This window comes from Prionailurus viverrinus, chromosome A3 (genome assembly GCF_022837055.1).
Source record: "Prionailurus viverrinus isolate Anna chromosome A3, UM_Priviv_1.0, whole genome shotgun sequence".
NCBI lineage: Eukaryota > Metazoa > Chordata > Mammalia > Carnivora > Felidae > Prionailurus > Prionailurus viverrinus.
The window spans coordinates 130,871,411-130,943,499 of record NC_062563.1 but is presented as its reverse complement, the minus strand read 5'-3'; positions in this window follow the sequence as shown (position 1 = coordinate 130,943,499).

Below are 72,089 nucleotides of genomic sequence, written 5' to 3'. Positions count from 1 at the left end.
GCCGAAGTCAGAGGCTTAACCAACTGAGCTGCCCAAGTGCCCCCCATGTGACATTCTTTAAAAGGCAAAACTATAGAAAAATAAAAAGATCAACAGTTATCAGGGATCAGGGAGTTAGGAGAGGATAGAGATGAAGAGGTGGGGCACAGGGGAATTTTATGGCCTTGAAACTATTCTGATACCATAATGGTGACTACATAATATTTTGCATTTAGCAAACGGCGTGAAACTATTAATACAACTTTATCCAAATCTAAAACTGCTCGAAAAATAAAGTCTATTAATACAACATTACTGAATCTCAACTATTTGTCTTTGAGCTAAAAATGTGATTCATGTTCGAAACAATGGGATTCATGTACAGCAGTTTCTTAGCATCTGATTTGCAAGACACATAAATAGTTGAATTTGTAATTGTATATAGCTGATGCTGAAGGTATAGAGATATGCCAGTGAATACTTAAATACTTAATACTAATACTTAAGTATTAGGGTTTTTTCCTAAAAGTTGTAAATTCCATGTGCTCGTATACATTTTAATTTCTTATCAATGTGCAAGTAGCTAAAAATTTTTATCTGACCTGTAAGTGTATAAATTGACATCCCATGCCAAATTGTTTAAATTATGATCTTGCAAAATCCAATAGTGGTGAGAACAGACAGTACATTAGGAGCATCCTTTGCTGAAGTATGCATTTCTTTGTCAATCTATTTTGTTGCCTCCTTTAAAACAGAAGCCTTTATCTTCTGGAAGAGTTATATAAATGGCATGCAAAAGAGGATTATTGCAAAAAACATCTGCATTTCACAACAAAGCTCAAGTTAATGTGAAGGACATTCATTTTCCTTATTGAAAACCCAACAGTTAAAGGAGTGTTGAGATCAGTTACCCAAGATGACAAGGAAGCCAAGGAAATGAATATGGAGAGTTCCCAATGACCCGACTTCTAGTAAGGAGGAAGCCAGAGAAGACAATAAGGGAGAACAGAAAGCTTCAGCAAAGTGTTACAGAAAAAAAGCACAATGGATGATGAAACTACAGAAAGCATATTGGAAGAACTGAGGGGAAAACCAAAAAACAAAACAAAACAAAACAAACATCTGACATTGTCACAGATGGAAAAAGAGGATTAAATCAGAATATAGGCCTGTCACCATGAAAACCTGTCAAGTGTTTTAAAATTCTGCTTATGAAATCCAAAGACTGCTCTGCATAAGAAAGGGTTTTCTTTACACTCATGGATGAAATTATTTATATAAACCTTGAAAACTGAAATGAAGGCTCTTGGTGATTCAGAAACACTGTACTTATTTCCCAGAATGTGAGCTCTCTGAAGACGGGAGGTATCTATCTTGCTCTATCCAGACTTAACTGGGAATACAGTAAGCTATACTTGCTGAAGAAATTCATGAATGAAGTCTTTAAGACTAATTTCTTTAAAAATGTTTATTTATTTATTTTTAAATAATTTATTGTCAAGTTAGCTAACATACAGTATAGACTTGATTCAGGAGTAGATCCCTGAGATTCATCGCTTATATACAACACCCAGTGCTCATCCCAACAAGTGCCCTCCTCCAAGTCCATCACCCATTTTCCCCGTCCCCCCCCAAACCCTCCCACCCCCATCAACCCTCAGTTTGTTCTCTGTATTTAAGTGTCTTTTATGCTTTGCCACCTCTCTGCTTGTAACTTATTTTTCCTTCCCTTCCCCTATGGTCTTCTGTTAAGTTTTTCAAATTCCACACATGAGTGAAAACACATGATATCTGTCGTTCTCTGACTGACTTACTCCACTTAGTATAATACCCTCCAGTTCCATCCACATTGGCGCAATGGCAAGATTTCATTATTTTTCATCGTTGAGGAGTATTCCATTGTATATATATTTTTTGAGAAAGAGAAAGAGAGAGAGAGAGAGAGAGAGAGAGAGAGGCATAGAATCCCAAGTAGACTCCATGCCATCAGCATAGAGCCTGATGTGGGCTTGAACTCACAAACTGCCAAAATCAAGAGTTAGATGTGTAACTGACTGACCCTTCCAGACATCCCTAGACTAATGTTTATCTAAGTGAATTTCAGTGTTTTCCTTATTGTAAGACCTAAGGTCACCGGGGGGGGGAAAATGTCATAAGAAACTGCAATGTCTCCAAAGGGTTAAATTGGTAATTAAATTTATGAATTTAATCAGATGTTGTTCATAAATTTGACAGATGTAATAGTAAGATTCTAAAGTATCAAAGAAAAATATTTTTTGCTTAAATAAAAATGTATACTACTGCCATTTGGGGAAGGTTTTACTTTTATAAATAAATATTGATCCGCAAAGGCCTCAGTCCTGACAAAACTGAATTTGTTAACCAGAAATTTAAGAATACCCACTTCTTAAATTTGTGGTCTAATTTCTATTTTTTTCTTCATTTTGTTTTGAGCAAAAATCTGTCTCTGGTGTTACATAAATAAAATTATGGTGTCATATGCCATTAAGTGATTTACTTAATAGTTTCCTTCTTGGTTTTGAAAATTTTATTAGTAATAAGTTCTTAAATGAAAAGCACTTTTTTTTTTACATCTAGAAATGTTTTTATTAGGTAAATGTAATCTGTGCATTCTTATTTAGTGCAGGATGTTTTGCAATATTGAATTTACTTTAAATGAATTGCATGATACATAATATCTTATGGAATACATTTTCCTTCGCTATTAAAAACCTACTTATTCTCTGCAATAAAATTTTCTGGCTGTATTTCTTCTACTCTAAGCCAATATTAATCACCATATGGGTAGTCTCTGGGAACAAAGAGCATCACAATCATGTCAGAGAAGTCTTGGATACTGGTGAAATGTGAATGTAAAAAAAGGCAACAATTTGGCATGTGGTGATGAGGCCTGCCCTGGGAAAGCAGATGCAGATCTGTCCCCATTAGTACTAACAGGGTGCGTTAATTTGGTGAAGTCACCATGTCCCCGGTTTGGTCATTGGACAAGGGTTTCTTATTCACCTAGAAATGTTGGAGCCTTGGTTATAGCTTGAGGGTGACCTAAATAAGAAGAGAACCAAAATAGAACCTGTGTGCCAACAAAATAACATAAAAGGATATACTTTTTCATAATCAATATATCCGCAGTCAAATGGATCATCCTAAATGTGAGTTTATTCAGATACAATTAGAGTAAAGGGAGATAGAGAATTTCAATTAAAAAAAATAGTAATAATAACAATAGTTCTCAGCAAATGGGCACACGAGGCACCATTCCCTTTATATCTATGATCTTCTCCAATTATAACAGCAGTTCTGTGAGACAGAATTTTATTCTTGTCTTTAAGTTGACAGAATGAAGCAATCAGTGTGCTAGTGTGCTTGGGTGGCTCAGTCAGTTAAGTGTCCGACTCTTGATTTCGGCTCAGGTCACGATCTCATGATTCCTGGGTTCAAGCCCCGCATCGGGCTCTGCACTGACAGGGCAGAGTCGACTTGGGATTCCCTCTCTCATTCTCTCTCTGCCCCTCTCCCTCTTGCTCTTTTTCCCTCCCTCTCTCAAAATAAATAAATAGACTTAAAAAAAAAAAAAAAAAAGAAAGAAAGACTAGAACAATCCAAGGCCCGTGTGCTTTAGGATAATTTTCTCACTAACTCATGGCTCTCTATTCTATCTTAATTATTTTAGACACACTGTCTAAATACTTTAATACTTAAGAAATGGAAGAGTGAAAGGGAGCAGATTCAAGTACACCGCGCGGCTGCTGCTTTGGAGTACAGCTTCCATTTTGAAAACTGAAGAGGTTTGGTATTTTTGCTTTAGTAGAATTTCTTTGGGCACCCTTTTTTGAGATAACACTTTCTTGGTCCATGATACTCTTTTGCTGGCTTCCCTCACTCAGTTGGTTAATAGTAAATCTGAGTCAGCCTCCCGTTGGAACGTAAAGCTGTTCTTGCCTTACCACTCCTTCTGCACGTTAGAGCCACTTCCTAGGTATTTAAGTCCCCCATTTGAAAGAAGTAGCACATCACATGGCTTCCTGACAGGACACTGGCGGATACACGTGCTATACAAGATTCCTAACACACAGGGAGAGTCCAATGAATGAGGGATCAAGGCCACAAGGGGAGGAAGAGAAAGCCTTCACAGCGGCGATGATCGTGGAGCCAATTCTTGAGGACTGGATGAAATGATGTGGGACAAGGGGGTAAAAAGGAGCCCACAAAGATGAAGAAAACAGAAACAGTTCAGCAACGCAGAAACTGAATCCTTTATTTCATGTCTAGCGCAGCAAACTATATTTATAAGACAGTGAATGATGAATCATCTGCACTGCCAATGACTGGAAGCTTTTAATATTACTAACAGCTGAAACTGTCTTTTTATCTTGTAGTTATTTCATTTATTACCTTTCTTGTCAAATAACAGAAGGTTATTTTGATTTAAAAATAGCAAGGCATGGTGCCCTAATGTAACTTTCCTTAGAGCATGTCTTTACACATGGTCGGCTTTCAAAATTATTTAGATTGAGGGGCACCTGGGTGGCTCAGTTCTTTGAACGTCCCTTGATTTTGGCTCAGGTCATAATCCCAGGGTTGGGATTATGTGTGGGGCTGTGTAGGGCTCTGCACTGGGTTGGGGGTGGGGGGGAGCCTGCTTGAGATTCTCTTTCTCCCTCTCCTTCTGCCCCTCCCCTGCTTGCTCTCTCTCTCTCTCTCTCTCAAATAAATAAACATTAAAAAACAAATTGAGGATTGAAGTTGAAAGGAAGGAAGCTGCCAGTCTGGTCTAAGGTAAATGGTTACAAACCACAATATGAAGGGATAATTCATAATATACTTTTTCCCTTAGAAAATCATGAAAACTATATATTCAATTATGTCCTCAATGTTTTTCCGGATCTTTGTATTTGTTTCCCAAATCATATCTTAATGTCATTGGTAATCTTTAATTAATTTTAATTTTAAAAGAGGGTGACTATGAATATCAATATATTCCTTCTGATTGATTAGATCAAGAATGTAATGCCCAAACTGTATATTTATTCTCTCCAATCTTTCTTTTATTTATTATTTTTAAATGTTTATTTATTTTGAGAGAGACAACATGAGTAGGGGAGGGACAAAGAGAGAGGGAGAGAGAGAATCCCAAGCAGGCTCCATGCTGTGTCCACAGATCCCGACGCAGAGCTTGAACTCACAAACTGTGAGGTCATGACCTGAGCCAAAATCAAGAGCCAGATGCTTAACCTATTGAGGCACCCAGGCACCCCATCTCCAATCTTTATTTTAAAGATGATTCCTGGTCCACGTATGATTTCTCATGCTGAGGACCTTTTCCCATGTATATTCACAGTAGACTCTAGCTTCTTGCAAACAATAACCAAATATATATATATATATATATATATATATATATATATATATATATATATGTTTTTTTTTTAATTTTTTTTTCTTAATGTTTTTATTTATTTTTGAGACAGAGAGAGACAGAGCATGAACAGGGGAGGGGCAGAGAGAGAGGGAGACACAGAATCAGAAGCAGGCTCCAGGCTCTGAGCCATCAGCCCAGAGCCCGACGCGGGGCTCGAACTCACGGACCGCGAGATCGTGACCTGAGCTGAAGTTGGATGCTTAACCGACTGAGCCACCCAGGCGCCCCTGTATATATGTATTTAGCATGTGAAAATGCATAGATGTGGGAGGCAAGGAGCAAGCACTTAGTGTCTAATTTCTAATTTACAATTAAGGTTCTCTTCTCTGTCCATAGTTTTGTCTCAAGAGAGGCCATCCTTGGGTATAGTGTTTACCTCTACCTTTCTACTCACAGAGGATCAATTCCTCTGTGAAAATTATAACGCAAGCCTTCACATTCATCACAGCATCATCACTTTTGCTTAAAGAAAAGGTTTTTTTTTTCACCATCCACATCTTTAAAAATGAACTAAGATCCAGAGATGTTAAATGATTTCTCATTCAGTTAATGGCAAAGCAATTAGCACCTGATCCTGACTTTCTGTGACATTCACAATTCACAATTCACTACCCCTTTGGTCTCCTACCATGCATGTAAACAGAATCTCATTATTACCTCCTAAATATATATCCTCTTAGTTGATGAACCCCAATGGGGGATGGGCTAGATGCATAACGGGTATTAAGGAGGGCACTTGTTGGGATGAGCACTGGGTGTCATATATAAGTGATGAATCACTGAATCCTGCTCCTAAAACCAATATCGCACTGTACGTTAACCAAATAGAATTTAAGTAAATTGTTTTAAAAGAAAAAATATATAAACCCTCTTATATAGTTCGCTGGTTTTATTCTTCTTCTCTGTTTATACAAAACACCTTTTACCCTGAGAAGTTATCTAATGCTTTTACCTTCTAACTGAGAAAGTGCCATCTGATCTGCAATTCTACAATTTTCTTTCTGCTGATTTCAGGAGCATTTTACATTTTCACCATATCTACCCCATCCCCTTTGAAAAAAAGGAATACTATAATGCTACTTTTATAAGATTCGCTCCTCCTCCATCAATTTGTGCATCAATGATTGCCTTTCTCTAACAGATTCCATTTTTTCTTTCTTTATAGCCAGAAAACTGCTCAGGTCCTTGAAATCCCACAAGGTGAAAACGTCACTAAATTAAAAATTAACACATGATAATAGGCGAGCCTCTCAAAACTAAGGGTTTCAATTTCAAGCTTTTCAAAAAGTCCTCAGACTGTACCCCATTTCCAGCTCTGCTAGTAAATAAATCCTTGCAATCAGGTCACTGGAAATACTCTTGGGGGGGGGGGGAGGGAAATCACTAAGCACAGAGTCCTTTATGTTTCCTTGATTTCAAATTCACAACAGCATTCAACATTTTAATCAAAGCTTTCTTTTCTCTGCTTCCGAAGACACAAATGCAGATTTTCTAGTTCCTGATGCTGTTTCCTGTTTCTTTTTTTCTTATGTATGTCTCATGGAAGAATTCTAACACAGACTGCTTCTATTATATATATATATATATATATATATATATATATATACACACACACACATATATACATATATATGTATATACATATATACATATATATACATATATATGTACATATATATGTATATACATATATACATATATATATACATATATATGTACATATATACATATATATATATTTCCCTTTCCATCAGGGAGTTCCTCTTGTCTTCATCCAACACCAACAATTCTCAAACCTAGATCTCTAGCTTCTGAAATATTTTTACTCTTGCATATTGAATTTCCTGCTATCTACTAAACAAACAGCATATTTAAAAACTAACTCATTATCTCCTTGCCACCAACTTCATTTTTTTCCCCTTTTGATGACATTATTTGAATCCTCATTAATAATGTGCTAGAATGTTTTTTTTTTATTTTTAAAACCAAATGATCACCGAAATTGTTTTTCACAGTATTGTGATTTAAATGAATAATCAGACGAGCATTGTATGATTCATGAATAAGTCATCTTCCCTCTCAGCACGTAGAGTATAGTCCGGAGTACAGCATGAAGCACAACACATACGTAATCAATCAGCACTGAAAAAAAAACTGGCAGACGAGGGGGTAAATGTCAGGGGTAGCTCCTTTTCTGCCTTTGGCATCTCTGGCTATTAGACCTTATGTAAAAGACAAATGGGGTCTGCCTGGTCCAGTGATGTATCTAAAGCCTGGATGGATGCTTTGACTCCATTAATTATGGGTATAAAGAAAGAACAGTGTCTAAAGTGAAATTTGCTTATAACAAATTACACAGGAAATATAGCTCGGTAACAGACACCTCTGGTGCCCACTGCACATCCCCTCAGATGCAGCCATAGGGGTGGGGAACCGTTCTCAAGCATTCAGATTCACCCCTCCCGCCAAGGACTCACCTCAAGTTTCACTCAGGTCAGCTGTCTGCATGGTTTTCCAGGGTCTTCTCCAGTGGCAATTGCCATCTGGAAATGCAAAGAGTTAACATTCCCAGGGCAACCTTTAATTAATGGGTACTGCAGCCAGTTGATAATGGCTAGCCTTTTAGACGGACAATTCTGGAAAGTATTCCCAATGATTGTCAGGGGTCTCATGGTGCCCACACATGAAATCTTTGTAATAACACCTTACACTGATTTTTCCTCCTTTCCTTTCTCACTCTCTCCAATCCATTATTCTCGCAATCACCTCCCCCCCTCAAATTACCTGCTTCCAAATTCCTTTTTTAGGTTGTTTTTGGTGACCCTAAGTTAGTTAAGACCAGTGAACTTCGACATCACTTTTCTTTCTCATTCATAAATGTGTAATTACATTTGTGCAAGAAATACTTCCTTCCAAACTTATCTTGTTCGTTTTTCTCCCAAATTTCAGAAATTTTCTCCTGTCCTGTCTTCACTCTCCAGCCTCTGGATGAGGGTGTGACTTTTTGCTCCAGGGCTCCTCTTTAGTATATTCTGTTATTGGTTTATTCACTTACTCCCAACTACAACATCAGCACTAAAAGCCCTTAATTGAATCCCAGGATAAAATGTTAATTTCCCACAGTATCTTCTGCAAAGTGTTGATTCTTTTTCATTAACAGATCTGTGGGATTAGTAAGTGGGACTCCATTTTTACATCAATGTCGTCCTCTTTAAATCAGGAGGCTTTCAGTGCATCCGCATTCTCTCTTTTCAGGCTGCATTTGTCTCTGTCATAATCAGTGCATTGCACAAGCTGTGGAAATAAGAACAGACTTTGAAATATTATCTGGTGAGGAGAGTTCCCTCTTTTGTGGTCTGAACTGAAAACGCATTTCCCCTTGTGCAGCCACTGTCCCTCCATGTGTAGAAGATTAATAAAAGTGTCTTGGCCGTTGTATCTCGTGGGTTCACTCCCCACCCCACTAATGTGTGGTCTACGGGAAATCGCTGGGCAGGGAAGGGACCTAAGTTATGATGCCCCATAAGCTCTGTGGTCTTGGGTATGTTATTCATCTTCCTTCCGTCTCCATTTTCACATTTTAAAAATAAGATGGTTTAACTGAATTCTTGTGCAGATGCCTTTCAGCCAGGAAACTGTCTACATACAACAGATGTCTTTTCTCTTGCATTATTTTTGTTATCTAGAAAACAGAGAGGTTTTTGTCTCTCAACAGTAGCCTTTCCTCCTCTTCAGGGCCAAACACCAGGATAAGTTTTTTTCCCCCTAAAATTCCATAATTCTTTTGTCACACAAAGCCACACAGTGAGCCTTCATATAGTGCAGTAGCTTGGCTGCTAGGGTTTCAGCTGGTAAGTATTACGTTTGCCACCCCACTATTTATCCTTCAAACGTGGCTTTGTTTGTATAGTTTCCTACCTCAGCTATCACACCTATATCTAATTTTTAGTGTATGTTAATTTAAATCTCAAAAGCCCCATCTGATGTATTTATTTCAGCAGCTTGCCAGGATGAATTATCAGTTTCTTTAACACATGGAATTAAATCTTCTGTCGCTGAGAAATTTACTTTTACTTGAATATATATTAGCTGAATATACTTACACTAACTGAATATACCGAAGTTCTCTTAGGTTTTTCTGTAAGAGATGATGCCTTTTGGACAGTTGAAAAGCTAGGGGGTTTAGTCTGAATCTAATCAGCCAGTTCAAAACTGAACTCCTCTTCTTAGGAACTCTGTGGACTTTTAATCCCTGAGTTTGGAACCCTTCCTTAACAGTGACGGGGGGGCGCTGGGGCGCCTGGGTGGCTCAGTCGGTTGGGCGTCCGACTTCGGCCCAGGTCATGGTCTCACGGTTCGTGGGTTCGAGCCCCATGTTGGGCTCTGTGCTGACAGCTCAGAGCCTGGACCCTGCTTTGAATTCTGTGTCTCCTTCTCCCTCTGCCCCTTCCCTACTCATACTCTGTATCTCAAAAATAAATAAACATTGAAAAAAAATGTTAATTAAAAAAAAAACAGTGAAGGGGGGGCATATTTACCCAGAAGACTTGAAAATAAAATGATACAGTGTTTATAAAATAGCTAACACAAAGCCTCCTACATGATACAGTCTCAGCAAACATTACTTCCTATAGAACTGATAAATGTGTCCAAGTCATAGGAATTCAAAAGATAAATACATTGCTTCGAGTCTAAGGGCTACTGTATGGGGGGGGGGGGGGGGGAGGAGGGGAACAGTCCAGACCCTGGAGTCAGAACTAGGCCTATTCCCCTGTCTGCTAATAACTACATGTATACCAACTGACAAGTTGTATAGTTTACTTCAGCTTTCTATTTCTCCGTGAAAGAGATGCTTATGGGATTGCTATGAAGATAACACTACAAATACAGAATGCCAACATGGCACCAGGCAGGGAAAGGGTACTCAACCAATAGTGGTTAATAATAACTAAGTTACAACCACCTCCCAAGATACATTTTGAAATATGTCCGATGGAAAGGCCCAAATGCAGACCACCTGTCACACAGTGTATGTCAATATGTAGCCAGTGCAATGTGGTCATTATGCAAATATATCTAATACTGGTTTCAGTCTTAAATAGGTTTCTTCCTTGTGAAAGTGTTATTTTAAAAACATATAGGTTTCCCATACCTGGAAAGAAAGTTTCTCGTATCTGTGAGGGTTTCTCTAAACGAATCTACAGGTATTGTTTAGAAAAAGAAGAGATATCTTTGTCCTTCACGAGACACCTGGAGTATTCCAATTTCTAGCCTGACCAAATTAACACCAAGCCTACTTGTCAGCTTAAATGTCCTTTCTTCTGGAAAGTCTTCTCTTATCCTAGGTAAGGTTTATCTTGACACCCCAAAACTGCACTTTGAAATTAAAATTGCTTGTTTCATTTTCACTACCACTGTGCCTAAAGTCAGAAGCCAAAAAATATTCTCCCGATTCATGAATTATTTGTGCTATCTTGTAAGTTAGTCTATTATATGTCCATTACCAAGGGGATGCCATGCTAAATACACGTCAAATAATGTGATTTCCCAGAAAGCAATGCAACATTGTGACTCTATGAGAAAGAAATGCTAATCTATTTGTGCAAAAGCAACCAAAGCATTGGAGAGTTCCTGTCAACTGTGGAAAAATGTTTCAATATGATTTTTGTCAGAAAGACAAAAGTTGTTCTATGTATTCGAGGAATGAATGGTTGTAATAGAATTCAAGATTTACATGACCATTTGAAAGTCTAGAGAAGCAAAGGTCATAGAGGCCAGTGACTAAGCTCTCTTCAGCACCAAGACTGGTGGATCTCAAGGATTCTTCTAGAAGCTGCTTAGCACCCTGCATGAACCCTCTGAGTATATAACTGCTCATAAGTTGCTCAACCCCTCTGTTTCTCTTCTATGTTTCAAATCTCACATTTTTGCCTTAGAACAGGGACCAAAAGGGATAGCCTATCTCGTTCTTGGCTTTTCTTCAATAATGCAGTGGAGACCTTGCATTAGAAGGAGTTGGTGGTGATAGGGCTTTGCTAGAACTCAGGTAAAACAGGCTCTAAATTGTTAGGTTTTTCCTTACCAGATAAGCAGAACTACTGTTTTGTACAAATTAAGAGATGAAATTACCTAGACTAAACGGTGAACATGCCCCCATGAGTGGCACAAATGCTTGAGTTCTGCCAGCAACCATCAAATTATTTTTGAGGTACCAGATATAAAAGAGGGAGGTGATAGACTCCACAAGACTCTAATTGCTCAGGAAGAATAGGCTCCATATTAAATCACTTAATTGCCATCCTGGTTTGTACATTAATAAGAATTTATCAACAAATGACTAATAACTGAAGTTGTGAGATAATTAAGTATCTGTGTGGAATAAATAATACACTCAGATAAGCCAGCACAAAACCACCTTCAAAGGAGACTGGCATTTAGATTTGAGGTGACCTAGGGAGAATTTTACAGAAAGGAATAACTGAAAGGTTTTTCTTTTTTCTCTTCCTTTCCTTTCTTTACTTTTCCTGTTTACTTAGTTCGTTTTTTTTTAAATAACACATTATTTTTTGAATTTGAAGTATCACATTGAGTGAAGTACACAAATCTTAAACATACAACTCAATACATTTTATATATGCATGTGTTTATGTAACCACTAATCAGACTGAGAAATAGCATATTTCCATCCCCCAGGATGACCCCTCGTATCCCAGCCCACTCAATACATTCGAGGTAACTTCTGTTGTCATTTCCAAAAAGTTTTTTAATGTTTATTTATATTTGAGAGAGAGAGACAGAGAGCGAGCGTGAGCAGGGAAGGGGCAGAAAGAGAAGGAGACACAGAATCCGAAGCAGGCGCCAGGCTCCGAGCTGTCAGCACAGAGCCCGATGTGGGGCTTGAACTCACGGACCTCGAGATCATGACCTGAGCTGAAGTCAGATGCCCAACCGATGGAGCCACCCAGGCACCCCTCTCATTTTCATGATCAGATATTAGTTTTGCCTGTCTTTGAGACACATGGGTAATTACATAAATGGTCTCTTTGGCATCTGTATGCTTTCAAATACGTCTGTGACATTCAGCAATGTGGTGCGATATCGGTAGCTTGTTTATTCTTATTTCTGTGTAGTGCTTCACTAATGTAAATATATTTTGCTTCACTTACACATTCCTTACTTGCTGTTTACTTAAGCTGTTTTTTGCCTATTATGAATCAAGCTACCATGAACATCCTTGCATATGCCTTTTGGTTGACGTACGTACTCATTTCTCTTGGTTATATACCTGGAAGTGGGAATGCTGGGTTATATGGTTGGCTTATGTTCAGTTTTAATAGATGTACAACTATTCTCCAAAGTGGTTGAATCAATTTACATTTCTATCGGAAACTAGGGGAGTTTCACTTCCTCTACATCCTACTCAGCGTTTATAATGATCACATGTTTTAGAGTCATTGAGTTAGTTGTGTATTGTTATAACAATACAGTTACTTCTTATTAAATTTATATACAGTAAAATAGACTTTTCAGTGTACAATTCTATGAGTTTCACATACGCGTATAATTTTGTCACCAGCAGCACAATCTGGATGCAGATCAACTCTGTCACCAGAACATTTTCCCTTGTGCTGTCTTTTGGAGTCAACCCACTTCCATCCCCAGCCCTGTAATACCACTGATGTGTACTCCAGCCTTATAGGTTTGCTTATCCCAGAATGTCACGTAAATGGTATTAAACATAAACAGCAAGGAATCATCTGTGGCTCAGTTCTGTCACACATGGCAGTGCCTTCAAGATTCATTCATAGGCTGTCGAGTGCCTACCAAGAGTTGATTCCTTTCTATTGCCCTGGTGGTAGTGATTCACTTTATGGATGTACCACAGATTGTTTATCCACTCATCCATTGAACTATATTTGGGTTGCTCGTAGTTCTGGGTGACTACGAACATTATACAATTAATATGAGAAACTGCCAAACTGTTTTCCAGAGTGGTTGTCCCATTTTGCATGGCCAGCAGTGATGCGTGAAAGTTATAATTGCTCCTAAACCACACCAACCTTGTTTTTTTAAGGATTACTTTATTTTAGCAACGCCAACAGGGTATGAGAGTATTCCACTGTGGTTTGATTTTGCATTTTTCAAATGACTAATGACATTGAACATCCTTTCATGAGATAAGTTGTCATATGTCTTCTTTGGTCAAATGTGTGTTTAAGTCTTTTGCCCTTTTTATTTTTTGGTGGTGGAGGGTTGTTTCTTTTGTACTCCTTAGTTTCAAGGGTTTTTTAAATATTTTGCATCCATGTTATTTCTCCAATGGAAAAACTTATATTCATACCCTTCGATCCAGAGATCATTTCTAATTAGTTATCTAAATTGAGAATAAGCCTCTTTGAATAATAATCATGTTATTAGATATACAGCCTGTTAATAAAAAAATCCCTCATTGCACAGTTTCTTTGTAATACTATTTAACCCCTAAGCCAATTATGGATTATTATTATTTCAATTATAATAAAGGACTATAATAATTTTCTTAGTGTCTGTCTCACTACTAGAGGGTGAGTCCCTGTACTGAATGTCAATGTTATTTGTACTTAGGGTGAATTTTTGTTTTCTTCGGAGTAGTGGCATTTAGACAATGTGTATTTTCTCCCTAATTTGTGTATTTTATGCAACATACTCTGTATATATTTCTCATTATTTTATAGAACTTGCATAGGTAGAAAAGTCATAAGTGATATTTTTAAAAAATCAAATATTTATATTAGGAAAATGACACATAAGTCATTAAATTATCTTAAAACATGAAAAGGTTATTTAGGTTTTAAACTACCAGTGAAATTAAGTATTTATTTCTATATGACTGATAACTTATGAAAGATTCACTCAAATATTATAAGCTACAGGTTTATGCACAATGAATTAGCATTCATGACACTAATGATAAAATTTATCCATTGAACATAATTATGACACTGGTCAAACAGTTGCTCAATTTAGGCCTTAGATTTCTCAACTCTAAGTTTTCCCTGGAAACATCCAAGATTAATTTCAGCTACGATATCTTTCTAGCCTTCAAAACAGTTTCACTTATTTCTAAACATATAACAAAAAAGAAAAAGAAAACATTAGTTTTCAGCCTGAGATTCCTTGGCTAATAGACTCTCAAAAATGGATGTTAACCCATATGTTAGCACATAATGCCTCAGGCTATCTGTGTCTTTTCCATAAAGACACAAAGTAATTCCCTACAGAATTCTATTTCAAACAAGAAAAATATATTTTGCCACCACTGATATATGTTCAAAACTTACCATCACTATGATATCTGAACTCAGAGAAAATAATGGTTTTTTTTTATTTGCTTTTTTTTTTGTGGCACAGAAAAGTCTATCATTCTTCCAAAATGGAAAAAAAAAAAAAAATATTGCACGTTTGGCATCTGAACAATCCAGAAAACTTAACAGATACACAAAAAGTCGATTTCCTTTTTTATTCAATGTGATACTTGTTGTCAGTAACTCAATTTATATTACAACTTCGATATTCCTTTTTGTTTCCATTAACTCTCCTGTCTGTCACGTCACTCCTTAGACCTACAAAGCTCCATGTCTCAAACAACATAAAACAATAAAACATCTGAATTTCAATGAAGTCTTTGAGACTCCATGCATAATAGCACTCCATTCTATGAGAGAGAAGTTTGAAAGACATAAATCCGTTATTTATTCTCTTTTAATCCTTTCCATATTCCCACGACCTTGACGACAGAACGTAAAACAGTATAACCTAGTAAGCCCTTCCTGAAACTACATTTGTTTACTTCTCAATAGTATTCCCGATATTATCTCCAATGCTATTTATGCTTTAGTAACTACTTTAAAAAAAAAACTTTTTAGAAAATATGGGGTTTTTTCCTCCAAATTAGTTATGGAGGGTTTAAATTTGTAAACCCATCTCTTATTGCTTACTTTGTTTTACACAAGTTGCTCATATTTACTATTTCAATTTAGCACAAGGATGAGATTGGCTTTGTCAGATAACAGCCACTCTGAGTGTATTACAAGGTCCGCCCAATCCTAACCCCACACACCCTACCATACTTCTCATCCCATAGATTCTTCTTTACCTGCGATACTCCATGTTTCAAATATTCCATGATAAAGTTAAATTTGTTCAAGGGGCGCCTAGGTGGCTCCATCGGTCACTTCAGCGCAGGTCATGATCTCACGGTTTGTGAGTTTGAGCCCCGCATCGGGGTCTGTGCTGACAGCTCGGAGCCTGGAGCTTGTTTCGGATTTTGTGTCTCCCTCTCTCTCTGCCCCTCCCCTGCTTGTGCTCTCTCTCTGTCTCTCTCTCAAATATAAATAAACATTTAAAAAAATTAAAAATTTGTTCAAGAATTAGCATCAGAGAAACTAGGATTAAGCTCCACATAATAAGAATAGAATACAAAAACATACTGTCAGAAATAACAGGAGTTATAAGAATAGGTACTGAGTGCTTATTTTGTATCAGTTGCTTTAAATAATGAGTCCATTTAGTTCTCTAATATAATATTTTAAAAGGGGAAGCATTAGCCTCACTGTGACAAAGAGAATAATGAGGAACAAAAGAGTTAAGTGATTTGCTCAAACTATCAAAGGCAGAAGAGAAGTCGGCATTCAAAACCGGTTTTGTTCTTTCCATGATACAATTTTCTATCGGCCCCTTCCAGGCAGAACTATGTAACGCAGGTCAATTTATTAGATACTTTTGAAAACCATTTTCCTCCTCTAAATATGAGGACATTATCTATATTAAATGTTTTTGAGAACCAAATATGAAAACATATTTAATGCCTCATAAAATTATATGTTATAGGGGTGCCTGAGTAGCTCAGTCAGTTGAGCTTAGCTCAGCTGAAGCTTACCAACTTCAGCCCGGGTCATGGTCTCGCCGTTTGTGTGTTCGACTCCCACTTTGGGCTCTGTGCTGACAGCTCAGAGCCTGGAGCCTGCTTCGGATTCTGTGTGTGTGTCTCTCTCTCTGTCCTTCCCCAGCTCATGCTCTGTTTCTCTCTCTCTCAAAAATAAATATTTAATTTTTTTTAAGTATGTGCTATTAAATAGCCATTTACCCAATAACGTTTATTGAGAAGCAACTTTGCCGCAGACTCCTTTCTAAGTATAACAGCAATAAATAAAACCGGCACAAACTCTGGCCTTCAAGGCACTTTTATTCTAGTAGGGAGAACCAGACAGGCAATTTACTCAGAATCCCTTCCATGCATCTCTCCTGCATACTCACAAAAAGAGGAGGGCAAGAGGAAGAGGTCCAGTGACTTTTCTTCACTGGCACAGTCCTACGGGAAATCAGCTGCTGATGTGGGATAAGCAGAAATACTTTCTAGAAGCCTCCTCTCAAGCATTACTAATCTTAGTAAATATTAAAAAAAAAAAAAAAAGGTTGAAGCCACTACAGAAAGGTCATCAAAGACGCTGGTACTCGAGGCACTGTTGGAGAAGTAAAAGCAGAACTCTCTACCTTTAGAAAGCCTTCTCCTTCCCCAGGAAGCCAAGTGAAGACGGAGGAATATTCTTGTTGATGATGATGATGATGTATTTTGGAAGCAGAGTAGAAGTCAAAACCACCTGCCACTAGGGGAAGGGCAAGAAATCTGTGCATGCCCATGATCCACAACGCATGTAAGGAAGTATTGGCTATAATGAGGAAGAGAGTCCAGGAAGGCCTGAAGGGCTTGATCTTGAACCCAGGAGCACTAGTCTTACCAAAAGCAGAAGTTGGGCCAGAAGATTCAGAAAACTTATCTGTACCACAAGCTTAACACTGAATAATAAGCCACAAAATCTGTTACCAGAGAAATTTAAAGTGTGTAGGAAAATAAGAATAACAATAGCCACAACAAAGCCCAAATCCAGTTCAACTAAGTAACTAACTTGACCCAGCCTTCAATAGTAAGGACTTGAAACAAGAAAACATCTGCCCACTTCCAGCTGTAAATTTCTCAATACCTATTGTTCATTTATACACAAAATGTTGTACTCAACAGAAAATAAGAGATCTATAATGGCGACTGGGTGGCTCGGTCGGTTAAGCATCTGACTCTTGATTTTATCTCAGATCATGGTCTCAGGGTTCCTGAGACCATGAGATGGATCGAGCTCTGCATCTGGATTCTCTCTCTCCCTTTCTTTCTTCCTCTCCCCCACGTGTGCACGCACTCTCTCTTTCAAAATAAACATTAAAAAAAATAATATATATTACAAGGCAACAAAAATGATCTATCGTCAAGAGATACTGATCTCAGACATGGCCCACATGATAAGATTATCCTACAGAGACTTTAAAATACCTATGATTGTGGTACCTGGGTGGCTCAGTGGGTTAAGCATCCAACTTCAGTCCAGGTCATGATCTCATGGCCCCGTGTCAGGCTCTGTGCTGACAGTTCAGAGACTGGAGCCTGCTTCGGATTCTGTGTCTCTGTCTCTCTCTGCCCCTCCCCCACTTGCTCTCTCTCTCTCTCTCTCTCTCTCTCTCTCTCTCAAAAAGAGACATTAGATTTTTTAATTAAAATTAAAAAAATAAAATAAAATAAAATAAAACAGAGTAAAAAGTCTATGATCAGTACCAAGTTTATAGTATGTGGTAGGCTGAATTGTGTCCTCCAAAAACATACACTGAAGTGCTGAGCCCAGGTACCTAAAAATGTGTCCTTGTTCACAAATAAGGTTTTAAAAGCTGTTATTAGCTAGGTTAAAGTGAAGTCATGATGGATTAGGGTGGACTTTAAATCCAATATGGCTGGTATTGTTAAAGGTTTAGGAGAAGATACAAGAACACACAAAGGAATATGCCACGTGAAGACAGAGGCAGAGAATGTAGCTATATATCTACAAAGCAAGAAACACCAAGGACTGCCACAAATGATAGAAGCTAGAAGAAGAAAGGATTCTTCCTAGAGACACTGTAGGAAGCATGGCCTGTTTCCTTGATCTCAAACTTTGAGTCTCCAGAATTGTGACAGAATCCATTTCTATTGTTTTAAACCACCCAGTTTCTGGTGATTTGTTGTAGAAGTCCTAGGGAAATATATATAGTGTAAATGAAAATTAACATGTATAAATCAAATAAGGAGGAAAGAATCTCAGCAGACACACAAAAATTTATTCATTCATTCATTCATTCATTCATTCATTCATTTAGAGAGTGAGTACCAGCACAAGCAGGGGAAGGGCAGAGAGAGAGAGAGAGGAAGAGAATCCCAAGAAGGCTCTGTGCTGTCAGCCCCATGTGGGGCTTGAACTGATGAACTGTGAGATTATGACCTAAGCTGAAATCAAGATCTGGATGCTTAACTGACTGAGCCACCCATGTGCCCTAAATAATTATTTTTAAAAAGTCATTTGAGGGGCGCCTGGGTGGCGCAGTTGGTTAAGCGTCTGACTTCAGTCAGGTCACGATCTCGCGGTCTGTGAGTTCGAGCCCCGCGTCAGGCTCTGGGCTGATGGCTCGGAGCCTGGAGCCTGTTTCCGATTCTGTGTCTCCCTCTCTCTCTGCCCCTCCCCCATTCATGCTCTGTCTCTCTCTGTCCCAAAAATAAATAAAAAAAACATTAGAGGGGCGCCTGGGTGGCGCAGTCGGTTAAGCGTCCGACTTCAGCCAGGTCACGATCTCGCAGTCCGTGAGTTCGAGCCCCGCATCGGGCTCTGGGCTGATGGCTCAGAGCCTGGAGCCTGTTTCCGATTCTGTGTCTCCCTCTCTCTCTGCCCCTCCCCCGTTCATGCTCTGTCTCTCTCTGTCCCAAAAATAAATAAACGTTGAAAAAAAAAAAATTAAAAAAAAAAAAAACATTAGAAAAAAAATTTTTAAAAAAAGTCATTTGAGACTGCTGGGAACAAAAATATATCAGATAAAATATTCCTCCAGTGGGTTTATTAGCAAAGTAGAACTAATTTTAAAAAAGCTAATAACTTGAGAGTTCGATAGAAATTATTTAAAATGAAGCACAAAGAAATAAAGAATAAAATATCAGAACAAGGAATTGAAGAGGAATAGGTCAATACCAAACATCTTGACCTCATTACACAGTTGGAGACTCATAAAGGGAAAAGAGGCAGGTCAGAAGAAATATTTCAAAATATAGTAGGTGAGAATTTTCAAGAAGAAAAGAAGAAAAGAAACAACCAAACACAGATTTAAGAAGCTCAAAGAAATGTAAACATTATTAATAATTTTTAAAAGTTACGCAGGTCATAGTCAAAATGCACAAAAGCAAACACTAAGAAAAAAAAATTTAAAGGCAACCTGATGGAAAGAAAAGAAAATAGACACACAGAGGAGCAAAGATAAGATATACACAGTACGACATCTTTAAAACTGAAAGAAAGGAAAAAATAATCTTCTAATATAGAACTCGGAACCCAGTGAGAATATCTTTCAAAAATGAAACTGACACAAAGATTTCTCCAAACAAAAACTGAGATGATTCATTGCTAGTAGACCTAATTATGACAAATGTTAAAGGAATTTGCTCAGGCAGAGGGAATGTGATATCAGTTGTAAATCTGGATCTATACACAGAAAAAAAGAGAAACCTATCTGGTCAAATGCAGGCACGCTTAAGATATATTATCCTCATTTTCAATTACTTTAAAGAGTAATGGACTGTCTAAAACAGAGTAATAATGAATTGTATGTTTTACAACATATGCACAATTAAGTCGAATAAAAAGAACTGTATAAAGGATAACATGGAGGGACTAATGTATACTGTAGATTCTTGCATTATACATGAAGTGGTATGATACCATTTGATGGCTCACCATGGTAATTATAAGTCAACATTTTAAAATGTGTAAACATGGAAACATGTTTTTAAATGCGGAACTAGTAAGTGGAGATAGATGAATGTGTAACAAGTCACTATTAATCAAAAAAAGGCAAAACTTACGATAAAAAAATAAGTGATGAGACAACAGAAGTCAAATAGCAATGGTGGATTGAAATTCAACCATTATGGTACAAAAAGGAACATCAACAGTCAAGAAGATAAAACAATGTGAAATGTGTGTAGCTCAGCAACAGAACTTCTAAAATTCATAAATCAGTAAAGGAGAACTCAAAAGAGTAATAGAAAAAAATTACAACTCCTTTTTAAATTTCATCATTCTTTTCTCATAATTTGATAGAACAAGGGGACAGTTTCATCAGTAAAAATATATAGGAAATTAGTAACTTAAAATGTTAATATTCAACTTTATCTAATGGGTATTTATAGTACACTCTACTACAAAAAAAGAGAAAAATAATTTTGTTTCATGTGAACAGGGAATTTTCACTTATATTTTGGTTGACTGAAACAATAAGAAGTCAACAAATTTAAAATATTTGAATTCATGCAAAGTATATTCTGTAACTAAAATGTAACTAAATTAGAAACCAATAACAAAAAAGATGTCTAGAAATTCTCTCAGGGTTTTGAAACTAAGAAATCTATTTCTAAATAATCCATTTATTAAGGAAAAATTGCCAGGGAAATAGATATCTATTTTGAATTTAGTAAAAAGAAATACACAATATAACCAACTTTATGGGATGAAACCAAAATAGTTATTGGTGGGAATTTTATAACATTATATGTCTACATTAAGAAACAAGAAAGGTCTCAAATCAGTATTTAAAACTTCCAATATTTAAAAAAAAATAGAAAAAGAATAAATTAAATCCAAACCAAACAGAAGGAAATAAATCATTCTTCACAGAGCTAGAACAAATAATCCCTAAAATTTGTATGGAACCAGAAAAGACCCCGAATAGCCAAAGCGATCTTGAAAAAGACAAACAAAGCAAGAGGCATCACAATCCCAGACTTAAAGCTATCCTACAAAGCTGTAATCATCAAGACAGTATGGTACTGGCACAAGAACAGACACTCAGATCAAGGGAACAGAATAGAGAACCCAGAAATGGAACCACAAATGTATGCCCAACTAGTCTCTGACAAAGCAGGAAAGAATATCCAATGGAATAAAGACAGTCTCTTCAGCAAGTGGTGTTGGGAAAACTGGACAGCGACATGCAGAAGAATGAACCAGGACCACTTTCTTACACCATACACAAAAATACACTGAAAATGGATGAAAGACCTCAATGTAAGACAGAAAGCCATCAAAATCCTCCAGGAGAAAGGAGGCAAAAACCTCTTTGATCTTGCCCGCAGCAACTTCTTACTCAACATGTCTCCAGAGGCAAGGGAAACAAAAGCAAAAATGAACTACTGGGACCTCATCAAAATAAAAAGCTTCTGCACAGCAAAGGACATAATCAGCAAAACTAAAAGACAACCGACAGAATGGGAGAAGATATTTGCAAATGACATATCAGATAAAGGGTTAGTCTACAAAATCTATAAAGAACTTATCAAACTCAACACCCAAAAAAACAAATAATCCAGTGAAGAAATGGGCAGAAGACATGAATAGACACTTCTCCAAAGGAGACATCCAGATGGCCAACCGACACATGAAAAAATGCTCAACATCACTCATCATCAGGGAAATACAAATCAAAACCACAATGAGATACCACCTTACACGTGTCAGAATGGCTAACATTAATAACTCAGGCAACAACAGATGTTGGCGAGGATGCATAGAAAGAGGATCTCTTTTGCATTGTTGGTGGGAATGCAAGCTGGTGCAGCCACTCTGGAAAACAGTATGGAGGTTCCTCAAAAAACTAAAAATAGAACTCGCCTACGACCCAGCAATTGCACTACTAGGAATTTATCCAAGGGATACAGGTGTGCTGTTTCAAAGGCACACATGCACCCCCACGTTTATAGCAGCACTATCGACAATAGCCAAAGTATGGAAAGAGCCCAAATGCCCATTGATGGATAAACAGATAAAGATGTGGTATATATACACAATGGAATATTACTCGCCAATCAAAAAGAATGAAATCTTGCCATTTGCAACTACATGGTTGGAACTGGAGGGTATTATGCTAAGTGAAATTAGTCAGTCAGAGAAAGACAAAAATCATATGACTTCACTCATATGAGGACTTTAAGAGACAAAACAGATGGACATAAGGGAAGGGAAACAAAAAGAATATAAAAACAGGGAGGGGGACAAAACAGAAGAGGCTCATAAATATGGAGAACAAACTGAGGGTTACTAGAGGTGTTATGGGATGGGGGATGGGCTAAATGGGTAAGGGGCATGAAGGAATCTACTCCTGAAATCATTGTTGCACGATACGCTAATTTGGATGTAAATTTAAAAAAAATTTAAAAATATAATTTAAGAAAAAGAACATAAATCAATTTTTTTAAAAGAAAAAATTAAACATTAATGTAGTTAAAAGTAGTTTTTCTTGAATAGTTTATCAATAAAACTGACAAATCTCTAGCCAAGCTGATCAAGTTAAACAAGAGAGAACATGCGAAACACCAATATCAAGAATGAAAGTGGTGACGTCACTAGAGCCTACAGATGCTAATTAGACTAAGAAAAAGGGGTGTTATTAAAATTTTATCTCAATATCTTTGATAATATAGGAAAAATGGGCCAATTTCTTGACTCAAATCACTGAAGTTCACCCAAGATAAAGAGGATAATATTAATAGACAAATACTTATCAGTAAGTTGAATTTTCAGTTAAATATCTCTCTTAATATAGACTCATGCCCAGAATGCTTCATTGGTAATTTGTTTTAAAGACATAATGTAGGGGTGCCTGGGTGGCTCAGTCAGTTAAGCATCCGAATTTGGCTCAGGTCATGATCTCAAGGTGCACAGGTTCAAGCCCTATATTGGGCTCTGTGCTGACAGTCAGCTTGGAGCCTGGAGCCTGCTTCAGATTCTGTGTCTCCCTCTCTCTCTGACCCTCCCCCAGTTGTGCTCTCTCTCTCTCTCTCAAAAATAAATAAACATTAAAAAATACTAAAAATAAAAAATAATGTAGACCGGGACTCCTGGATGGCTCAGTCAGTTAAGGGTCTGACTCTTGATTTCGGCTAATGTCATGATCTCATGGTTCATGGGTTTGAGCCCTGCAACGGGCTTTGCACTAACAATGCAGAGCCTGCTTAGAACTTTCTCTCTCTCTCTCTCTCTCTCTCTCTCTCTCTCTCTCTCTCTGCCTCTCCCCCACTCATGTTCTGTTTCTCAAAATAAACATAAAAAAAAAAAAAACCCACAAGGTAGAAAGTCCACAATACTAAGCCAGAAAATAAAAGGGCACAATTTACAACTCATTTTTCAGGCCATCATTACTCTAATTTCTACACTAGACATTATAAGGGAAAAAAAATAAAACAAAACTACAGACTAATACACCTTAGGTACATACATACAAACTATCTGCAACAAAAAGTTAACAAATAAAATCTAGAAGTATATAAAATATATTTTAAAAATACATCATGGTTAAGTGGGCTTTATCACAGAAATGGAAATTCCTTCAAGGTTCTAAAATTGCTCACTGTAATTTATCTTTTCAACAGATCAAAATAAAGGTAAGCCACAGAAGCATCTCAGTAGATACAACTGATAAAATGTAACACCCATCTAGGGTTCAAAATAAAAACGATGAAGACAGAAATAAAACTCTGAATACTTTAGGAATAGACTATTTCATCAACCAGATAAAGGTCACCTATGCAAAACCCATAACTAATGTCCTACTTCACTGGGACCCAGGAAAGTACCTCTACCTTCACCACTTCTGTTGAGCTATGTACCAAAGGCCCAGCCAGTGCAACAGGGCCAAATAAATGTTTAAATAAATAAGTTCAGAGATTATAACATAAGAAAGAAAATATTCTTATTTTCAGACTGCATGATATTCTATGAAGAAAATCTCAGGGACTACAAAAAAATAACTATTACAATTAATAAGTGAATTTAGTACAGTCACAGGACACAAAGTCAGGATACAATGACTACTAAGGGAAACAGGAGAATTATATTGGGGGTCGTAAGAACTGTCCTGTATCTTGATCTGGTGGTTATGTAATGCCATAAGTGTGTCAAAATTGCACATCTGTGCAACAAAAAGAGTGAATTTCAGTGTATGTAAACCAGGATTAAAAATAAGCAAAAGTAGGGGCACCTGCATGGCTGTCGGTTGAGTGTCTGACTTTGGCCCAGGTCATGATCCCGCAGTTCGTGGGTTCAAGCCCCGCATCGGGCTCTGTACTGCTTGGGATTCACTCTCTGCCGCTCTCTCTCTGACTCTCCCCTGCTCACACTCTCTCTTAAAATAAATTAATAAACTTGGGGCGCCTGGGTGGCTCGGTGGGTTAAGCGACCGGCTTCGGCTCAGGTCATGATCTCACGGTCCGTGAGTTCGAGCCCCGCGTCGGGCTCTGGGCTGACAGCTCAGAGCCCGGAGCCTGTTTCAGATTCTGTGTCTCCCTCTCTCTCTGCCCCTCCCCTGTTCATGCTCTGTCTCTGTCTCAAAAATAAATAAACGTTTAAAAAAATAATTAATTAATTAATTAATAAACAAAAAAATTTTTTAAATCAACAAAAGTAGGGGCACGTGAGTGGCTCTGTCGGTTAAGTGTCAGACTTTAGCTCAGGTCATGATCTCACAGTCCATGAGTTCAAGCCCCATGTTGGGCTCTGACAGCTCAGAGCCTGGAGCCTGCTTTGGATTCTGTATCTCCCTCTTTCTGTCCCTCTCCCGCTCGCACTCTTTCTCTCTCTCAAAAATAAATACACATTAAGAATAATAATAATAAAAGTATTACTGGAAAAAAAAAGAAACAGATGTAAATGCAGATTGGATATAGAATCCTAAATCTTCTGCCTTACCAAAGTTTTTTGCTTACCCTCATCTCCAGTTCACCTAGATTTCCCTTTCATGTGTGTTTGCATGTGTGGGTGTTGGGGGTGGGGGAAGGGAGGCAGCATGGGAATGTTAAAAGTATCCGATTGGTTGTTATTTATAGTCAATGTTTTCTACCATCGTTTGGTGCCTTTGACACACCACTCTCTGGATTGAACTATAACTGATGAAGTCCTTGTTTTCTCAGAAAGCATTCTGAATTTCCTCTAGTTTTTTCAATCATTATGGATCAGAGAATACTTTCAAAAATTTGTTTTAGCAACTCCTCCCGGAGAAATTCCTAAAAGCCAAGGCTACTGATTGAACACAATAATTACTATTTCTAAAGACAGACTTCTGTTCATTTTTACCACACTGCATCCTTTGAACAATCTAGCTGTCATTCACATTGTGAGATCTTAAATTTGAAAAGGATTAGAGAGACCCTGGGTTCTAGTATTGAATCTAAACACTGAGCATTTCCTTTTCAATCTCCTTAACCTATGGTCTCTGTTCTGCCTCTGCTCTGATCTCACCAGTGGTGGGTCGTTTCTTGCCTTTTTTGGGTTCACCCATGCCACCAGTGAACTGTTCTTTTGTTGCACTTGTTGTTTGGGGTTGGCTATTTTTTCTTTGCTCTTAATGTTCTATTCTGTATTCTTCTGAGTCACACTCAGGCAGCCCTTAGTCTGCAAAGTCATCTTGTTCTGCTTCCAAAATGCTAACCCACCCAACACAGCAAGATCTCGGCATTCTCTGTGCACCACAGGCTAAAACTGGTCCCAGTTACTTCTACTTTGCTCATAACCAGATTTCAAGATCTCTCCCCATCTTTTAAATTTAAATTTATTTGCTCATATTCTTCTGGTAGAGCAGTAGCCAGAACTGAACTCCTTTTTGGTTGGCCTACTATTGTGTATGTCCGTTTACTGACTTAGCAGTTATATCAAATGATTGATCTCATTTAAAATTCTCCCCTTTCCGTTGTAGCTTTTAGTCTCCACCATGATCACAAATTGATTGTTCGGTGATGTCATACGACCTACTCCATTATAGGCTATACAAGAATTTTTGTTATGTTGAAAATAATTTGTATTTTTATTCATATATTATAATATATCCATCTGTTCAACCTCTTGAACAAGAAAGTAGAAAGAAATTACTAACATTAACCAAGCGTCTATTAAGTGCCAGGCATCACGCCATAACTTGTGCATACATTTTCTCATTCATTCTCAAATTAGCCCTGTAAAGTAAGCATTATCATTTCCACTTTAAATGGGAATCCAGGCTCAAAAAATGTAATTAAACTGCCTGAATTTACAAAACTTGTGTGAGAAGAATAAGAATGTGAATCAGAATCTGGGATCATCTAAGCCCAACAATACGTATGACGTGAAATCCTCAGAGAACGTCAAACCAGAATAGTTTGAACATATCTTACACTACTTTTTACAAAATGAACCATACATTGTCATGTCGTGTAGTTACACATATATAAGAATTTGTGAAGTTGTTTCCGTGTTATCTACGACAATATATACTGGCGATTTAACACTCCGTAACAGTTGCAAGAGCTGCGATTCACACGTTCTAGTGCCCTAAGGGTGAATGTAGAAGAAGTATTTTACAATAATCAAATTATGAATGCCATATATAGATGGTTTAATTAATCATATCTTCTTTTAAATTAATTATTAGACATTGTTGAGAATTAAATAATTAAACGCCATTGAAAGCAGTGAATGCCTGTTCTACATCTGACTTGATATGCTAGTTCAACCCCATGAAGAATCATATGCCAAGTGGTATGCAAAAAAGGACTGCGATTTTTCTAGGGGGGGTCACACTAAGCACCCAAGGATCCCTTCCTTTATACTAACCGCATCCTCTCAGTTCTACCTCTACCAGATTTTCATCTTAGATAGGTAAACCTATCCTCACTCATTTAAGGATTTGAGTAGCACCTAATTCCTTGGTTCTTACATGGATGCATTTCATAGCATATACCCTACTTTCAGCCCTGTAGGATCCAAGACATGCTTTCTTTTTTTTTTTTTTTTTGGATGTCTTTTCTTCCCCCTAAAACTCTCCTCTCTTCTTTATCAAGTCAGAACTTACTGATTTTTTTTAATGAGATATAGCTGACATATCTGACAACATATTCTTGATCATTGCACTGTTCTATAACTCAACACTGGTGATGACTGGATGACCAATTTCTGACTCCCTGTCCTCAAAATCCATGTGAGAAGCAGCTTTAGAGAACATTTATATTTAGCTGGTTCAGCTTTCCCAACGATTTTTGATTAGCTTCTACTCCCTGTCCCCACAGAATAACAGCATTGGCTAAAACATCTTATCTCATTGGTCCAGTTATTTAATTGATACTTCTTGATGCTTCTTCTGAAATACGGTGTATGTGCCCATAAAATTTTTGGTGCCAACAGGAAACAGCAAAACCATGCCACCAAGGCACATTCATTTATGCACTTTACAGTTTTCGCAGGACCAGGTGGACTTCGTTTGTAATCCTTGCAAGAGCAGTTGCCCGGAACCCCAGGCTTACTATCTGGCTGAGAGGAACTGCATCTGGTACTTGTGACCATTCAAAGTCCTCAAATCCCAGTGAGGGCAGGGGAGTGGCAGAAACCAGGAATGTTTCTGGAAAACCACATGCTAACGAGTCTAAAAGACCTAAAGGGCCACAGCGTACATCTGAAAAGAACAGTCCAGTTAATAATTATGCAGATGATTTGAAGAAAATTAAGACCAAACTTTAAATGGGATTTCTAGGTCACAGGTTAGCTTTTTGATAACTTGAGATAAGCAATGGTAAGTAGCTCTTTGTTCCACTTTTTAACAGAGGCACAAGAAAATAATCTTCAACCATGACTTATTTCCTTATGATACCACAACACTGTGCCTGGTTTCTGAAGAGGCTGAAAGAATTAGGCAGCTGACAAGTGACTTTGGAAGGTTAATCTCATTACTCTGCACTCTGTCCATATCAATCTGGCCTCTCTTGCACAGTAAGGAGGAATTATCTGTTGACAGTTCAGCAGTGATACAAAACAGTTTGTGAGCATTATCCAGAAAAAGGTAATAATCCACTTTCATTTGCCCCAGAACACTAATGTAATCCTGATCTTTGAACTTCTAGTACTTAAAGCAGCACTAAAAGAGAATATCTCTGGTGATCATGAAAATACAATTTTAACAGGGGTGACGATGAGTTTGCTTGTTGCCATGACTAAATGAGATAATTTATGTAAAGCATTTTATATTGCTCCTGGCCCATAAGCGCTTGAATATTGTATATTTCTTTTCTAACGGGTCAAGGTGTTTATATGAACATGAATATTTATTTTTCTAAGGCATACACAACACCCAGGTTAATTCAGTCTTTCAGGTGGTCAGCATTTTAAAACATTGCCTCATTTGTTGACCGTGCCCAATTCCTACACCACAGCACCCCAGGGGATATCTGAAATGTGAAGCAGTCTCTGTGTTCATATCTTTTGTCACACAATTTTTTAAAACTGTTTTTTACATTTATTTATTGTTGAGAGAGAGAGCGTGAGTAGTAGAGGGGAGAGACAGAGCAGGACAGAACATCTGAAGTGGGCTCCACACTGTCAGCACAGAGCCTGAGGTGGGGCTCAAACCCATGAACCCTGAGATCATGACCTGAGCTGAAGTCAGATGCTCCACTGACTGAGCCACCCAGATGTCCCTTGTCACACAATTTGAATGAGACAATTAGAATAGAAAAGTCACTAATAGGAAAAGGCATATTTAACATATTATCTTGGTAGAGTCAGGATCATATGATTATAATAAAGTATAGGATCTTTGTCTAATGCAGGCTCTAAAATATAGGAAAAGTAATGTATGCTTTCTTAGTACAGTGAGTGTGTGTGTGTGTGTGTGTACACATATGTATGTATACAGTGTATATATATATGTACGTATATGTATATTTACACTTATGTATATAAATTTATATTTTACATTATACATATATACATATACGATAGGAATAGCGCGACCTAGTCTGTAACGTTCTTACGAGTTCTAATGTGATCATGTACATAAAGCATTCAGCTCTTAGACAATGTCCGCTGATGGAAGGGCTCATGTTACTACAGCTCCTGTCTGTGAAAGCACAGGAATGTGATGACCCAAAAAGTGGGCCAGGCTTTCATCACAGCACCTCCCACCCTTCCCTTCCATCTTCACCCCCAACCCACAGCATTCCCAGTATGGCAGCAATCCTGGGCTTTGCTCCTCGGCTGCCGGCAAATTCAGCAAATCTACTTTAGAAAACCCTGAAAGGAGAGGAGAAATTATACCTTATTTCTCTGTGTAATAGTAACTTTTTTCCGTCCATGTGGCTGCCATCTGTATCACTGTCATCATTTGCTCTCCATTGAACCATTTTGGTTCTAAGAAGGCTCTTACCCAGTGATTTAGTTTGCCTTCCTCCACAGGCTACTTACTCTCACATTGTTTCCCCATTAACTGACTTATGGTCCTTCCATACAGTCTCCTTTATTCATTATGATAAGGACTCCGCTTTAACAATTACTGGGCTGGTGCAATTTATTTCTTAGATGAAGCCAAAAAAATGAAGCTGTAAAGCAAATAGATCTATAAATGCAGTTTTAATCATGTACTATACCGACAACGTAAGACTTCTTATATATTTTATATCAATTTGCATCTTCCATGCGACTCATATTACCTGCTTATAGAAAAACTCCACAATATATTAAATTGAATACAGTTGGTGAGAGGGAGATTTTATTCCGTATCTAGTCTTTGCTTTCTCACTGAAACCTTATGTTCCACAATTTCTCATTTAATTATTCAACTAAAAATATACTGAACAAACATTCCAATAAGGGAGTGTTATATGGTTTGTGGGAAAAAGGGAAGATGAACAAGTCATGGGCCTCTACTCTTTTATATTTCATACTCCCAGGGACTAGCTATGATTTATATAGTCTACAAATTCCTCTTTCCTTTCTAATTGCCTTAAAGTTAATTTATAAATATATTATGAATATTGAATAGTTCACAATAAAAATAAAAACTCCAAGCCACCACAGACTATCAAAGTTGAATGTTTTGTTTTGTTTTGTTTTGTTTTTACCAGTTCCCATTTCTTGTTCTACCCCATAATCTCATGTCACAAAGGAAGGATATGTATAGAATGGCAGGATCTTCTGGGGTTTATAAAGGATGAATAGGAAAAAGGACATTCTAAAGAATTCTACCTAACAAGATTGAATGCCCAGTTGAGATTTATGTAATAGACAAATATTATATTTTATATCTTGTTCTCTGGCTAACTTAAAAAATCACCTATTCATATCATATAAAAGCTATGTGTTATTAAGGGAAAAAGTAAGACATGGAGTCATAGATAACAAAATATAAATCTCGGCTAGACTCCTAATTAGCTCTATATTTGGACACATTTTAAAACTTTTATGGTCTTAGTTTCTTTGCTGTTCTTTGAGCATAATAATACTATATGTATAACCAGATTTTGTGTTCTAAATGAAAAATATGATTTGATACAAATATTAAATACTCAAAGAATATTAGGTCCCACCAACTAGGGACTTCTAAAAATGATCCACTGATAAAGCAATTTTCAGTACATTCTTCATTACTTAACGTTAGGACATTGCTACTCAAGCAAAGTGGATTACTGGCAAATCTCTGAAGGGTTTACAGCTTTAGATTTTGCCAATTACATTTCAATATGGCTCCTCAAAAATTATTACCTCTACTTTCACCATAATAAAAAATACCCCTTATTTGAGGAGAATAAAAAGCCTTTTCATTCTATGGTTTATAACAACACTAATGAGAATTCATTCATTCATTTATTCATTTGTTCCAGAGATACTGATGTAGTATTTTACTGTTTTCCAATTACTGGGCCATATTCTGAAGACAGAATGTTAAAAAACACAAATTCTCTGCCCTCATGGTTTAATGTGAGTAACTGTAATTTAAATAGGTCCCAAATGTTTTCACATACCCTATTTTACTGAATCCTGATAATGACCACGTAAGGTAGGTATTGCGAAAATTGAGACAACTGCAACTGACTGGAACACTAATGATCAGAGATACAAAAAGTTGCTTGACTTGCCTCATAACTCCATTTCCAGATCCAACACAATACACCTCCTAACAGAAGATTTTCAGCTATTACTGCAGAGTACACCCAATTTGTGGGTCCCCGTGACAAAACTGTCGGCAAACATTGGCTCTTCACTGTTTACATTCTCGCATCAGAATACACATGTCCATCACCCAATCATATGGAATTTTTGATGGCTGTCATTTCAAATAGCCTGCATCCTGTCTCCTCCTCCACCAGTGCATGTAATTGAGAGCGGGCTTGGAGTTAGAGAAAGCTTATACTGAGCAATTTCCTCAATCCGAAAGAGTTTCTTTCACTATTATAATTTTCTGCTTATTGTTTGAGCTAGAGAATAATAAATGCTTGATTACTTGTTCTTTTATAGCTGCAAGTATTGTCTGTTTCTAGAAAACAGGGCTGTTTGTATATTACATTTTACAAAAGATTAGATCTATCACCTCATTACCTGGGGAGGATGCCTCCATACATAATGTTTATCCCACAATCTTTCTTCTGTCCTACCTACTTCAATTATCTTTCTCTCCTTCTTATTGCTTGGCACGCATTGCCTGAATTACTAGGCCATGAAATGTTCTTTTTCCTATAACTCAGTCTCTGACATTTCCAAATCTTCCTTGCGAGAGATATCAAAAAGAAGCACTTCATTTCTTTACAGAATTAATAAGATGAATGGCCTTAATTGCAACCTTTTAAGCTAATTAAAATGAAATTGCAATGCATATGGTAGAGGTAAATGTCTCACTTGACTTCCGGAAATATTCATGACTTTTACATGTGATACTTTTAAAATTGTACTACTATTTGTTTATTCAAATATATACAAATATATTGAATCCTGTTGCACGAAACAATGAACGTGGAAAAAATAATTTTATTGTTCATTGCTGTTTGTGGCACTCTACCATAGTGATTTTAATTTCTGATTATAATTCACTTAGAACAAGAGAGATTTCTGATTCGTACCAAATTTGTTTTCATTTGATTTTACTTGAAAAAAAGGAAATTGCATCCTTAAAGCAGTAGCTCATGATTTCTGTGCCTTAAAAACTAAACTCAAATGCATGGGAACATCATCTGAAGATATTTATTTTTAAGTAGCAACTTAAACCTTATCCATACACAATGATCAATTATGCATATTAAAAAGCAATTAGTTCAAACTAAGACTTAAATTACATATAATGTGAAATAATCCTGAATGCTTTCTTGGTATTACAAAGTTGGGAAATGTGAATATCTGTCTCCTGGGTGCTCTCTAATATGCAATCATTCTTCTGGCCAATATTGACAATTATGTTTATAAGCTTTTCTCCAACGTGTGTTTGAATGGTCCTAGACAAATACATAAACTCTGTGAGACAAAACTTCACATCGCACAGGCAGAAAACTGGTCTAGCTACTTACTCTCCTCAGGCTTTCAAATTTCTAAAATTTTACTCTCCCCCTCAAAAGTACCTTTTAACGAGTTTATCCTTTTCTCTTTTTTTCAAATGTGCCAATGTGGGTGTTACAAATTGACAAAAGAAGAGCATGCCTTTCAGGTGGAAATGAACAGTCTTTCTGCAAATACACACATTTAAGAAATATTTTCTTAAGGGCTAGCCATAGGAAGTAGGTCCAAATATATTCTGTAATTGAAACAAATTAAAGGGCTATCTCGATAGAATATCGGAGTCACTTATTAGAACATAAGAATTGGAACCTAAATCTGATACATTTAACTAGGATAGAAAGGTAAGAAAACGACCCCAAAACAAACAAACAAAAAACAGCGAGAAGAGAGTATTTATAATGTGAAGAGATAAATCAATGCAAGTGGGGATGGGTGAAATAGATAGAAGGGGTTAAGATATACAAACTTCCAGTTATAAAATAAATGTCACAGGGGTGCCTGGGTGGCTCAGTTGCTTAAACATCTGACTCTGGATTTAGGCTCAGGTCATGATCTCATGGTTTGTGGGCTCGAGCCCCGCATCAGGTTCTACACTGACAGCATGAGCCTGTTTGGGATTCTCTCTCTCCTCTCTCTCTGCCCCTCCCCAACTCTTGCTCCCCCTCTCTTTCTCCAAAAATAAACATGAAATAAAAATAATAATACAATAAATAAATAAATGCCACAGAGATGAAAAGTACAGCATAGGGAATGAGGCCAACAATATTATACTAATGCTGTAGGGTGACAGATTGCCAGGGCATTTGCCGCAGTGAGCGCTGAGTGACACAGAATTGTTGAATCAATATGTTGTATAACTGAAACTAATATAACATTGCACATTCATTACACCTCAATAAAACAAATAAATAAATAATTATATCTTTGGGGAAAAAACTGCATCATCTCTAAGTCTGCATCCAACTCAAACATCCTAGAATCTACTCTTAAATTCTTACTTGGAAAGTCTCATTTTCCAAGACTATCAGGTAAACCATCCTAAGACCCAGGCCCAAACTCACAAATTAGATTAAATTCCATTTTTTGAAAACCTTTTTAGAAACATTAAAGACCACATATATGTTTAAATAGCCTTGTCAAATTTTCTCTCCCTACAGGGGACTTTTTATTATTTTTCATTAAAATGAAAGCCCCTCTGGTTGACTTCTAAAATGTGTTTTCACTAGGCCTTCCAAAAACAAAAGAGAGAGAGAGAGAGAGAGAGAGAAGAGAAGAGAAAGAAAGAAAAAGAAAATGGAGAAAGAGAAAGAAAGAATGACGAAAGATATACCACGCTAACACTTAACAAAATAAAGCTGGAATAACTGTATGATCTTCAGAAAAAAACATGTTTCAAAAAAATTATACTTATCCGGGATAAATAGGGCAATGAGCAAGGTGTCAATTCTCGAAAAAATATAACATGCTTATACACGGATATAGATAACAAGAAGGTCAAAATATATCAGGCAAAGACTAAGAGAACATCAAAGATAAACAGATAGCTCCACTATTATTGTCAGAGACTTCAACAGCCCTCTGTGAGGAATCAAGCAGGCAGAAAATCAGTAAAGACATAGTTGACCTGACTAGCATCATCAATCAACTTCATCAAATTGACATTTGTGGAACATGCCACCGAATGGCAGTAGAATACACATTCATTTCAAGCCCACATGGACATTCATCAAGACAGACCCTATCCTAGGCCTTAGAACACAGCTTAAAAAAAACATGAAGAACCGAAATTATATAAAGTATGATTTCAGGTCAAGTGGAAGTAAAGCAGAATTCAATAACAGGAAAAAGCAGAAAATCACACATCTAAATGATATATAGGTCAACGAAGTGTCAAAAAAGGTTAAAATGTTGTCAACCCAAATCCAAAATATATAAAGAACTTCCAAAATTCAACTTCCGAAAGATGAATAACCAATTAAAAAATGGGCAGAACATATGAACAGACACTTTTCCAAAGAAGATATACAGATGGCCAACAAACATGAAAAGATGCTCAACATCACTTATCATCGGGGAAATGCAAATCAAAACTACAATGAGATATCACCTCACACATGTCAAAATGGCTAAAATCAATCACACAAGAAAAAACAGATGCTGATGAGGGTGTGGAGAAAGGGGAACCCTCTTGCACTATTGGCAGGAATGCAAACAGGTAACACCACTCTGGAAAATAGTATGAGGTTCCTCAAAATTTAATAAAAAAAAAAAAAAGAACTACCTTATGATCCAACAACTGGACTATTAGGTATTTATCCAAATAATATAAAAATACTAACTCAAAGGGATGCATACATCCAGGGTTGATAGCAGCATTATCTACAATAGCTAAATCATGGAAACAGCCCATGTGTCCATTCATATATATGCATATGATGATATATGTATATATACAGATATATATATATATCCATTATATATATGTGTATATGTGTGCATATGTATGATATATATATATGGAATATATACTCAGCCATAAAAAAGAATGAAATCTTGCCATTTGCAATGACATGGGTGGAGCCAGAGAGTATTATGCCGAGTGAAATAGAGAAAGACCAATACTATATGATTTCACTCATATGTGGGATTTAAGATATAAAACAAATGAGCAAAGGGACAAAAAAGAGAGAGGGAGGCAAACCAAGAAACAGACTCTTAACTCTGGAGAACAAACTGATGGTTACCAGAAGGGAGGTGGGTGAGGGGCTGGGTTAAATAGATGATGAGGATTAAGGAGTGCCACTTGTTATGATGAGCACTGGGTGATATACAGACTTGTTGAATCACTATGTTGGGCACCTGAACCTAATTTTACACTCTGTTAACTTACTGGAATTTAAATGAAAACAAACTTTTTTCCGGCTAAAATAAAATTAAATCACAATATATCCAAATCTATGTGATTCAGCAAAAGCAGAGCTTAGGATAGTAATAGAATCAAATTCCTATGTGAGAAAAAATATCTAAAAGTTAAACATATGTTTCCCTTTTAGTAAACTAAAGGGAAAAAAGAGAGAGAGAGAGAGACAGAAATTTAGGCCAAAAAAAAAAATCAGAAAAAAAAATTTTAAGGTTTATTTACTTTTGAGAAAGTGTGAGCAGGGGAGGGGCAGAGAAGAGAGAGAGAGAGGGACAGAGGATCCTAAGCAGGCTCCCCATTGACAGCAGCAAGCCAGAGGCAGGGCTGGAACTCAGGAATCATGAGATCACAACCTGAACCAAAGTTGGACGCTCAACTGACTGGGCCTCCCAGGAGCCCCCGAAAAAAATTTTAAATAAATAAAATTTAGAAGAGCTATCATTGAATTGAAAACATAAAAACCATGCGAGACAATCAAAAAAAGCCCAAAGCAGGTTGTTTGAAAGATTAATAAAATTGATAAAACTCTAGCCAGTCTCACACACACAAAAAAAGACAGAAGATACAAATTACCAATATCAGTTATGAAAGAAAGGTTATCATTACTTATTCGATGTATATTAAAAGGATCATAAGGGAATAGCATGTACAATTCCATTCTCACAAATTTGATTATTTAGGTTAAATACACTAACTCCTTGAAAGACATAAACTACAAAGCTCACACGTGGAGAAATAAATAATCTATAAGCTCTGCATCTATTAAAGAAATTGAATCAAAAATAAATAAGGAAGGAAGAGAGGGAGGGAGGAAGGAATCAATTGCCAAGAATTCTCATTCATTTTTGAGGGGAATGAACAATCATATAGCCATTTTGGAAGAGTTTGGCAGTTTCTTATAAAGTTCAATATAGTCTTATAATGTGATCTAGCAATGAGCTCTCTTAGACATTCACCCAATTGTTTTGAATAGTTGTGCCCACTCAAATATCTGACATTCATGTTTATTACAACTTTATTCATAATCAACAAAAACTACAGGCAACCAAAATGTTTTCAACAGATGACTGGCTAAGCACACTGCAGCACATCTATAAACTGCAATACTATTCCTTGACAAAAGGTAACGAGCTGTAAATCCACGTAAAGTCATGGCGAAACTTAGAGGGATACTGCTGAGTGATATAAGCCAGTCAAAGGTCTACATACTGTATGATCTCACTTATCTACATTCTGGAAAGGGAAAACTATTAGCAACCTTAAACCTATCCGTGGTTTCCATGGGTTTAGATTTGGGGGAATGAACAGGTGCAGCACAGGGGATAGCTAAGGCAGTGAAACTTGTCTGTATGATACTGTAATTCTTGACACATGACACTATGGGTTTGTCACATCCCAGAGAACTTTAAAAACAAAGGGAGAACATTAATATATGAAAATTCAATGTAGACACAGACACAGAAAAATACTTCATATGATGTTTGGGGAATTCCAGAATAGAATGTAAGAAAAGAAACTGCATTCAAACAGATGAATCAACCTCACTTACATGGGTGGGGAAGAGGGGCGCTCACCTAAGAAACACTGGAACTGAATGGAGTCTGTTTGGCTAAAGGCAAAGAAAGTGCACATGAGCAGTGTTAGTCTGTAAGTGTGCCCACTAAGTCAGGCTAACAGTTCTGGAAACACTATCGTCACGGCTAGACTATGAGCAAAGCAAAAGATCATATAATCTTTGGTAATTAATAAAAGAACGAATGAACACAGGTAAAACTTTGGCGTAATGAAATATATCTTGTCCTTGGTTTCTTGGGAGCTTACATTACTACATGAGTTATTGGAGACTAATCCAAGTCTGCCTAAAATATTATAGGATGATTTTAGTGTAACCTAGCCTGTATTTACTTTAATAGCATACGAAAGAATTTTTCAATGCAATCAGTAAGGTTTTACTGAGCAGTTGTTATGTAGCTAACATCATGCTGGGCAGAAAGAGGAACATTTGGTGATGACTCCCTTGTGGTCCAAGCACTAAGTTGTAGAAATAAGCCCTACTACCAGTAATCTATGAGGCAAGAAGACAAGACAAGGTAAATTTTTGTTCTAAGTTTTTATATCACTGATGGTAAGCATAGGAAAAGGCAGGGCAATACATTTACACATGATGAATTTGGGAAATATTCTCTTATAGTGTTCTTTGAGGGACAGTCTTTCACCTATGATAGAATTCATCACCTAGTCCATCTTTTCTAGTAGAACACATATGTCATTGCTAACTGATTTCATAAATGAGCAGAGTTATCTTGTGATTTAGTGTTTCTGTCTCAAAAGTATTTTGTCACATGCAATCAGAATGCAATCTTATATTTGCCAGAAATTTGGGAGGCGCTAGAAAAACAGAGATGAGCAAAGGGACATTCCTTAGATTCGGAATGCTGACAGCCCATGAATATGAAACCAAATAAGCAACATAGAGCATTCAAATTATTAAACATATTATATTACAGATGGATAGGAGGTATGGACTGAAAAGCAGATTTACCTTGAAGGTGAAACTTGAGGGCCTCTCACTGGAAAGAGCTCCTTCTAAAGTTCAGCATATTCTCCTCCAGGAACATGGGATAAAGCATTGCCCTGGCCACTCACCGACAACTTGGGGGCTGTCCTAACCTAGTGCATACTCTCTAAGCCAATGGTTCTCAACTAAGCAAAGTCTGGAGACATTCGTGAATACAGTGACTGGGGGCGGTGGGTGCCACTGTCAGTGGGTGTGACTGTCCCTGGTGGGACAGGTCACTGCTCTGCCACACATTCATACACAGGACAGCTTCCCCCAACGAAGAACTGTTGGATTCAAAATGTCAATAGTGCTCTGGTACAGGGACTGCGGGTGGGGCCAGCACACTGCCAGCTTACCCTCATCACCCAGAATCTATCTTCGATCCTAATAATAAGAATGTGAACACTCTGCTCAGCTCCTCGAAGGAGAGGAAGGTAGGGTACATTAGCAACTGTCAATGGAGAGGACCTGGCCAAACTAGACCAGCTGCTTGACATAGCTGCCCTACCCCACACCAAGAGGATGTGAGTCTGAATTTATTTTCTACCCAGCTTATATTTATTTATATTGATCTCTCTGATCTACCCTGTCCCTGTATACTCCATCCTCCATTCAACTCCCCTACTCCATACCCTTTCTTCACTCCTTGTACTGACTCTGATCCTTCCAAACCCAATAAAATATCTTCCAAAACTTCACATTGTTTTAGAAATTATTTTAGATAAGGTAGTTAATTTCTAGGTAAGTTCTCCTAATTCTCATTTGAAACATTAGTCACTCTTAACATATTTATTCGATTCAATAGTCCACTTCATTGAGTGTATAACTTTGCGGAACCAGAAATTCCTCTTTTGCTTTGGGTTGATGCCAAAGTATCAGCCGACATTTGAACCTCCAAAGAAGATCAAAGTTACCTGGTGTTGAATAATTACTACTCGTTGAGCTGTCTTAGGAAACCTTTCTTTTTATTTCTATGTTCGCTTTCAAAATATATTAGGTGTTTGAATTTTTAAAGAATTGAGCAGGCATATATCCAAGATTTTATGAGGATTTATAACTCTATCTTTCATTAAATATATGTCTGGAACTAGTGCTTTAATAGGAAAAAAATAGGCTTTAGAATTTTGAAACGTAGTGATACATTTGATAGCCAAAATAAAGTAGGCAAGAAAAATGAATGGAAATTCTATATCAAAAATTTATTTGAAAACATGTAATAATAGAAGTAGATTTCTTTCTTAAGCACTAAGGAATTATGGTGTTTGTTAGTTTCAGCTTCTTGAGAAATTTATCTTTAGGAGATAAATTAACATCACTCCTAGTAAGAAGATGGACATATAACATGAACAAAATTGAAGAAGGGAAAACACAAAGTGATAAACATGAGAAATGGGACAATTAAGAGAGCTGAGAAAATGGAGGAGGTGCAGGGGTAAACAGAGGGACCCCTGGAAACCCAAATGGGCTGCCATTTTCAAAATTAACAAAAGTAGGTTTAGCCTATTACCTGAGATTTAGTAGAATATTTATTGAGAAGAAGTTTTCTCTTTTCCTAATGAATTAAAAAGGCCTTTGAACCTATAATACAGATTAAAAATTAATGTTACATATTTCATTATCCAGGAGCATTATATTTAATATGTCTCATTAAGATGACAGCACTGGGTCATTTGAGTACAGTTTGGAGTAACAGCTATGCTTTTGTATCTAAACCTATTTCAGATTAGGTACCCATGATCAGCCCTCTGGGATATCATTTGGGCTTCATTCTTTGTTTTCTATGATATGTACATTTAGAAAGAAATTTTCCTAGGGGCGCCCCAGGTGGCTCAGTAGGTTAAGCATCCAACTCTTGATTTCTGCTCAAGTCATGATCTCAAGGTTCGTGGGCTCCAGCACCATGTTGGGCTCTGTGCTGACAGTGTTGAGCCTGCTTGGGATTCTCTCTTCCCCTCTCTCTTTCTGCTCCTCCCCCACTTGAACTCTCTTTCTCTCTCAAAAAAATAAAATTAAAAACTAAAAGGCATTTTCCTATTGACAAGTGAGAGTTGCACATGTTTGTATGTCTGTACTTAACGTTCTTGCTGAAAACCTTTATATTGTTGTGGGAAGAGTTTTGAAATTTATTAACCCATATCATCAAAACATTACTTTGCAGTTACTAAACTTGATGTAATCCTTAAAAATAACTGCCCCTGCATCTTTTGGGATGAGCGCTGGGTGGTGTATGGAAACTAATTTGACAATAAATTTCATATAATAAAAAAATAAATAAAAATAAAAATAAAATAAATTGAAAATATATTAGGAAAAAAAATAACTGCCCTTAAAAGTTGTTTTCATCCATAGTAAGTGTTTTCTATGGAAAAAGATTTAAAAACTCATTTTTAATATGGAATATTATTTTAAAACAACCGTTTACCAAATATTAAAGCAAACTAGCAAACAAAACCAAAAATACTCTCTCTCACTTTCAGCTTGTTAGATTTTTAAAGTATGCATTATCTCAGGAAAATCTTCCCAGATTAAATTTGTACCAGCGGCGCCTGGGAGGCTCAGTCAGTTAAGCATCTGACTTCTGCTCAAGTCACGTTCTCATAGTTAGTGAGTTCGAGCCCTGCATCAGGCTCTGTGCTGACAGCTCAGAGCCTGGAGCCTGCTTCAAGTTCTGTTTCTCCCTCTCTCGTCCCCTCCCCCAATCACGCTCTGGCTGTCTCTCTCTCAAAAATAAGTGAACATTAAAAAAAAATTAAAATTAATTAATTTGTTCCTACTGTTGCTTTTATTGTTGTAAGGAATTCTCATAGGTTTAAATAGTTATTGCAGGGGCGCCTGGGTGGCGCAGTCGGTTAAGCGTCCGACTTCAGCCAGGTCACGATCTCGCGCTCCGTGAGTTCGAGCCCCGCGTCAGGCTCTGGGCTGATGGCTCAGAGCCTGGAGCCTGTTTCCGATTCTGTGTCTCCCTCTCTCTCTGCCCCTCCCCCGTTCATGCTCTGTCTCTCTCTGTCCCAAAAATAAACGTTGAAAAAAAATTAAAAAAAATAAATAAATAAAATAAATAGTTATTGCATGCATATTTAACTAATGTCTGTATGATCCTACCAGACAGTGCTTCCAGAAGCAAAGTGTGTATCAGTCTTAGGTCCAGTGACTGACCTCTAAAATGGTCTGATATATTTGTGAATGGGAAAAGCAGGTTTAGGACAACCTCTGAGAAGGTGGAAGAATTTCCACAGCCTGCTATCCTGGCCGTGATGACCCAAGTATTAAATTTCATCCTGAAACATCTTCAAAGTTCTCACTTTCTATTTCACTCTAAGATACCACAATAAATTTAGGACAGACAGATTTACCACCCGTATCCTCAGTCTCTCTCTTGCCGCTAATGAGGAAGCATTACACGAAAATATAAAGTGATGATGTGTTTACAGTCAAACCTCCTTTGATGAAAATTAATAAAGAGAGAAGGCTGGCTATGAGGTAGGATTCTCACCAGCTTTTGTATTTCTTTTCTAAATGTATCTCCCCTGTGTTCACCAGGCTTTATCTTGCTAAATGTTAGAAGATTATGCTAATTAATAAACAAGTGAAGACAGCAGAAGGGATGAACAGAACATTAATTTATCCTGCTTAAGGCTTTAAATAAAATCTTCTCAGACCATGAGGGGGGAAAAGAAAAACAAAACTCGGACAGCTTTTTAATAACACCCAAGCTATTAATGAATATTTCTTTATGAATTCTTTTTACCCAACGCCGTGAGAAGAGCTGCTTGAAATTTAATCTTTTTCCAGAAAAAGCCACAAGAAATTGCCATGCCCACTTCTGCAGAACAAGAACATTTTATGTTTTATTTTATTTCATCTTGTTTTAAGCTCGGTGGGTTAGAATTTGTTAGCTCATTGGATTGTAAAATATACCTCTGTAGCAAACGATTATTGGAGTGCTTTGTCACTGAAGCATACAAGTTGGCATCCTGTAGGATTAGCCTGCTAGAGATTTCATACGCTGGGCCCACTGGAGCTGTGTCTATTTGTTCTGCTGACAAGCCACAGCGTCTAAACTTTTCAAAGAATTGAGTTATGTTTAACAACATCCCTGCTCTTTTCCCGAAAAGAAATGAAATATTTACAGAAGGTTGACAGTTTTAGGAAGCATTAAAGAACTGTCACTCGATGCAACTGTGGTTTCCCCAGGATGAGGTGCCCGGGTTAAGGGATACCCCGCGTAGCGAAGGGACTCTCCTCAGACACGTTGGAGGTTTGACACGATTTCTAAAAATCTACAGTGTGCGTGGGTCAGAGAAAGAAGTCCTTTTTGCTGCCTGGGAGAAGTCTGGACCAGAAGACGGTTCTTGCAGAAGACGGTTGCTATCTGTCTGCCAAGATAGGGCAGACCATGGGTAGTTCCTGGCTCTTCAGAAACCCTGACAAGAAGGTGGTGATGGGCGTCTGAGGAAGAGGCCACAGAGGAACAAACCAAGGCATGAAAAGCCAGGGAACTGTCCCCGTGCGAGAACGAGAGACAAACGAGGTTCATTACAGCTCAAAAGGGAGAAGGTTGAATGGACACCTAATCTTCAAGGAGAGGAAATATTGCTTAGGGAACAATGAGCAGTGGCCTTTTCTGTTAACTGAGGAAGTAAGTTAGAGTTTTAGCAAGGAGGAATTCAAACTCGAAAAGAAACTTGTGCTGCCCAGCAGGAATCCATGTTACCAAGGAAAACTTCAGATTTCCCTTGTGGAGATATTTATTATGCTGACATCTGTGGCTTGATCAGCAACACCCAAAACCACAAATTTGTTTTCAAGCTACATCCAAGTGTTGAACTCTGTCCTAGATTCCAAGAGAAGAGGGCTTACGAATAGGGTCAAGCCATAAGTTTCTGTGTTTCCAATTTCCTAAATTGCAAGGTCACGGAGTCAGAAACCCCAGCAACAGTCATGATGCTGAAATCACTCCACAGGTGAAATCCAGAGTTCTCAGAATAAAATAGGCACATGTGTATTTCAATTTTTTTAGTGCCAACCCCAAATTCATGTAATTACATTCAATGCCTATTTACGAAGACCTCACTTCAAATTCTTGGTAAGGCTTCCCATCAACAGTGTGCTATTCGTGGTTAAGTTTTGGGGGAGTCAAAAATCATATGTGGACGTCCACATGTGCAGGGGGTTGATTGACACGCCCACCTTGCACTGTTTGAAGGTCAACTGCACTCAAAATACTCAAATGATGTGTTTTTTGAAAATTCTTAGTGAAAGAGAAAAATTCTCTGTATGAATTCAAAACAAGAGAATTCATAACAATATTTCAATAGAAACCAGATATTTCCAATGGAGTAGTGACTTTTAAGGGAAAATGTGATAAATTGAAAAACATACCTAAATAACTTATATACTTAATATACCCAGCTGACTACACTAACACCTTCTCTGATAATAACCAAAAAAATAAAACCAACAAATACACATATTTATTTCATCCATGCATGACAGTGCAGGAAAGAAACAATTACTCTGGAGAGAAAACTAGCAATAATTATATCATTGCCTTGAGTAGAGAAATCCTTTCTTGAAGCTTTGGCCCTGAGCAGTGAGGAAAAGCAAAAAAAAAAAAAAAAAAATTCCTGAGACTTTTGCAACCATGCTCCATTCCTGAGGTAGGTTTATAGTCCTAATAGAAACTACTTGGGCAGCGCAAAAAGCTGCGAGAATTTAGTAGAAATTCTAACTTGTGGATCTACAGTGGTTGCGGAAACCTGTAGAAGCAAACAGAATTATTTTTTCAGGAGGAATTTTCATCTGAGATCAAATAATTCAAATAATTCCCCTATCTACACATCCACAAAAATGCCCATTTCACATTAAGATAGCAAATACACAAAGTAATGTTATCATTAGTTAAGTGTAAAAGTTAATGCTGGAGTAATCCTCGAAATCATTAAATAACGATATGATTTACAAAATAGAATGGCAGATATTTTAATTTTTTTTTTAACATTTATTTATTTTTGAGACAGAGAGAGACAGAGCGTGAACGGGGGAGGGGCAGAGAGAGAGAGAGGGAGACACAGAATCTGAAACAGGCTCCAGGCTCTGAGCCATCAGCCCAGAGCCCGACGCGGGGCTCGAACTCACGGACCGCGAGATCGTGACCTGAGCTGAAGTCGGATGCCCAACCGACTGAGCCACCCAGGCGCCCCGAATTGCAGATATTTTAATAGGTTCCTAGAAATAAAAAACAAAGGCATACAAATTTGAACAAAGAAGATTTCAAATTCTTTCCAATAGAAGAAGTTTGGGGGGGAGTGTGCTTCTGTCTACCACTGTTTGCTTGTTGTTTGCAGAAAGAAAAGGGACACAGAAATGAGGAGAGATATCATCGTGATGGTTCATTTGCTGTGTCAATTTGGCTAGTCCATGGTACCCAGATATTTGGTCAAACGCCAGTCTAGATGGTGCTATGAAGACATTTCTTCACATCAGATTAGCATTTATATCTTTTTAATATTATTTTTTAAAATTTATTTGAGAAAGCACGTGCATGAGCACACGTGCATGGGCGGAGCGAGGGACAGAGGGAGAGAGGGAGAGAGAGAGCAGAATCCCAAGCAGGCTCCGTGCTGACATGGGGCTAGAACCCATGAACGGTAAGATCATGACCCAAGCCAAAATCAAGACTGAGATGCTTAACATTCAAATCTGGTTATCCTCCTTATATGCACGGGCCTCATCCACCCATTTGAAGACCATAGAGAAAAAGACTGAGGGACCCCCAAGGAAGAGAGGGTTCTGTCTCCAGGCTGCTTCTGAACTCCAGCCGCAGTATCAACTTTTCCCTGAGTTTCTGGTCTTTCTGACCTCCAAATTTTGGACTTGCCATTCCCCCAAATCATATAAACCAATTCCTTAAACTAAATCTCTCCCTCCCTCCTTCCTTCCCTCCCCTCCCCCACCTGTCTCTCTCTCCTCCCCCTCCCCCTCCCTCTCTCTCCTGCCTACAGAGGGACCACCTTGAAAGCTCAAAAGCTACCTCTAATACCTCTAGTAGAGGAGACCCTCCTCCTAGTAACATTACATAAACAATGACCTGTTCCATCTGATTCCATCGATCTTTCCGTCTCAATGTTACCATTTAGAAATATATAAAGCATGGTTTTAACTTTTGCAGTTCACCTTATTTTTTTGCCCCAAATTATCTGATTATTCTCATACTTTCCCACTAAGGTGCATTTTAGAATCCTTTTCGCCACTCCATGAAACAGCCCCGCATGCTGGGACACTGGTGACTGAATGGTTGCCCTGTTTCTTTTTTCTTTTATGTATGCCTAGTAATTTCCATCTTGGAAGATAATTCTGAACTTTTGATTACACTTCAGGTTCACTTGAAGTAATCATTATTTGTCCTTTAAATGTGTTTTTAAAAAGGCCACCCATTAGTTCATGAGTTAATAAGCATCACACATTTGGCCTCTATATTGCTTTGGAGCTTCTATCTTGCTTCTTTCCAATTGAAGTACTCTTTGTTCTCCGACTTGATAATGCTGTGTTCTGCCTCTGTGTTTTGCATTCTGCCACAAGCTTTTGTTGCAAAAGTGTTACTATAATTTGTTCCTTTTGATGAAACTTTCTTGTTGATATCTGAGCCTAAAATGGCTTCCTTTGCTACGCAGAAAGAGAAATGCTCTTTCCTTCATGTACAGTATCATTGAGCATCCCCTCCGAGTTCAGCGATTTGCTTTATCACTTATCATTTCATACCCAACACTGAGAATCAGATTTATCTCCAATGACATTGACAGTAAAGGAAGGGTAGTAAGGCTTTGCGGTTTTAGGGTCATGTTCCTCTGAATGTGGCTTTGGACAGTTTCCTGTTGATGTATGTAGTTGGGTATCAGCGTGTGTTATGTTCACTGTATGCATATCATTCTTTTATTCTTTTTTTCTTAATTTCTTTTTTTTTAACGTTTATTTATTTTTGAGACAGAGAGAGACAGAGCATGAACCGGGGAGGGTCAGAGAGAGGGAGACACAGAATCCGAAACAGGCTCCAGGCTCTGAGCTGTCAGCACAGAGCCCGATGTGGGGCTTGAACTCACAGACCACGAAATCATGACCTGAGCTGAAGTCGGCTGCTTAACCGACTGAGCCACCCAGGCGCCCCTTATTCTTTCTTTAAATATTTTTAACATTTATTGTTGAGAGAGAGAGAGAGAGAGACAGAGACAGAATATGAATGGGGAAGGGGTAGAGAAAGAGGGAGACACAGAATCTGAAGCAGGCTCCAGGCTCTGAGCTGGCAGCACAGAGCCCGACATGGGGCTCAAACCCACGAACCGCGAGATCACGACCTGAGCCGAAGTCGGACGCTTAACCGACTGAGCCACCCAGGCACCCCTTTTCTCCTATTCTTTTAACAAGGGTTCATTCATTAGCTCTAATCTTCCAGGTGTTACATTACCGCCAAAGATGAAAACATTTAGAAACCATGCTTCTTACTCTGACATAGCTCGTAGTCTATCATAAGAACAGACAAACCAAAATTTTAGAGCATCAGGTAAGCATTACGGGTAAGTAAGAAACTTAGAACGTGGTTGCACAGGAAAAGAACCAAACTCTGATTAGTGGATGATCAGGAGAAGCAGCCCTGTGAATGCTGTGGACTGAACCAAATCTGGCAGGATGAGAAATTAGCCAGCCAGTGCAGGGGCAAAGGGCATTCCCACCGTAGAAAAACATATGCACGTGAAAGCAAATGGGAGAAAGCAGAATTCATTCACATTTTTAGAGCATTTCTATTAGACTTAAGTATAAGGGAAATTCAACGAGAACTGTGGCTGTCAAAGAATATAGATGATAGAGGTATAAGCGGAACAGTTCACAAAATAAACTATACACACGATTCCCTGATTCCAGAAGAATTGAAAGCACTTCACTAGTCATTTATTTACAAGGTATCTCAAAACGTGCCCGAGGGTAGAAAGCGGAAAAATAGTTGCTTCATTAATGAATTTAAGGACAGCGATCACTGTAGTCAAAACTGTCTTCCCAGTCAATTCTTTAGACCATTCCTTCTGATTTCCATTCTCCTGGGAATTAGAAATCTGTCACTCCCCAATTTCAGTAAAGCAAGGATATAGGGGACGTCAAATGCCAGAGGCCACCGCTCTCACCCTTCACAGCCCTAAATTCAAGCTCTCTTGGAAGAACCAGTCCAGGACTTAATTGGCACCACAAAATCCTCACTGAATCTGAGAGCCCTCTGCTTCTGTTCCCATCTGAAGTCTTAGATAAGCCACTTCCTGTGACAGGGTTTAATTCACATCTTGAAATCTTAACTTAAACTTTGTTATAACTTTTGTTCTGATTTTTAAAAAATGATTTGGGGTGCCTGGGTGGCTCAGTCAGTTGAGCATCTGACTTCAGCTCAGGTCACGATCTCGCGGTCCGTGAGTTCGAGCCCCGCGTCGGGCTCTGGGCTGATGGCTCAGAGCCTGGAGACTGCTTCTGATTCTGTGTCTCCCTCTCTCTCTGCCCGTCCCCCGTTCATGCTCTGTCTCTCTCTGTCTCAAAAATAAATAAACGTTAAATAAATAAATAAATAAATAAATAAATAAATAAATAAATAAAAATAAGCACATCAAACTATGCATGGAACATAAGACTGATTTTCTAGAATTAGAGACTATATCACCAGGCGGTATTGTAAAGGAGGAGCAGGAACAAGACTGCAACTCTTGCTCTGTCATACCTTTCACCCAGGAAATGAAGTGTCATGATACGCTCGGTACCTTCACCATTGGAAATACATAAGGGATTGCCACCAGTCTTTTCTTTAAAAACCACTTTGTTGGGGTATGACTGACATACAGAAAGCTGTACAAATTTCATGTACACAACTTGATGAGTTTGCACACAAATATGCAACCATAAAACCCTCATCACAACCTCTGCCAAACACAGCAGCAGTTTCCTCCTGCTCTATTTTGTATTATTATTTTGTGATAAGAACACTGAAGATCTACCCTCTTAACAAATTCTTAAGTATACAATGCAGTAGCATTAACTGTAGGCTCTCTGCTGTTTAGCAGACCTCTAGGACTTACACATCTTGTGTAACTGGCACTTTGTATACTTGGACTGATACCTCCCCATTTTCCTCTCCCTCCAGCCCCTGGAAATCAGCATTTTACTCTCTGCCTCTATGAATTTGACGATTACAGGTAACTTCATATGTTGTATTTGTCCTTCTGTGTCTAGCTCATTTCCCTTAACATAATGTCCTCTAGGTTTATCCACGTTGTCATAAACGGCACAGTTTCCTTCTTTTTTAAGGTCGAATCCTATTCCATTGTATATATATATATATATATATATATATATATATATATATATATGACAGATTTTCTCTTTCCATTTAACCACTGATAGATATCTAGGTTGCTTCCACGTGTTGGCTTTGTGAATACTGCAGCAATCAGCTTAACAGTACATACGTCCTGATGGGAAATTTCAATATTGCAGAGGTCTCAGAGTTTTCCCAAATGAACACAACTGCTATAGCAGCTCAATTGTTTCCCTCCAAAATTCATCTTGGAAGTTCCAACCACCACCCCTCCCACACACCCAGTACCTCAGAATGTGACTTCATTTGGAGGTAGGGTCCTTAAAGAGGTAATTAAGGGAACATGAGGTCATAGGGGCTGGTTCTAATCCAATATGGTTCTAATCCAATTTCCCAGGGAAATCAGAATACTGACACAGACAGGGAGAAGACCACAGAAAGACACAGGGAGGAGAAGACGGTCATGCGCAAACCAAGAAAAAGGCCTCACAAGAAACCAATCCTGTCAACACCTTGATCTTGGACTTCCAGCTTTCAGAACTGCGAGAAAGTAAATTTCTGTTAGTTAAGCCACCCAGTCTATGGTCCTTTGTTAAGGCAACCCTAAATAACTGATTTCAAAACTCTAAAATTCTAAAACGTATTTGTAAAATGTATTATGAAGAATAATACAGTAATAGTCTGTTTAGTATATAGCTGGTATAATGCACTATACAAACTACTTTACATGTAGCGTATCCTAAAATTCTCCAAGTTACTGTGTCAGCTAGGTATTAGTATTATTCACATTTTTAAGTTGCAGGTAGGTTAGGGAATAGTCATAGGTCACAAAGTAACATTACAGAATTTAATGCCATAAAGCCTGTGCTTTAATTAACCGCGCTTTATACCAGAACTGTCTACTTCTTTAATTTCTAGGGAAGTGGAGGAAATTGATAATGTTGATTGATGGTAAATAGTCAAAAAAAATTTTTAAACAAGATTTCTGAGGATGAGCATATTCTTCCAGATCAGTAAATACTATCATGGTACATTAAATGAAACAGTCTAGTAAAGTATTTTAGAAGTGGTCAAATAACGGACTGAAGTAGGCTACCACCTAGTTGGAAGTGATTCTCCATACACAGAAATGTAAAATCTAAAATGTATTAAGGGGCGTGTGGGTGGCTCAATCGGTTTAGCGTACAACTCTTGATTTGGGCTCGGGTCATCGTAATGGTCCTGAGTTGGAGCCCCATCTCAGGATCTGCACTGACAGTGTGGAGCCTGCTTGGGATTCTCTCTCTCTCTCTCTCTCTCTCTCTCTCTGCACACAAGTGAACTTTAAAAAATGCATTTAAAATACACAGGAAAGACCAGGCATTCCAATAATTTGGGGAAAACTCCTGTGCCTATAGAAAAAAAATCCAAAAATTAAGCAGCTATCAAAAGTAAACTTAATTCTATATAGTTAGAACTAAATCCCAAGGACAATCATCCCTCATCCAAAGGGATGTCTTGGGCATTCTATAAAGCTCCAAAACACCTTGTCCCCTATTTTTATTGACATAATCTCAATTCCTCTCACCCTTTTGGTCGCTCAACTAAATGACACATTCTGTTCTCTTAAGTTTACTTACAACACGTGGAGCTCAGAAGAGAAAACAAAGCCTGTTGTGACTCTGCCTGATCTGGATACAGCGGAATATTACTGCACTTGTTCCAGACACTTTATTTCTTATAAGGAACTTATGAGGATATTAAATTTTTGTTGACACCCCACAGTCGGCTCTATGTGAATCCCCTGTAATCATACGTCCTCCAGCCGTGCTTTCCTAAGCCAGTGACCCCATCAAAGGAGAGAAAGAATATGGTCTCATAGGAATTTAAACTATTGAAATAATGTTACCAGCTAGAAATCAGCTCTTCTTTTCCAAAATAGTTTCATAAACTATCTTTCAATAATTTAGGATTTGTCCTACATCAGTTGGAAGCTACAAAGTCTAGAGGTTTATAAAATTTCATTCACTCATATATGTTAAAAAAAAAATAAGATGCCATTTCCTTCTTTTCCTTGTCTTAGTATTTTACCCATTATTCGTTATTCTTTGAAGATTCTTAACTGTGCCTTGATAAAAATATTTTTCAACTGTCTCTATCAATAATGCCTAAGCCGGTTCAACTACATATACTAATACTATACATATATATACAATTTTGACTCTGTAATGAGTTTTTCTTTGTGGTGTTTATAATTCATTTTATACACCATTTTGTATATCAATCATCCAAGAACTAAAATCAACTTCACTGAGAGGCTTATAAAAGACATAATATTGTGAACATGAAATAAACCAACTTATGGGATTTTACAGGTGCAAATGGATGGAACGTGTCAGAATTACTCTTGTACACATAAGCTCTCCAGGGTTTCCATTTTTTACCTTTCAGAAAAAAAACAAAAAAAAAACAAAAACAAAACAAAATACTTGTACAGTGTTGAGAATTCCTCAAAGGTTTCTGAGGACAAAGGGATTTCAATAGAGATCAATAGATACAAGTTAGATATTTAAGTAATTGGGCACACACTGGCAGAAAAGAATAGACATAATTCCTAAGTCACATTTTTTTAAATGGCCTATGAAGATAAAAAAAGAAAAGTTTAGAGTAGAGGTTGCGATGGGAATTGCCTTATTTTCTGAGAACAACTGGCCATTTGTTCTGACATGTAATATGGTAGATCAATTCATGAGGTGTTTGTGTTAGCAAAGAGTGCACTCAAAATACTTCTCGTAGACACAGAAGCTATGAATCACAATGAATTCTAAAATCTTGGTAGAATTTTTTATCTTAGAAAAAAATAGAAGAAATGATTCTACTCATATGACATAAGTCAATATTTATTTTATCTTTTTCATTTTAGGGAGAGAGAGAGAGTACACAAGTAGGGGAGAGGGACAGAGTGGGGGGGGGGAGAGAGAGAGAGAGAGAGAGAGAGAGAGAGAGAAATGCTTAACGGACTGAGCCACCCAGGCGCCCTGACATAAGTCAACATGCCATTTAAGTAATCATCAGAGAGATAAATAGCCAATGTAGTACTAGTCATTTAAATGTTACCTAATAGAAGCAACTGGGTAGCTCAGGGGGTTAAGCGAGTTCAGCACAGGTCATGATCTCATGGTTCACGACATAGAACCCCGCCCTAGGCTCTGTGCTGACACTGTGGAGCCTGCTTGAGATTCTCTGTCTCTCCCACTCTCTCTGCCCCTCCCCATCTTCTGCCTGTGCACTCACTCACTCTCTCTCTCTCTCTCTCTCTCTCAAAATAAACCAAAGAAAAATGTATTTTCAAATAATAATCCACACTCTCTTTTCTAATTTGGCTGAATACAGTTCTTTAAGAACCACTGATTTGGTTCAAGCCAACATTTCACTTATTAATTCCTGCAGGGTGAAATTACTAATATATTTGCACAAAGACACACATCGCCCGGTGGCAGACGCTAACCTGATCCCAAATAACATACCCCATTCAACACAACAAATTACTAGAAAATCTACACCTTTGATTCTCCATTTCTACTGTCATATACATATTGTTCTTTGTCTATTGTACAGATTATATCCCAAATATCAGGTATGTCAAGCTGAGAAAAAAGTATAATATGTAAGAATTAGCATCCTGGGTCACTTTAATACAGGGTTTAGCGAACTTTTTCTCTAAAGGGCCAGAGAGGAAATATTTCAGGCTTTGTGGTGCATATGATCCCTATTACAACTATTCAACTCTGCTGTCATAGTGTGAAAGCAGCCATAGATAATATGTAAACAAATTAGCACAGCTGTATTTCAATAAAACTTTATGGACACTGAAATTGGAATGTCATAGAATTTTCATATCGTAAAATATTATTCTTTTGATTTTTTCCCAGCCATTTGAAAGTAGAAAAGGGATTCTTAGCCTGTAGGCTGTATAAAAACAGGTAGCAGGCTGAATTAGCTCAAGGGCCATAGTTTTCTGACCCCACAATCTGCATATGACTTTACTAGAATGAAGCCTGCAATAACTTAATTTGCATAGAGTTTACTTAAATTCTACCTAGCCCTCTTACAACTACATGCTGTGGATTCAAAAAGATGGCAATGGCACCAATACACAATTCTCCCCTTGCCCTGCCTCTAGCAGGTGCTAGAGATCTACTTTTCAGAAATTATATTTATGTAGAATACGTCAGTGATCAGCTGGTTCTCCAAGTGTGATATCCAAGATGGAGGTGTGCAACTTTGTGCACCTGCTAGCCCCTACAAATCAAGCATTAGATCAGTTACTCTCTACTCTTCGTGCCAAAGATTCGATGAACCTGCGAGGAATATATGGGGCTGACTTTATAACAATTCTCATTATTGTATATAACCCCCTGCCTGAATTATACATCAGTATGTTCTGGCATACCTTACTGAGGAATACCTTACTGAGTCTCTATTAGGGCAGGAACACATGCACCATGTACCAGTCCCTGCAGTACTCCCACATTGCCAGTTAAGGAGCTTCATGGAAAAGGCTACTTATCTGCACAAGCCTCAAGGGGCAATCAATAGAACTGTGCTCTCTAGGTTCCAGGGAGTTGCTGTCTGCTAAATAAATACTATACAATGGCAGATTCATTTGCCATCTTCTGTAGACACCAGTAAGTAAAGGTAGCTAGTATTTGTTTGCTTTTATGGTGGGACAATTAGCAATATAGCTGTTTCAGTATGCCTCAGCTATGTATGAAAACTCTCCAATATTGCTCTCGATGTCCAAATGATAATGTTAAAGATTTGATTTTTGCTTGAATATCCACTCTGAAATGGCTTGTAGATGATTTAGTGCTGTGTTCCCCTGACGTAGTCCACAGGACTCCATCTAGTTTTTATTATTAGCTGAAGAGCTGCATAAAGCATCTAGAATAAACTTGCAAATCTGTAAAGAAGCTGTGCAATATTTGGGTCACAATCTCAGAAGATGGGATTGTAAAAATAACGGCCATCCAATTATATCTGTCTCCAAACTAAAAGACAGCTAAAGGTTTTTGGTTGGTTGGTTTGGTGATTTTTGTTTGCTTGCTTGCTTGCTTTTAGGATTGACTGGTTTTTGTAGACAATAATAGTTATTTGTTCTAATGTAGCTCAGTCCTTACCCGAATTTACTCATATTGGTACCTCCCATGGATCCAAACACCGAAAACCCTCCTCATTAAAGGCCTGTCTGCAGCAACCTACAACTCTGGGTACCCCTAACTACGCAAAATCCATCCATCTTGTTATTTGTGAGAGAGAGAAGGCTGCCTGTGCATTAGGACACAGTAAGATGGTTCACAGGACAGTCTACTGCCATTGGCATAACCCTCCATTCAGGAGCAAAGGCATAATTTCCTGCTTGTGTGAAGTATCTGCAGCAGCAAAATTCATTGGAGCTTCTGCCAATATAGTACTTGGTTTTGTTTGTTTGTTTTTTCCCATTAACTCCATGAGCCCCACATGCCAAGAACTCTAGTGAATTCTTAGTTGACCATGTGAAAGCTTATGAAAACATTTCATTGCCTACTTTGTTTGCCAATATTAAACTTTATTCAAATCTTAATCCTGCAATTTTACTGCTTCTAGATGAAGGGGAATACATGGCTGTTTGGCTATAATTAAGGAATTAAGTATATTCAGGTCTGATTTCACAGACCCCTCTTGTTTGATGCTGAATTAATACTGTTTGATGTGGCTTTTATCTTAAAAATGGCAAAGGCATTCCCTGCATGGGACATGGTGTAACCACTGAATTTACAGTCTTTGAAGAATTTTCTTTCGTAATGCTTAATCTGCTCAGATAACTATAATGAGTACCTATGATTTGAGCTGGAACCCTGAAAAAAGCTAAAAGAGTAAACATTTATACAAATAGTAGATACGCTTTTGAGCTGTATCTCATATGATTTGAGGATATTACCACCTCAACAGGGAGGACAATTAAGGATGGTAAAACAATCAGTGACTTCCCAGAAACTATTCAAGATATAGTTAAATGACAGATATATCTATGGGGCACCTGGGTAGCTCAGTCGTCTAAGTGTCCGACTTCGGCTCAGGTCATGATCTCAAGGTTCGTGGGTTTAAGCCCCGTGTCGGGCTCTGTGCTGTCAGCTCAGAGCCTGGAGCCTGCTTCGGATTCTATGTCTCCCTCTTTCTGTCTGTCCCTCCCCATCTCATGCTCTCTCGCACGCACATGCTCTCTCTCTCTTTCTCTCCCCATCTCTGTCTCTGTCCCTCTCTCTCTCAAAAGTAAAATAAAAACATTTAAAAATAACAGATAAATCTGTAATTTAGAATCCCATAGAAGAGACCACCCGAGAAGCAAAGGGCAATGCTTTGCCTAATTTCCTTGGTAAACAAGTGACTTTTACCACCCAAGTATATTAGGTGCTAATAAATTTAGGAAGATTTTGGTCAACTCAAAGCAATCAACTAAATTCTTTGAAAAATAAAAATATATCGGCTATCAAAGGAATGCTTTCTCCGTAATCATTAATTCTGATGATTTTGTCATGGCTTCTCAGGAGCACCACAATTAAACCAATGGATCCTGGTCAAATTGCTCCTTTATTTTGCCCTTACCATAACGAAAAAGATAGTTTCCACATGTCTCATGTGTAACCAGCAAAATCCTAAGAATACATAAAGGCAAGAAATGATTCAGAGCTTCCTCCTCAAAGTTTTCTGAAGCAAGTTAATCTCATACAACTGCCCATCTTTAAACTATGAATATGTATTAATTCCTGTTTGTAAAGTTTCTGGCTGAATAGAAGATTTCCACTGATAGAGGACTATAGCTGGCAAAGTATACTCTATACTCCCTCCCCAGAAACTGCTTACCAAGTTTATTCTATTAATATTAACATTACGTTATATTATATAGGAATATATTATTAATACTATTAACATTAATATTTTACTTCATATTCACATCACCATGAGTCTTCAAGAAACTCAGAAACAGTAAACATAGTACTAAAGTTAAAAGTATCAAAGATGTAAGAAATCCTTGATCTCCCTTGGCCTAAAATTTTGCCACTGGCAATCGTGGCCATGGAACAGTCTCAAAACTCACTTTCTCCCTATGAGATCATAACAAAACAACCCATGGAATATATAATATTTAGAGACTCTGATAATAACTGAGTCCACTATGTTACACATAAACCTAGCTGAATACTGTCAAGGACTTGCTTGGTATACTCATAATTAGGTCAAACAAGCACAAGCCACCTTTCCAAAGGAGATACCTGCCAAATTTTACATGATTTCCTACATGGTAACTGGATCTACCAAAAGAGACAGTAATGTGCAAATGCTTTGTCCTTGCCTAAAGGCAATACTTCGAATTCTTTTCATCATAGCTACAAGAGTCCAGATTAAAGATACGGTTTAGGCATGCCACCAATCTATGTACCAGTGGAGTTTCACACATGGATGACCTCCAACTAAGACTAATTTAAAAGCCTCTAGATATCTACAATGCCAAGACTCACACAGTGTTCCCAGAAAAGATAACTACAGAAATGACAGTTTCTGCCCAATACTATGGAACGACACATAAGAGGAATTTTCTTCATTCTTTTTCATTCATAATCCCCCCCCCCCGCCCCGCCCTCTGGTGTTCTTTTGCTGGTTTAACTCAAATACCTTGAGATCACTGTTTCATTTAGGACAGTTATAATAAAAAAAAAAACACATCTGGAGTTAGCTTTTGAATTTGCAGTAGTATTTAATGAATAAAATGTGGGGTAGATGGATATTTACAACTGCATGCTAGGACCTCCCCAAGAAACCAGTACCATGTAACTCCAAATATGATTTACAGGCATCTGAGGGGTTTCTGGTCCCCAGATGAACTAACTCTGCCACAGGTGAAATTCGTGAATCCCTTCCAGTGATACTTTGTATAGGCACAATCTAACGGTTCAGAAATCATACAGGTAATGTGATACAGAATTGACAACGACTCAATTCTGGAAGTGAAAATGAGAACACAAAATGACCATCACACATAACACATATCACTTTCAGTAATGCCCAAGAGATTTGAACAAGGAAGGGGGAAAATACAATGGGTCGTTTTGCATACAAATTTCCTAAAGTCTGGTGTTAGGGTAACCCCTGTATCCTAAAATTTTAAGATACAGACCTGAAGGCTGCTGGTAACTGATGTTACCAGTTGAGTAGCAGGCTAATATTATTTGGCCTAAATTATAATATTCTAACATTATCTGTTGGCTATTTTAAAGCAAAGAAATCGTGACACAATAAATTAGCTAAAAGCTAATCCTGAGATTGAGATAGAAACATGTTACTATAAATGCAGAGGACTATCTTTTTTTTTTTTCTTCCAGCAACTTGTCAACATATTTTTCTTTCTAGGAAACTACAAAGTTAGGTACAATAATGGAAGTCTCACCAAATCTCTTTACTACTGGCTGGCTTAATGAGATTGGATGACACTACTGATTGCTTAGAATAGGAAACACCAGAAATGAGATACCTTGTCCTCCAACATAGGATATTCTTAGACAAGATCTTTGTTTCAAAGGGAGGACTTGTATTGCCTTGTATAATATGCGAGACCTATATGTATTTTTCCCCCCTCTGGTTACTCTCATTCAATAAATCATTTTGAGAATCACCCATGTTATATTATGTATCAAAGGTTCTTTCATCACTAAGAAGTGCTCCATTGTACAGATATATGACCGACAGTCTGCTTACCCATTCATCTCATAATGGACACGTGGGTTGTTTTCCGTTTGGGGCTATACCAAATGAAACTGCCAGAACCATGCATGTTCAAGTGTTTGCATGGATATATGTTTTCCATTTCACTTAGATAAATATCTAGGAGCAGAATGACCACAGCACATGGGAGGTGTACATGTTACTTTTTAGAAAGCTACCAAATAGTTTTCCAAAGTGGTCGTGCCATTTTATACCCCCATCTGGAATGTATGCGATTTCCAATTTCCCCACATCCTTGTCAATATTAAACATTGCCAGTCCTTTTTTACTTCAGCTATTCTAGAAGATGTGTAGTGGTAGGTCATTATAGCCTCGATTTGCATTTCTCCATGACTAATGATATTGAGAATCTTGTTATGTGCTTGTCACTCACATCTTTTCTTGGGGAAATAGCTGTCCAAATCTCTTTTCCATAATTTAAAGCAGCCTGGTGTTTTCTAATTGTTTATCAGGCATTTGATTTGAAAATATTGTATCTCAACCCTGGGGGCCTAGCTCTTTTCATTCTCGTGTTCTAGAAAAAACAGAAAACTCTAATTTTAATTAGTTTGAATTATCAATTGCTTATTTTATGAATTACATTTTTGGTGTTGTATTTAAGAAATATTGGTCTAAGTGAAGGTCACAAAAGCTTTCTCCTAGATTTTATTCTAAACGTTTTAATTGTAGGGTTACCTGGGTGGTTCGGTCGGTTAAGTGTCCGGCTTTGGCTCAGGTCATGATCTCATGGTTCATGGGTTTGAGCCGCACGTCAGACTCTGCACTCGCAATGCAGTGTTTGGGATTCCCTATCTCTCCCTGTCCCTCCCCACTCGCACACACTCTCTCTCTCAAAATAAATAAACTTAAAATAAATAAGTACATACACAAAAGTTTTAGTTTTAGGTTTTATATATGTACCTATGATCTGTTTCGAGTTCATTTTTTTAAGTGACATGAGGTATAGATCAAAATTCATGTTTTTCCTCAAGTTAGATGTCTAATTATTATATCATTTGCAGAAAAGACTAACCTTTCTCCACTGAATTGACACTAATATGAGAGATACTCACTTCCAGTATTTTGTCTTTAAGAGACCTAGCCTAATTCTCTTCCCTGGAACCTCAACTCTGAGAACTTTGCAAGATACTAAGAGATAAGGGCAAGATCTTCCTTTATTACATTTCAAAGAAACAGTCCCCAGGTCCCTGGGAAAGAAAGTCCTGGGTTATAAAATCTGCAGGAAGCTTTTAACCAGATTTACACACCAAAGAAGCAGAGAAAGAACCTGTAATCACAAGTTTTGTAAAGTAAACGCTCTATGCAAAGGGAAGTCAGGGACCCATGGGCAGGGGCATGCCTTCTGGGTCAGTCCATGGAGCATATCTGCATACACAACATGCCAGTCAGTATGGTAGACACTTTACATAGCTTGCGTCTTATCCTTACTTTGCAAAGGGAGGGAAGAATGCAAAATGAATGAGCACATTGCTCCTCGGAAGGTTTATTGTCTAACAGAGTCAGAGTTGGAGGGAGGTCACTGAAGTCTTCAACTATCCAGACAGGCAAGAGTTGGAATCCTGCATCTGTGCCCACTCGCTACATGATTTTGCAAAAATTAACGACCCTCTATAATCCTCAACCTACTCCTGTGTGAATGGTCATACTGAGAATGCCTACTCCAGAGATTAGGCAGAGAAAAGACAATGAGTGTGAACTGAAGCATGGTACATATCGTCCACTGAAAAGGTTTAAAGGTAGTAGCAAAAATTAGCAAAATTAGCAAAAAGACATTGCAAAACTTAGCACAAAACACTCCTAAGGCCGTGTAAAGAAAAGTGATGGGATATAAAAGAGATGTATAGATACTGTTCTGGAAGTTTAGAACCAGAAACAATTAATTTTGCCCGGATGATTTAAGAAAAGCTTTACTGAGTGGAGGAAAGACACAGGGATTCAACTGTTAGGAGGAGCAGCCTAGTCAGAAAATGTCCTTTCCAGCAGGATGTAAACTCCAGGACAGAGATATTACCTCCGCGCTTGTTAGACATTCAGGGCTTCTTTACTGAATTGAATTGAACTGACTTCCAAGAATTCAAGAGAATCAAGTGTGCTCAAAACTGTTGGATATTTCAATATGAACAGAGAATGTAATCCTCAAGTAGGAAGTGGTAGGAGATGAGACGGTGGAAAAAGATTTTAAAATAACTTGATTCTTACTGTATATACAGGCTGGTACTATCAGAATTCCCTTTATTCCCCTGAAAGTGCATATACTAAACACTGGACAAAATAAGTAATTTTAAGAAAGTTTCTATGAAGCCATGGAAAGATTTTGAGTTGAGTACCAACACGATCAGACTTTTATTTTTAATGAAAAACAGTTTCATGATATCCTCATCTCAAGAAAACCTAAAAGACGCATAACTTTTTCCTTTACTAATTTCATTTGCTGCATATGAAATATTTCTTTGGCAATAAAGAAATAATCTAATTCTTTTAAATATAGTAGGGACAGTCACATAACTTGTAGTAAAAACTGCTGAATCACATTTTGAACTCGGCTTTTGTTTTTTGGATCTAATTTATTTGATTTATAAGTCTCTTCTCATATTGGTTTTGCGAAAATAAACAAAGACCACCCAAATGAGAACAAACGGAAGCTATTTATTCAGAGCTTGCTAGAGCAAAAGAGTCAGCCAACTCTTGCATTTGATAGAGGTTCAAAGGCAGGCAAGAGAGTGGGACAATTTCTGGTAAAAAAAGGGGGAAGGTTTCAGCTGAGCTTTGACTGGAGGTTCACTGTTGCAGGGAGTATGGCCAGATTCACGAAAGATTAGTCTGCAAAGCGCAGTTAAGTGAAGGTCCTCATACTCAAGTCGGAATGAGCCCCCCCCCCCCAACTCCAGAATGTAGCTTCTTTTTATTAAGATAATTGCTAAAGACTATGTGCATAAAGGCAGCTAAGCAAGTGTTAATCTAAGGGTTTAGCTTTTCAAGGTTGAATTTCGAGTTAATTGGTTTCTTTAACACTAGGAAGGGTCAGGTGTGAAGGAGGATCCGGCCCTGGACAGTGTTAATGGTTCTATGTGTTCCTTACAAGCCTTACAAGCCACTTCCGCTGGCTGTGTAAACATGTCCTAAGGCCTTGCACCTTCTCCAGCCCTTCCCTTTTGAAGTCTTCTCTTTTGATGCTTCTCTCCTGTGTCTCCCACAGTTCATGGCATGGAGAAGGGGGAGATGGGCAGGAAGCCATCTTAGATGATCAGTCTGGGAAACATGTTTGACTCTGATTGATCGTGTCTTGAAAACCAGGGCTAAGTATAGGGACGTGGCAGTCACTGACCAATCTTGATGTTTCTGGGCTGATTGCTGTGGTTGTGGTTTGGATTCCTGGACTGGTTGCTATAGAAGTTCTGGGTCAGAATTCTACTGTAATATATAATTCGGCCACTGTCGATCTGTATTTTGACTGTCACTTCTAACGCTATCCATGGATGCTAAGGACTTTGGACTCATCAAAACCTTCAACACTAAAGGGAATTCAAATGCTACATTTATGTTAAAATTATATTTTGGAGCATCTGGGGGTGGCTCAGTAGGTTAGGTATCCGACTCATGGTTTCGGCTCAGGTCACAATCTTATAGTTCTTAAGTTCAAGCCCCGCATCAGGCTCTGTGCTGACAGTGTTGGGCCTGCTTGGGATTCTCTCTTTCCTTCTCTCTCTGCTCCTCCCCCACTTGTGCTTTCTTTCTCTCCAATTAAATGAAAACTTTTAAAAAATTTTTATTTTTATAATAGTGATGTTGAAATAAAAACAATTAGGATTACACAACTTGAAAAATTGCTCTTGATCACTAAACTAGATAGTTGGTGCATGCTTGACTTCCCAAATTTGGGGCATCTCTCGATGTGTATAAGGATATGTATGTATTCATATTTATTTATCACTGGGTGGTTTAATACCAAAAAATCTTGTTTTTGCCCAACAAAACTTGCCTTTGTTCATTAGTATTAAACTCACAAATATTTCTCCTAACTTCATTATCTTGAATTTTACAGTGACCTTAATAATAAACCGTTATTCTTAATAGCGGCCATCTTACAAAAGTGTGTATGTAATCAACATCTCCAAAACTGAAAAAAAAAAAAAGAAGATATTAAAGCATAAAGAAATTATGCCTTCTCTGTTTCAAAGCTATCCATTGGTCACCAAATCATTCTTCTTCCTTGAACGAGCAGGAAGGATTGAGAGACAAGGTATGACTTCATTTGTTGACAGACTGTGCTCTGGTTACAATTAACTAATAGGAACAGAATATTAGGGTCGCTTTCTCATTCCAACTGCCTTTTAATTTGACAACTATTTAATCAGTGCTACACCATATGGTTCAGTCTTTGGTCTTCTCACTTTCTTGGTCCAGAAGCGGGCACAGTCTCACGAACAAGTCAGGATGACCGTCGGTATCGTGTTCAGTAGCAAAAGTATCCACCATCATGGAATGTGTACAAGCTATAAAGAAGACAGAGACTACGTTCTGTAGTCAAAGTTACTGAAAAAATATGCTTAAGTTGTTCTTTTGTTTCCTTAAATCTGTTTTTAATTGCACACAGAAACTTCTAAGCCAAAGAAAGTGGAAAATGTGTCCTCACAACAGCAAGAATGGTATATACAAGATCTCATGTGTGTGAAACAAGCAGAGCTCATACCCCTCAGGGTCTAGTGCAGCATTAGAAGAATCAGAAGCAATGGTGACCTCAACTCACATTGGACGTGTACAAGAATTCACAGGTTGGCTCCCATTTTTTGCCAGTGACTAGATGTGTAATCTTGCATAAATTACTTATGTCACTGGGTCCAAGTTATGTACTAGCAAATGGGGATGACAGAGTCGTTCTTCAAATTTAGAGATAACCTATGTAGGTTTTATGCACAAAGCCCAAAGCCTTCTTCATCACTATCAATGCAGTCATGAAAGCGGTTGCTTTTGTGATTTACAGAAACAATACAAACAAAACTAAATAGCTAACAGAACGTCTTCCTTGATGTGTTTTTTAATGTGTCAATATTAGGAATATTTACTAAGGCCTTTAGGATGATGAGACACCTGTTTCCAAGTGCTTATTTGACTTTTCAAGGCATACACCACTACTGAGCGCTCACCCTCGGGGGTTCTCTCCCCCTGTCCTTCGTTCTTTCCCCCTTCCCTTCATCCATCCGGACTCCTTACATTTCTGCCCTAGGGACACCAAAATGTTTCTACTTACAACAAAGAATAATCTATCTTTCTCAAGCTCTTATTCCTTATTGAAACCCCAGACCCACTCTCTAGATCCAAATACAGAGAGGACTCAGGTGAATAAAAGAGCGACTCAATTTTTCTTCAGTTGCTAACACCATTCTTAACAGGCAACTATATTTTCTGAATTCCATTTAACAGTATCCAAGATATGAGGAAAAGGGAAAGTAAAATGCCTTTAAGAGTTCCTGGTCATAGGAGGCTCTATAAAGTAAGCCTAGTCTCTGGGCTTCTCAGAGCCAAGGCTGTGCCAGATCTTTGGATTTCCCTAAGAGCTGGACACCACATTAGATATGCTAAAAATTGGGGCGCCTGGGTGGCTCAGTCGGTTGAGCGTCCGACTTCTCCTCGGGTCACAATCTCGCGGTCCGTGAGTTCAAGCCCCGCGTTGGGCTCTGGGCTGATGGCTCAGAGCCTGGAGCCTGCTTCTGATTCTGTGTCTCCCTCTCTCTCTGCCCCTCCCCCGTTCACGCTCTGTCTCTCTCTGTCCCAAAAATAAATAAATGTTAAAAAAAATTTTAAAAATATGCTAAAAATTATTAAAAATATGCTAAAGTAAAAATGTGCCTGGGTGGCTCAGTTGGTTAACATCCAACTCTTAATTTTGGTTCAGGTCATGATCTTACAGTTCATGAGATAGAGCCCCACATTGGGCCCTGCACTGAGTGTGGCACATGCTTGGGATTCTGTCTGCCTCTCCCTCCCTCATTCATTCTCTCTCCTCTCTCTCTCTCTCTCAAAATAAATACACATTAAAAAAAAGAATATGCTACATAATAAAGCCAAGGATTGCCATAGACATTCTTCAGCTATGTTATAATAATATTAAGTATATATTTGCAGGGGCACCTAGGCAGCTTGGTTGGTTAAGTGTCCGACTTCAGCTCAGGTCATGATCACATGGTTCATGAGTTCAAGCCCCGTGTCAGGCTCTGAGTTGAAAGCTCCAAACCTGTTTTGGATTCTGTCTCCCTCTCTCTCTCTCTCTCTCTCTCTCTCTCTCTGCCCCCTCTTGCTCTCTCTCTCAAAAATAAATATTTTAAAAAGTATATATTTGCAAATCACCTGTATATTGGGTTCTATAATATTTTTTTAAAAAATAATATGGATGTGCGTTGTTAAATCTCATTGATGTAATAATTTGTTCTCTGATTAGAAAAATTTCTTTTTCAAAAAAAAAAAAAATTTCTTTTTCAAATACAATTGCATACATTACCAATAAGACTCATTTAAATGAATAGGTTAGAATTCATTAGTAAATAATAAAGATGTAATTTATAGACTACTGCCCCCCAAAAAGTTCACAAGTAAAATTATTTCTAGATATAAAATGTTTAGCCACGTAAAGCAAACTTTGTATATGCTAAGTCAAAACGTAACTGTCTCTTCTAGAGAGCCAATTCAACACTTTCACTGAATCAAGAAATATTAATTAAAAACCTAATATGGTCTCAAAACCATTGTAGGTGCTCTAACTTAGGGATTAAGAGCAAAGACTGGAGCCAGACTGACTGGGTTTGAATTATTTCTCAGCAACTTACCAGGTTTTGTGATCTGGAGGAATTTACTTAATCTGTCTGTGCCATTTCTCCACCATAAAATAGTATGATGGCAATAATGAAATGTACTTACACTGTTATGACAACTAGTCAACATATATTATTGTTTATATAGAAATAAAATCACTTCAAATTTGTGCTGGTTTATATAAATCCATATTTATATACTCAAGTATATATTGTGATATTAGTTATATATAAATATATAACATTAAATGTATTAATGTATATATGTATACATGTATATATGTGTATACATATATATGCATATATACACGTATATATACATATACATCATTTAGAACAATGATCAAAAAACATCGAGCACTTTAAGTGTTTTCTGTTATTATTAATGAAGATTCAGTAGTGAGCACACACAAAGATCCCTGTTTTCAGGTAACATACACACTATGGAGAAGGAAGGCTGAATAAGTAAACAAATACTATAGAAAATCCCCCACAGTAACAAATACTAGGCTACGAATTAACACACAGACATGGGGTTGGAACGAAGCAGTCCTATAGCTTCGGCTGAGTTATGAGAGCGGGCTTTTCCAGGAAGGTGGCATTCAAGCTGAAATCTTGGTAAGAATTAGGCCAGTATAAAGATATTAAATATTATGTGTCAATGCTAAGTTTTAGGATGGTTTAGGGTTGAAGGAGAGAGAAAAATGATATGAACAGACTTTGTCTACAAAAATTAGCTGAATTGTTACATGCAAATTTTAGGGAGGAAATGTGGAACTAGGCCAAAGAGGTAACGTCAGAGACTCAGCCAAGCAAACAATTTTAAGACATATTTTCAGGGGCGCCTGGGTGGCGCAGTCGGTTAAGCGTCCGACTTCAGCCAGGTCACGATCTCGCGGTCCGTGAGTTCGAGCCCCGCGTCAGGCTCTGGGCTGATGGCTCAGAGCCTGGAGCCTGTTTCCCATTCTGTGTCTCCCTCTCTCTCTGCCCCTCCCCCGTTCATGCTCTGTCTCTCTCTGTCCCAAAAATAAATAAACGTTGAAAAAAAAAAAAAAATTAAAAAAAAAAAAAAAGACATATTTTCAATTTCACTGTATACACTTTGCAGAACACTCTTTGAGTCATTTCCCTCAAGTGAAAACTTTTATAAGAATAAACATGAGATAAGTAAATGAAGCATTTACTCAGAAACATTCCTGAGAATTAACTACATCAGATTATCTTTAGATGTTTTATTGTGATCTATTCAGTTAAATGTTAACATATCATAAACATGTCAACTGCATATAACATATGAAACAAAAACCCAAAGGGGGTAAAATGCAGAGTATTTCAGGTATCTAAACTGTATAGGGGGAAAATGACAGGACTTGCTAAGATAATGCTTGGAAAGAAGAATAACAGGAAATCCCACATACCCCTTTCCTAGTTTCTTCCAAAGGTAATTATGCATAATTGTGATACTATCAAAACCAGGAATTTAACCTTAGAACAATGTGTGTGTTTACCTTTTTTAATCACATGTGTAGATTCATAATGCCACCCTATAACCAAGATACAGAAATACTCCATCACACCAAGAACTCCACCTGCCAAATGAGCCTGCATCCTTGGCCCTAGAAGCACCGCTTTGGTTGTACCCCATATTCTTCGATATGTTGTATTTTGATTTTCACTAAATTTAATGCATGTTTTAAATATTCCTTAAATCTTCTTCTGAAACACACAGATTACTTAGAAGTAGTTGTTCAGTTCTAAGTGTTTGGAGACTGCCTGCTATCTCTTACTTACTGATTCCTGAATGGATTCCATTGTGCCCCTCGTCTAACAATGAAATCCATTCAGAAATTCCATTGATTTTTGAATGGATTACGTTGTGCCCCTTGTATAATTTTATTTCTTTTTAATCTGTTGAGATTTTATGACCTAGGGTATCATCTGTCCTGGTATGTATCTGGAGGTGCTTGGAAAATGTGTATTCTGCTACTAACGCCATCATATCACATTCAATAAAAAAGAAAAACAACCTTGGGGTGCCTGGGTGGCTCAGTCGCTTAAATATCTGACTCTTGATTTAGGTAAGGTCATGATCTCATGGTCATGGGATAGAGCCCATGGGCTCAGTGTGGGGCATGAAGCCTGCTTGAGATTCTCTCTCTCTCTCTCCCTCTCTGCCCCTCTCCCCTACTCCCTTGCTCTCTCACTCTCTCTCTCTCTCTCACAAGAAAGAAAGAAAGAAGAAAAGAGAGAAAAGAAAAGAGAAAAGAAAATCTTATTTAAGGATCTCCTTTCTTGGGTGTCTGGGTGGTGCAGTCAGTTAAGCATCTGACTCTTGATGTCGGCTCAGGTCGTGATCTCATGGTTCACGAGTTCAAGCCCCACATGGGGCTCTGTGCTGATGGCAGGGAGTCTGCTTGGGATTATGTCTCTCCTCCTCTTTCTGCCCCTCCCCCACTTGTGCGCATGCCTGCGCATGCTTACGCTCTTTCTCTCTCTCTCTCTCTCTCTCTGTCAAAATAAATAAACTAACAAACATTTTTTTAAGGATCTCTTTTCTTTTATTTCAGCAACCCCTTGTCCCAAGCAGAAAGTACTACTGTTCAGGAGATCCCATTACAAAACTCAAACAAACCAAACAAAAACCTACCAGTTCTCCATCCGCTCACCTTTACCTCTTTTGTGTTCCCAATTCCACTCCTTTTTTACAATTAAAAGATTCAAAGCCAGGATCAACCCGTTAGAAAACTGCTCAGCTTGTTTCTGTGGACGATGGTTGCCTCCTCTCCTTCCCTATCCTTCCACCGGTTTTGTTTTACATTCAACTGCTACCCATCAACAATGATACACACCCAATTCTGAACTTCCTGCTCGCTCTTAGCTACTCCACTGGCAAAGCAGATGTTTACAGAGTTGCAAACCAGAAAGTGCTAAATTGATGCCTCCCATTTGCATACATTCCACTTGAAAAAATTAACACAACATAAAACAAGGCAGGTGAGGCGTCCTGGGAAGTGATGTGAAAGCAATTGTTCTGTTCAAAATGTTTTGTCTATATATGGTATGCACTCCATCACTCACCGCGTGTCTTCTCTGAATGTGATTTCTGACATCCTGTTGTTTGCTGTGCCACTTAATTACAGTGAGTAATGAAGAGATTTTAAAACCGCAGTGTCACAGTTAATAGGGTGAATAATTAAAGTCATATAGAGTCGGTTTCCCTTCCGTACAAACTATTTGGTCTCCTAACACCATCGTTTAGATTTTCCCCCAAAGTGATTCATTTCCTCAGAATGTACCACTGCGTTGTTTCATAAGCCTGACTTTACCACTGTGTTCATCACAAGAAGAATGTGAATTAACCTGTGTGACTTTCCCGAAATAACATATTAAGGCAGATAGTTACACCTTCACACTTGTCCTTTCTCTCTTCCTACCCTCAGCTGGGATTAAGGTGGGCAATTTGATCTCCTGAAGCAATATGCTGTTGATAATCCATTAATTGAACAATTATGAATTACCAGGGTTGTTTTTAGTTTAATAGAGGTGAAGCAGGCCTGCTGGAGATAAAACATAAGCAAAAACTATCTTCACAGTCATGTTTAACAGGATAGAACAAAAGCATAGGGACCAAAACACCTGGTACCAAGGGGTGGGAACAAGGAAACATTATTCTCATTAGGAGAGGTTCCTGGGGGACAGAAATGGAGAATAAACCAAAGGGTAAAAGTTTGGGGTCAGATTAGGAAGAGTCTTTAATGTCAAGATAAGAATATGCAATTTACTCTGTAGGAAACTCAGGACCATAAAGGTTTGAGCATGAATATAACACCATGGCAAGTGATTTTACAAAGATGAAAAAAAGGTTAAAGAAGATTAATCTGTAAGGCACATATTTAGTGCCTTAGGATGCACACTTGTTCATTTCAGGTCTTCCAGGGACTAGAATTCTTCATACTTAATTTGAGATGTTACTGTTTAGTAAGCAGATCCACATATTGGAAACATCCCCAGATTAAAGTCAAAAGACCAAAAGTCCTGTCACATTACCGGGCTTCATTTTCGTGTCCTGTAGAACACATCTGTCCTGTCTTCCTCCTAGGGTGGCAGTTAGGAGCAAAATGAGAAGTTTATTGCTGAGCCCATGAAAGGAAATCAAAACTACCTGTTGATCAAGTAAATCAGGGTTCTTGCTGTCTGCAGTGATAGAGACAATTCCCCTTGACAGAGTCTAAGTACTGTCTTGTAAGAGGGAGGCTGGAGAGAAAGTACTTATAAAGTTCCGGGAGTCTAGTTTAAGACAGGACTTTCAATACGGAGGCCAGGCTAGCCTGGGCAACATTTGGGGTGTAATAGTTTAGAATTAGTGTATAAGAGGCATTTTTTTTTTTTTTTTGAAAATGGATACTGTGAAGTAAACAGTTGGTTGATAAATCCAGTTTAGTAACTTATTTTTCTAAGAATTTCTTCTCGGAAACAAACAATAAAGTTACGTCCAGGGCGCCTGGGTGGCGCAGTCGGTTAAGCGTCCGACTTCAGCCAGGTCACGATCTCGCGGTCCGTGAGTTCGAGCCCCGCATCAGGCTCTGGGCTGATGGCTCGGAGCCTGGAGCCTGTTTCCGATTCTGTGTCTCCCTCTCTCTCTGCCCCTCCCCCGTTCATGCTCTGTCTCTCTCTCTGTCCCAAAAATAAATAAAAAACGTTGAAAAAATTAAAAAAAAAAATAAAGTTACGTCCAGTCTCAGTTTCCCAAGACAGAATTCCCCAGAAGAGTAAAGTCATATCCAGACAAATGATTGTAAAGTAAAGTCCTTTCCTCCTGCTTTTCTTTGGAGGCAAGCTTTATTTTCAACCTTACTAAGCTGTGTGGCTTAATTTCTTGGTGTGTAATGCCCGAAGTTCCGAAACCTCCCACAAAAGTCCACCAGAGTCGTAAGTCAAAGCCAAGCGGCAAGGGTCGTTTATTGCAGGTTCGAACCTGGTCCTCTGCGCACTCGTCGCCGGTGACGCAAGAGGCCACGATCAGGGTTGGTACAGCGTTTTTATAGACAGAGACAAATAGCACAGGGGAGGTTTCAAATTATGAGGGGCCTGATTAGTTGATTTTAAAGTAAGGACATTTGTTGTTCTCTGATTGGGCGTCCTTTGTCTGTCCTTTGGCGGGAAGGCTTTGTCCGTTACTTGTGGCGGGAGAAAAAAAGGGGGAAGGGGGAAGGGGGTAGGCTAGGTGAGGAATGTGCTAAGCAAGCAGGTTTACAGAAGCGAGAAATGCCGGTTAGTCTATGTACAATCACTCATTCCATCACATATCAGACTACATTTAGGGAGGTTTACAACCCAGTCTACTACACAGCGGGTTACATTCAGGAAAGGCCTCACAATGCTCGTAGCAAACAGCAAGCAAAACAGACTTCTCAGCAGTTGTATTTCTTATCAAAGATCCATAATAAGCAGAAAAGAGAACTTTAGCTTTAAACTAAGGCAGGGCTGTCATTTGGATTTAAAGCTGTTCTTTTCAGGTGGTTACGGTGAGAAACGACAGCGGTATAGAAGGCAAGGTTGATCCCTTTTAGAAACACGAATCTGGTTGCAAACCACCCGAGGGAGCCCTAGACATTGCTGCGATTTCTAAGTGATTGTACAGAATCACTAAATTAATCAAACTGTGTACTTAAAATGGCTGAATTTTATTGTATGTAAACAATGCTTTAATTAAAAATAAATATGTAGATGAAAAATTCATTCTCAGTACTCCCTGCCAAATTTGTATTAGTTCCCTAAATTCTCCCATTCGCTTTCCAATGCAAGGCATTCTGGTTCCACCTTCTAATGCCCCAGTGTTTTAAGGACAAATCTTTCCAAAAAGAAGGAGGTTTTATACAAAAATATCTAGGGGTTCCTGGGTGGCTCAGTCTGTTACGCATCCGACTTCAGCTCAGGTCATGATCTCAAGGTTCCTGAGTTTGAGCCCCGCGTCAGGCTCTGTGCTGACAGCTCGGAGCCTGGAGCCTGCTTCGGATTCTGTGACTCCCTCTCTCTCTGCCCTTCCCCAGCTCACCCTCTGTCTCTCTTTCTCTCTCAAAAATAAACATTAATTTTTTTTAATAAATAAATATCTAATATGTCACATTTCCTCCATACAAATTTTTCTTTATTTCTCCAAACATCCACACTTAAATAATGTTCTGTCTTTGCTCACATTTTCCAGCAACCCAAATAAAGCAGCCCATATCTCTGTGTATTAAATTTATATACACATCCTCAGAAACCAATATAAATACGATCTTTTCTGAAAAATATTTCCACATTCCTATTCTAACATTTTCATATCATGCTTAGGGCATTGATTACTTTTACTTTGGATTGTAGACTCTAAATGGTTATATGTGTGTCAAATCATTAAAACAAGGATCCAAATCTGTTTCGTCTCTTCGTGTCTTCAAGTATTTAAAAATACACTTTGCATAGAGAATGTGTTTAGGATAGAGTTTAAAAATGAATGACGGGTTGAAGGAATGAATGTCAAAATCAAATTGTGTCTATTCAAGTTTCTAAAGATACCTCCAGAGGTCAGGTACCCAGAAGAATGGCACACAGGTCAGGTAAACTTGGTACTGCTCCAGAATTGCCAATGATAGTCCCTGAGCACTCAGAGAAAGGATATTCTCTCTCGTAGAAAGAGAGCAGTGCAAAAAGAATAACAGATGAGAACCATGGATGATGGCACAAGGTAAGGAAGCCTGGATTCTATTTCCAAGCCAGCTGGTAAATACACTGTAAAACCATTTAATGCTCTCTCTGGTCACATTCTCTATGTCTCTTTTGAATCTTACAATTAACGATTCTAATTTGGGACTTCCCCAGCATTATGCTGTGTATGTATGTGCCTATATATCCACTACCTAAAAGTGTGCGTTGTCTCATATTCTTTCGTTTTGCTCTACCTCATCTTTCCACAATTCCCTGTGTAGGCAAACAAACATGGCCGCCAGTGATTTTTTTTCCAGTGATGGCATTTAATTAATCACCCCAGACCCCAGCACCTGGTTTCTGTTTCTCTTGTCATTTCATCATTGCCCCACCACTTTTTACAATTTTGCATTTCAAACACTGTGGTGCACTTGTTATAACACCTATTAGATTCCCTTCTCAAGCTTTGAACTCACTCAGGCTGCATAATGGATCATCTTATTATCTCAGGCTCGCAGGTAAACTGTAGCAAGGTTGTGATTTGCATGAAGCACATCTTTCAGGGTGTGGAAAGGACCAAGATGACAGGATTGATGCACCAGGCTTTCAACTTAATTAGTTCCACCCCAGTGTCTGGAATTTTTTACTTCCTAGTTTCAGCTACGATTACACTGAAAACAAGTGGCAGGGGTAATATTTTATTTGTGAATTAAAGGCTCACTTAATAAAGCTGTGTCACCTCGTTACCTACTTCTTAGAGTGTAAGGCACATATACTTAAAGATAAAGAAAAATTCCTCTTTATGGGTTATTTCTTTTAAAGGTTAAAGAAATTTTAACCTTTAACCTTTAAAGATATCTCTTGAATTAATATTAGCAATCTGAAAAAGGGAGAAAGAGGGGCACCTGGGTGGCTCAGTCAGTTGAGCATCCAACTTTGGCTCAGGTCATGATCTCACAGTCCATGAGTTGGAGCCCCGCGTCGGGCTCTGTGCTGACAGCTCAGAGCCTGGAGCCAGCTTCAGATTCTGTCTCGCTCTCTCTCTGCCCCTTCCCTACTCGTGTTCTGTCTCTCTCTCTCAAAAATAAATAAACATTAAAAAAATTTTAAATATTACTTCTT